Below are 72089 nucleotides of genomic sequence, written 5' to 3'. Positions count from 1 at the left end.
GGGTGGTATAAGAAATCAATCAATCAATCAATCAATCAATCAAATCAATCAATCAATCAATCAATCAATCAATCAATCAATCAATCAATCAATCAATCAATCAATCAATCATGTGGTCCCTCTCTCCCTTGTTGTGATAGAAGACACAAACATCTAATCAGTGTCATTAAACTAATCCAATTGTCTTTTCAAGATGAAGTTCTATATCTGATCCTTCTGTCATTTTCTGTGTTACATCTTTGGTTCTAGAATGGGATGTTTAAGCCTTAATTCTTTATTTGAGAGCAAGGACAAAGTGGCCCTGACTACAACTTCTCTTCTACAAGAAAGATTCTTATTTTAGTTATAAAAATAAGGCGTCCTGTTGGTGCTGCATGATTAATCCTCAAAAGAAATGATACCAGTATATTATGATTTCAGGCTCCTCCCATGTGCAGTCCTACAGTGAGGGATAAGATTGTCTCTGGTGACAAAGTAAAGCTAATGATCTATATTAAGATGGAGGGCATTTGATTTTCTGTAGATGGTTGTAAGAGGCTATGGTATTTAGTGTTCAAAATATGAGTCAAATGAGGGAAGGAGGACCCACAGATCCCTTCCTTTGTGACTCACTTCTATTTTGAAGACATTTATAATGAAAATGGTCAACAGAATTTAGTAATAGTGCACCTATTATGGTGATTTACTATAAAAGGTGGTGAGCAATCAAAGAAAAATAGAAGGCTGAAAAGCTTATTATGCAACTTTGAATGGGTCTGTTTAGAGGAACATATGCATGGCATATTTGCAGCAATTTTCCTTCATTTGGACTGGAACAGGTTTTCCCCTACAACGAAGAACACATTCTTTTATTCTCAGTTTCATTCAGGTAATAGTCAACTCAACTTGTCCTTGGAATTGTGTGATAACCTGCTGAGGAAATGGCCTGAAATAATGACAAAAGGGATTTGGTGAAATACTGTTCATATTAATACAGTCATAGAGAACCAGACAAAGGCTCTGAAATAGGAGCAGTATTCTTTGGATGCCTTCATTTCCCTCAATGTAGTCCCCGCGGAGGCACAATAACAAGGGAAAAATAATAAAGAAGCCACTTAAAGATCTGCTACAGTGCTTGGTATGAATGTTGCTTTAAATGAGGCTGACCATGAGAACATTATGCATCCACATAGTGCTGCATTTGTCACACACACAGATAAAAATAGTTCATCAAGAGAGCATTTCAAATCTGTTAGACATATTCCCTTTTCTCTGTCCAACACCTCAAGTAAAAAGTAGCAATCAATAAAGATCAAGGATTTAGTTGAAACTGTGGACAAACTTGTTTTCACTCCTAGAAAAGGGGACCTTTCAAATTAAAGTGAACCATTTTTATTGCACAGTAGGCAAACACTTACTTTGCCAATATGTATGCTTACCTAATTTCTAGATAAAGCGTACATTTCCCATGGCATACCTTTAAATGGTTATATGCTCAAGTGCTACTTTTTCCTTTTTTAAAAATATCTGCACCTAAACACAGTACAGTCCTCTGATGTGGCATCTATGAAGAATATGCATCCATCCTGGCATGAAATGTGTTCCTTAGAAACCACTGATTCTTAAACTGTGGCCCAGGGACAATCAGTCCTCCTCAATGTATTTTTAAGTGATCTATGACAAAAACTACAAAAATAGAGAGTAATTATGAAGATTGTTTCCAAAACTGACCTACATCACATGAAAGTCAATTCCATCTGCAGTCTGATGCAGCTGTACTGATTATATAGTATCAGGGGACATAGGGACTCAACCCAAAGTCTTGCTCTGAGTACCATTATAGCTGTCAGCCTCTAGAGCCATGGTGGCGAACCTTTGGCACTCCAGATGTTATGGACTACAATTCCCATCAGCCCCTGCCAGCATGGTCAATTGGCCATGCTGGCAGGGACTGATGGGAATTGTAGTCCATAACATCTGGAGTGCCAAAGGTTCGCCACCACTGCTCTAGAGAGTGCTGCTAGTCTAATTTTATTTGTTCTTCATTGCCCTCCTGCATGTGTGTGTGTGTGTGTGTGTGTGTGTGCCATGAAGTCACAATGACTCATGGTGACACCACAGGGTTTTCAAGGCAACTGACATTTGGAAGTGTCTGTCTGTAGTCTAGATGGGTTTAATAAGAACTGCTGGAGCTAGACAGTTGAAGAACTAGTAAGGTATGGCTGTTGGACAAAATTCTTTCTGCCCGCCTCTCTGCATTTAACAATGCTTAGGTTGCCAACTGCAGCTTGGCACATTCCTGGAGATCTAGGACAGTGCCTGGGGAGTTCAACATTTGAGGAAGGACATGAGTTCAAATAAGGTATCAGTTCCTGTGATTTCATATCCAAAACAAAGATCAGCTCCTCCAACTCCTTGTATAATTCCCCCATCCTTTCTTCCACTTTACATCACTTGTAGGCTTCTGCATGCAAGTACCCTATATGTCACACTAACTCTTTAATCCCAAATATTTTAATTGGTATAACTGGCTGCTATCCAGTTATATTCCATTTAGCACATTCAAATTCCTCTTCAGGTTTTTCTCAGTGTTTAGAAGAAACAATGCACTCTGAAGTCCCATAGAATGACACCTGTCAACCACAGCCCCATCCCTTTCATAACTGCCCCATCCCTTTCATAACTGCCAGCCTGCTTTAATGCATTTTGAATTTTTTACAGGTGGCAATCAAACAGTTTCCATTTTGCCATAGGAAAAGTGGAAATCCTAGCGCATCTACCCTCTGTGGCTATTCAAGAACTTTTCTTTCTCCTAAACTCTTCCCTCTGAAACTTCTATTTCCTCCAGGTGAACAGATGTTTGTAATCTGGTTAGCAGTTGTAATACTTGGAGAACTCCATATCTCATATGAATGTTGGTGGCCCCATGCCTGCACAAACCAAAAATAAAATCCACATAACAAGACTCCAGAGTATACCTCATAGTTAGAAACTGAGATTTAAGAAGGAAAAAGAAATAAATACAGTGTGCAAATAGTGATGTGAGATTAATCCTACTGTTGTATTGTTGAAGGCTTTCATGACCAGAACCAACTGGCTGTTGTGGGTTTTCCAGGCTGTGTGGCTAACATTTTGTCCACAACTATGGCTGGCACCCTCAGAGGCATGTTACGGTAAGATGTGTTCTTTCCAGACCACGATCATGCAGCCCAGAAAACCCACAATGGTCTGTGATTGAATTCTTTGGCCCAATAACAACCTGATTCCTGGGAATTTTATATCCCTAGTATCTTCACCATCAGCCTGGGATGTAGCCTGGAGATATATGTAGTATGAAGACTGGAGGGTTTGGCCCTTGACCTCTGACTATGCTTGTCTTTGACCAGGAAATTCTGATTCTCTGCCTGACCTTGACAGGCTTCTGTCTCCCATCCTCCAAGTCTGACATCTGGCCTGATCCTGAGTTTGGTTGTGTTGTGGTCTGCAGACCTGTTGGTGATCTTCGATCTCCAGCTCCCTAACTTCTGGCTCACTTTTGAAATTTTGGTTTAGCTATTTTATACTACTGAAGTATGATAGTAATTCTAGAGAATAAAATGTTGCACAGCTGAGGTTGTCCTGTAAATTATTTTACATTTTCATTGTTCTCAATTATTTTTTTATCTTCTCACCAAGTTTGTGATGGCACCCTCCCTTATAGGAGGGTTTTGAATTAACTATAACGTTGCCTTCCCTTTCTTCTTATTCCTGTGCCCATTGCTGGTCTACTTCTTTGACCATAATCTTCCAGCCCTCTCACCACTTATTGAACTTTCTCTTCATTTTAATAATTATACAACTACAAATAAACTAATTCACTATCGGAATCTTGGAATGGGTTTACATTTGCTGTTTGCAGTTGATATTGTGATTTGGGCTGTGATTATTGGACAGCTTTTTGTGGAATTATCTCCTAGCATACCACACCACTCTTCCATTAACTCCTGTACTATCTTCTTATTTTCAGGCAAGTGAGCATGCTACTTTCAGCAGAAGCAGTTGACCTCACATAAAGCTGGTTGAATTTTACATATCCACTTATTGTTAAGTTCATTTTTGCATTCCAAAAGTAATAAAATTTATTGAAATGTCAAGAAAATAATACAGTGCAACAGGCAAGGAAATATAATAGTATAGGATATTTTGTGAGTTTCTTTCAGTTTTTCTCCAGTGCAATACAAATTGCTGCCAAATGCCAAGTTTTGCCAAGTGTGAAATTACTCTAGCTGCTTGGTAATGTTTCGTTTTAAGAAAAAACAAAACAAAAGAAGTTTAGCTTGTCAGAATATTTTTGCTTTGTCATTGCAAACAATGCCAATTTACAGAAAAATTGAAGCATGTGGTGGAAAAACATAAATTGAGTGTTCTTGTTTCTTATTCTTTTTTTGAGGTTAAGAAAGTTTTATCTATTTATTTAAAACACTTTGAAGGGAATCATATTCATAGGAACATCATACTGGACAGTAAAAACTGGAAACCCCTTTTATCATCTGCCATGAACTGCTTCACCAACCATCGGCTATCCCCATCCCTCTGAGTTGCAGAGGGAGGGATGGATGGAAAGGAAATATTATTGGGCAGGAGTGGGGGAGGGGACTCACTAGATGCCTAATAGTAACTAGACTGTACCTCCTAACATCCAAACAAGGAGTTTCATTACGTCTTGCATATGTGCAAATCTGTGTTAAGTGCCATGAAGTCTCCTCCAACTTATGGCAACCCTTCAGAAAATTCTGAAATGTGCTATTGGAAGAAGAATTGGTATTCATGCCGCACTTTTCTCAAGCTCAAAATGGCAATTGCCTTCCCTTCCTCTCCCCTCAACAGACGCTTTGTGAGATAGGTGGGGCTCCCAAATGGCTCTTACCTTCTGCCGCCTTCCATAACTTTGTGAAGGCCAGGGGACACGCCTGGAGTGAAGTGACACCTGCGAGTGTTCATACATTGTGTAACTGAAGTAAAGTGCCTGCAACCATTAAGCTTTAAGAAACAATATTACTCTGCAACCGTTAAGCTTTAACAAACTTTCTCTGAAACCAATACGCTTACATCCTCTCAAAATTACCTGAGAAGCCTCTGTTAAGCCATCAATAAAAGTTTTGAGTTTTGATCCTTTTAAAACCCATTCCAGTCATTTATTTTCCTGTCTGTGTCTGTGTGTTCCCCAAACAAAAGGGAGGTGGTGGCTGTTAAAAATCAGTATTAAGTGGGCTATATATATAGAAAGAAAATTTATTTTTGGTGGCAGCGAAAAGAATATTTTTGGTGGCAGTGCAGAAAAGAATATATATAAGCGCCTTCATTTTACACTCCTCTATAAGCCTGGGAGGAATACTGAGATATCTCTAGGTATATCAGAATCTAGTTCTTCTCTAAATTCTTTTAACATTGGAAAGCTGTCTCGATTTCCATGTTTTATTGATTCCACCCAAAACTTGATTTTCTTTTTGAACACTTATACTTTTATCACTGGCATAAAAAACACTTACTGTTTTCCTGGAAGTGAAAGAATCTAATCATTAACTTTTTTTAAAAAAAATCTGCGAAATACACCAATTTTATAAGCCAACTCATACAACCTGTCTCCCAAAGTGAAGTTGTTTTCAATCAGGAAGTTGACTTCAGTTTTAATTTTGAAGAGCTGAGTCAAAGTTTTGCCATGAGAAAGCCATCCCAGAGAAAGCAGTAGCTACTGCTTCACTCCTTGACTTTTTGTTTTATTCTTGAGATTACACCAGATGTCTTTCCAGTCATGGCCTTTGCACTGGCTGTGCACACATCAACACAGTTATCCCATAGAATGCCATTCATTGTGAAAAAATCATGTATGTATTTGAAAATTTCAGCACCACAGTCACTAATGGCTTGCAGAGAAGCAGATCCTCTTGAAAAGACTCCAAGTACTGGTACTATTAAATACTATTAAAACTTACAACATGGCCAAATCTGTTGATTTATCCATTTGGAATGAAAATTTAATGTATTGTATCCATGACAGTAAAGTAGTTTTCATGTCTCTGCTAAGTCCCCAATTCATCACACAATTGGGTCATTTGACAAAGGAACGATGCCTAATAGTTCCATCACTTTTCCATCCAACATACATTCAATTATATCTTTTATGCAAGGTTTGATAAGATTTTCAGCAATGGTATGGGGTTTGCCAGCTTGAGCACCTCAGTAACTGACATAGCAGGATGCCATCAAAGCCTTTTCGTTAACTCTTTTTAAGTGATAGAATATAATTTTCTGAGCTTTTGTAAGTTCACTGTACTTCCTTCTGAAGAAATCAGTTGGTTTGCCCTTGCATTCTGGATGGACCCCCTCAAAATGATGGCACATTTTTTCAGGGAACATTGCACGGTTTGGCAAAACTTTGCCACAAATTATTCACTGTGATTTGTTTTCACTGGTCTCAATAAACCTAATTGCAAAATAGGAATAGTGGTACTCCTATTTTTACTGCATTTCCCCCCTGTGGTACTAGTCTCTGAAGAAGTAAGCAGTTGGTTCAACACTTCTGGAGGTTCTGGCTTACACTGATTTGTCCAAAAACCCTTCATCCTACCCAGGTGTCATGAGCCATCTGTTTGATCCATCTGGGTATATACCAGAATACAGAGCACTGTGAGGCAGAACCTGACAACACGGTGCAGTCAGAGTTGGCTGCTCCTGAGGAAGACCAGGCAGCAGATCCAACTCCTAGACCTTTCCTGCCTAATGACATTCAGGTGGAGGAGCCTGCAGATCCTCCTAGGGCCCTGGTGGCGAACCTATGGCACTCCAGATGTTCATGAATTACAATTCCCATCAGCCCCTGCCAGCAAGGCCAAGTAATGAGTCAGCTGTGCACAGGAGGCAGAAGCAGAGGGCAGCTGCTGCAGAAGCAAAAGAGGAGTGCTTATATTGCAGCAAGATATGGAAAGATAGAAGTATCTGTATCTGATGAGGATTAACTCCTTGCAGAATCCCAATTCCTTGGACAAAGTTTTCTATATAAGCTTTGCTGTGAGCTTGCTTCTGCCTGGGTGCAACAAGTATGTTTCCTGTTGCCTCCGTGTGCCTACTGCTGATTCTGTGTGCCTACTGCTGGCCTACTGCTGATTCCCAGTCTGTTTACCTGATCTCCTGTGCCATGCCTGTTGAACTGATCAGTGACCAAGCCTTTGCCTGCCGCCTGCCTTGACACGTTGGACTGTCTTCTGACTACTCCCTTGTCTGCCGCCTGTTCTGTCCTGCGAGACTGGACCTGATCATGCCCTGCCTGTCTGCAGCACACCAGCAATTCTAGCTCTATGCCTAATTAGGATTCTGCCTAGATAGAGCTTTGACTAGGTGGATTGAGTGAAATACAATTCAAACTTATGAAGAACTTTAAAAGTCTAGTAGGTTTGAAACTGCTGTATAAGCATGTTGCCTCACAATTTAGTTGGTTCTTGAGTGACAAAAAGCAAAAACAGTGGAATAAACCATGATGAAATAGAAGGGGACATGGGCGGGTTCATATTCTTAATACCTAGCAAGAAAAGTAAAGTTTGGGGCCTCTCAGAGAAGTTTGATCCATCAGAAACCAACCCTGTGAGGCAGAACTTTCCCTCACATAGCAGAAAGGGAGGGATCACTAGTTATTACTGCCAAGAAGAGGGACATATAAAATTCCATTGTCCAAAGTTAAAGAAAGCCAGAACACCAACTTCTGCCAAATCTGTCAAATTTATTAAAAAGGCAGATCCTGTCACAAACCAAACCAACAATCCCTGTTCAAGCTGAGGAGAGCCAACCTGAGAGACCAGCCAAAATCTTGCATATCTGGAAAGTTAAAGATGATCTAAACAAGGACTATGTGGATGCTGTAGCAATAAATGATGAAGAGTTGGTAGGCTTGGGGCAGAAGTCACTTTAATTAAATCCCATCTGGTACAGAAAGACCAGTATTTGCCAGGCTGATCCTATCATATTAGGGATTAGTGGGCATGTGTTTGAAGTGAAACTGGCAGAAATTCCTAAGTACAAAGACTTCCAGGGAAAATGGGAGTCTGGGAGTCCTGGGAAAAGAGAGGTATCTATTTTACTGGGCAATGATAAATCAGATTAAGCCAGTAAATGTAATCACCAGAAGTAGGCCCCAGTCTTCAGAAGGACAGACACTATTAGCACAGCCTCAGACATCATAAGTGAAAATAATACAGAGGAGCTTATACAAGGATATGAAATTAATATGAAATTAAATTTAGACAATCAGCATAGATCTTTAATAAATAAAACAATGCAGTGGGCTAGAATTGAAGAGCTGGAAAGCAATGCAAACAAATATCATCATTATCATCCTATCATGGAAACCCCCTTGTCGTGGAAAAGGGGCTTGGGTGCTTCTATGACATTGAGAGCTATGCTGAAGGCATGCTACCAGAATGGTATCCCAAGCCAGACAGGTCTCAACCAAGGAACCAAACTAAGGCACTTTCTGCACAGGCCAGTAAATGCAGGTTACCCACGGGTTTAAACTGGTGTGTGTGTGTGTGTGTGTGTGTGTGTGTAACTTTGCATGGTTCCCGTCCCTGCGTTACCTGCTCCAATCTGGTTTAAATGAGAATCGCAATTCTTTTTAGGAAGCCTGGGTTGGAGCCACTGCTGAGTGAATGGCCCCTCATGGGAGGCGTGTTACTTTGACACGACTCTATTGTTTCCTCCCCTCTCCTGTGTAGCTGTATGGCTGTGGGGGTCATATGTTGCAACGTAGTGGAGAGGGCCAGGGACAGTCACAACAGATGCACCTCCATGCAAAAGTGCATCACCCAGCTGCGTTGGTTCTGGGGCTGCCCGCACGGAGGCATGTGAATGACCTGGGGCTGCACCAGGCTGATCTATCCTGGCTGTGCCCCGCATTACTTTTTCCTTGAGGAAAGGGTCTAAGAGTGTCCACCAACCCATACAATATGGTGAAACAAACACAAAATAATTCCATACTGCATTGGCAATCAACAGCATCCAGATTAGAATATTACTAAGCAAAGACTGGCAGTCCAAAGGTGATTCATTGTATGGAATAAAGTGTTTAGAGAGATTGGAAGAAATTCAGAAAAATTGTGGGGAAAAAAATCACTTGTAACACCAGAAGAAAGAACTGTATATAGTCCAGAAACATGAGATGAAGAAAGTGAAGTGCTAGTAAAATAGGGTGGGGGTACACCAGAAACTAGGCAACTTCTCACAAATGTCAATTCTTGTAGCTGCAGTTTTCTCAGACTGCTGCACTCCAGCTCAGATTGGTATTACAACAGTCACTTCTTCAGTTCTCTCAGGGTATGCTCTCAGCTGTCTTTTCTTATGACTTCTCACTGTACTTATCTCTCAGAGGAAACCAACCAGTTCCCTTTCTCCTCTGTCCTTGGCAAGAGATCACAGTCTTTCAACATAATGCTGTGCTCTCTCTTCCATCCAAGACATTCTTATATCTATCCTTATTATTATGGAATAGACAGGTTAAGCTGAGGTTTCTGTCTTGTGTAATAGTTAGATGTGAATTGTGGGTTCTTCTCAGTTTCTTCAGAGAACATTATTTGTTCTGTTAAGGAAAACTAGATCAACAAAGCTGGGGGTAGAGGGGAGTCACACCAAGCAATGGACGGTAAACCGAAGAAATGCAGAAGAAAATATTCAATGCATTACAAAATACAAATCTCCAAAGCATTTGAAAATCTTCCTAAGGGAAAATTTGTGATCATCCCATATGAATGCTGTTTATGAAGTAGAGAAGTTCAAATATTGTTTGGCTTTGCTTTCATGTACTTAGCTTTACCTTGGTTTGTTCCATGCAGCTTCCATCATTAAGAACATAGAAAATTCTTAGAATCCTCTGGGTGATTCTTTGTCTGGCACATGCATTAAACCATGCTTTATGGTACTTTCTACTACTTGGACATGAAAACAAACAGAAAAATTACAAAGTGTGTGTCAACATGATGAAATGCTACATTTATCTAAACCAGGCTTCCAGTCCTTATTAACATAAGCAAGGGAATTTTCCTCTTTAAAATTTCAAGTGAAGACAAGTCACTTTTGTGAAATTGTCTTCATTTGTTACTTGATAAGAAAAAATAAAACATGAAGGAATTGTTGAGCTTATATGCAGCATGTAAAATAAGTACATGTATCTTAATATTTATCTAGTACTTAATCCAACCTTCTCTTGGATGCTGGAATGGTTCTGCCCTTCATTTTATTCTTACAATAAACCTGTGAGTTAAGTGTGTGTGTGTGTGAGAGAGAGAGCGAGAGCGTGCCACTGGTTCAAGGCCACCCAGTGAACCTTATGGCAGAATGGAGATTTGGTCTGGGATATTCTAATCTAGCTTCTTATCTAACACACTGGTATTGTGACTGTACAATATCATAGTGTCATAGTACATATCTAGCATCATAGTACATACAATGTGTTCTTGCACTGTATTTATTACCCTTCTTTGCCTTCTTGTAGTCACCTTCATATATTTATGGCAAATGTATTTTAAGATTGAATGCAGAACCAAACTCCTGAGAAGTGTCAGGAAGTTCATGTACATAGTCTTTTCCTATCTATTATTATTCACATTCAAAACCACATTAGAGCTGTGTCATCAAAAACCATGAGGTGAGAATTAGGTAACTAAGGCAGAATCTCAACACTACATGCTCAACCATGAAAAGATGCTTAATATTGCCAGCTGTGTGATGAGCCTGTATTGATCTTATTGGAAATGTCTATTAACCAGTAGGTGCTAGACTTCATGCTGATATGTCATTGAGGAGAGCCCAGTGGTAGGTATGAATCAATGCATTCTCTCCTCCATCCCAAATAGTAATATATTAGGCAGAAAAATCCCATTTCCACTCACCTCCTCTAACTCTTCTTTACACCACAGGAATACCATCTTTCTTTCCTTGTATACAATCTTGATTTCAATATTGGTCTTCACTTTTGCTCTAACCATTCTTTAGATTAAATATTGCTGCTGAAAACTTATCTGACATTTCTTTTTTCATCATGCAGAGCAGAAGAAAAATGACCAACCATTTGGCATTCTTGTAATGTCAGAGTAGTCACATGCATATCTGGATCACAGAAATGATAAAGCTTCAGGGAGCAAGTCTTCCAAGATTCATTCCTTTGACTATGTTTTCCCCTTATCTAGGTGAAGGATAATACAGCCCTGAGACTGTAGTAAGGGGCAGGGGAAAAAACAAAATAATAATAATCCCCTCACAGACACTCCCTGGTCATGAGGATGACTTTGAGAGCAATGCTGGAGGTCGTGTATTTTACCAGAAGGGTCTCTGAAGCCAGACAGGTCTTGACCGATAAACCAGATTAAGAGTGTTCACCAACCCATACAATATGGTGAAACAAATACAAAAGAATCCTATACTACATTGGTCATTGTGCAGGTTAACAAGAGCTGCATTTCATGCTGAAGTCCCTGGGCATGTGTTGACATGTGGGCTACAAGGGGACCAACCATCAAAAAGACAGAAGTATAGTGTGCAATTGAGGTAGTCTCACCAGTAATCTGCACCCTGGATGCCATTCAAAAAACACTAGAGCTGCACTTGAAACACCTTCAAATTGACAAAATCAAAATCTATTGGATTCAAAAGGTAGCCCTGCTGGGATCTGATGAATACTATGCTGATAGATTACAACATCCTAGGCCTCTGGGTGAGGCTCGAGTTGTAATGAAAGGCCAACAACAACAAACTAAAGAACTGGCAGCTGTGATATTAAATTAATAAGAACAACAACAACAACTAGGGCAGCACTTGAAACATCTTTGAATTGACAAAATTAACATCTGTCAAATTCAGAAGGCAGCCCTGCTGGGATCCGCATGAATACTACGCCGATACATTACAACTTCCTAGGCCACTGGGTGAGGCTCGAATTGTAATGAAAGGCCAACAATCAGCTAAAGACATGGTAGCTGTGAAATCTATAATAATAATAAGGAAAGGTAACTTCACAAATACTTTCAGAGGGCACTGGTTACATTCAGAACCAGATAGTAAAGTATCCTGTTTCTGTATCAAACGAATGTCCTCTTTGAAATCTAAAGGCATGTGGTAGTATTATCTGTTTGCTATATGTACTGTCTTTCTCTCACTGCATTGTTTTCTACTTATATAATACTATTTCCTGCATTATTTCACATATTATGTCTAATACGTTATGCTGTGGGGTTCCACAGGGTGCAATCTTATTCCCCATGCTATTAGGAGAAATCATTCATAGATTTAGAATTGGATGTCATCAATATAGTGATAAGAACCAGCTCCTTAACTTTACATCTAAATCCCCTGGCAATACATAGAGGTCTTGAGGCATTATCTCACTGCTGTGGTTAAAAGGCTGAAAGTGAGCAAATTGAAACTGAACTCAGACTGTGCAGAAGCAATTCTGGTTGGGATGGCTGTGGTATTGAACGACATCATGCTTCCAACTTTTGATATTCAGCTGACCCTTACTGAATCAGGTAAGAGTTTATGAATTATCGTGGACTCAGTATTATTGCTGGATTAGTATGTTAATAGCAAAAAGCAGTGGCAAAAAGCAAAGCAAATCAGAACAAAACAAAACACTTTTTAAAAATCTTCAACTCAGTTTAGCTCAGAAGATGGCAACTTGCCTTGACCTTGATGATTTTGCCTCTTGGATCCATTAAGACTAGATCACTAATTCAATCTATATAGGTTTCCTTTTTAAAAAGTGGAGATTCTAGCTGATGTAGAATGCTGCAGTTTGGTTATTATTGGAACATAGGCAGAGCATGCATTTTACACTAGTTATAAATGTACTCCATTGGCTGTCCATCAGTTACCAAACTCAGTTCAAAGCACTGACTATCATGTAAAAAGCCTTTCATGGTCTTGGGCCCTCATATTTGCAAGACAACTTCTTCACTGTGCCCAGTTTGACAGTCTCACTCATCTGACCTGTAGGTATCACCCTGCAGACACAGAGATCAACAGCAGTTCATAAATGTTCCTTTTCTGTAGTGGCACCCGTGATGTGGAATGGTTTGCTTCAGGTTGTCAGGAAGGTTCCTACACTCCTAAAATGTCTACATAAATCTGCCTTATTCTGAATCAGACCATTGGTTCTTCAAGGTCAATACTGTTTCCTTAGACTTGCAATGACTTTTCAGAGTATCAGGTTGAAGTCTTTTATGTAACCTATGACCCGATACTTTTTAAAGTGTACCAAATTATGTTTCAAATGCCATACTGCTATTAGAAATGGGTAAATGCTCCTTCACTGACTGTCAGTCCCCTGCTCAGACAATAAAATGCTTGTGAGTTTTTAAGGATTTTATTGAAGACATGTAAGGAACAGAAAAAGACAGTTCTGGTGAAAAAGGCACCAAGAAGTTGATAATATGGATAGCATAATCCGCACCCCCACATGGGAACAGAAAGAGTTATATATTTTATAGTGTACAACATCTTGAGTTTTTATTAATATCAATTATTAATAATAGTATTAATAGTAATTATTTTATTATCAACTTTATCAAGAGGAAGCATGCAGCACTCCATTATATGAATATTTATGTACGCTATTTAGTTAGTCAAGATGAAAATTTGCAAAAAGACCATTGCTGCTTGTCTTCTGCACTATGATTCTTTAATATCCTCAAAAGTGCCTATGTACATAATGAGTAAGAAGGATCAGGTCAGAGATGTCTTCTTGTGAGATAAAAAGTTCTATTAGCTTTCTTTGGGATGTTTTTGGTACTTAATTACATTTCTCTATATTAGCTGTTCTTATGTTCATATTTCCCTCTGACAAACTGGCAATTATTCAGAGTGAATCTCTCTCTCTCCCAGAGGCAGAGCTACCAGGGGGTGGGGTGGGGTGCACATTGCACCAGGCACTTCCCTGGGGGGGGGGGCAGAAAATTGCCTTACATCCCATCCATGAGGCCCTCCCTGGCAGCTCTCCCCACACTTGCCTTAATTCAGCCTGAAAGTGCAGGCTGGAAAAGCAGCCTGTTCACTTAAGACTGAAAATGGTCTGATGGGAACTACACTTCCCATGAGACCTTGCGAGCCCCAAGGTCTTGTGGGAAGTGTAGTTCCCACCAAGCTGTTTTCAGCCTCAAATGAACAGGCCGCTTTTTCCAGCCTGCACTTTCAGACTGAACTAAGGTTAGTGTGTGTGTATGGGGGGCAGGGGGGGGGGGCGGCAGAAAACGCAGAGTGTGCAACAGGCACAATATGGCCCAGCTATACCTCTACTCTCTCCCCTGCGCCACCACTATGTTAGGCTTCTTTTAACATATTCTTTTATCTCTTATTGCTTTAAAAATATTTTAAATTAATTTTCCACAAATACAAATAGAAACAAATACAAAAAAGGGAAAGGAAGAAAGAGAGAGAAATTAAATGAATTTACATTAACAACTAGTTAGACAATTCAAAGTATAATTAAAAAAGAAAAAAGCAAGCTTGATATATGAATTTCACAATCCTTTCATACTGACATGCTTATTGAAAAATAAACATTGATTTTTTCTTTTGTACATTAAAATGATATTGATAAAACATCATTAATGTTTAATCAATATTAATACAACATTTATTTTGTACATTAAAATGATATTAATAAAAAATAAAATGATATTAATAAAACTTAAAACTACTTTATCTGCTATAATATTTAAAGCAGGGCTCTTCATTCACTTTTAGTTATATTCTATACTTCTATTCAATTTGTTTTTGTCATACAAAAGTTTTCTCTCACTGTAACTTCTCAGTTCTTTTAAGTGGGAACTCTTTTTAACTTTCAAATAGAGACATCAATTACACCTGCTATAGTTAGTAAATAGATTCATATTAAAATTATATGTATTAAAGAGGGTATACATTAAGTTGTACTATTAAACATCAAAATCATATTGGTAAGATATAAACATATTTTTTAAAAATGCCAAATGCTTTTCTAAATAATATAATAAAGATTAAGGGCACTTTCACACATGCAGAATAATGCACTTTCAATCCACTTTGCAGCTGAATTTTACAGTGCAAAATAGCAAAATTCACACGCAATTGTGAAAGTGGATTGAAAGTGCATTATTCTGCATGTGCAAAAGTGCTCAAGGAGAAGAAAAAAGACTTAGCACATAAATTTGGCAGTTCCTTTCGACTATCATACTCATATAGTTAGTTCGTATTAAAATTATATATCATTATCTATATGGTATTTTAACTTCTCAGAATAAATAATATCCATATATTTTATATCTTCCAACCTACCAAAAATATAACAGATTTCTCACAGCATTCCCAGCATAAACTTGATTGTTCATAGTTCTTTTTCTTACAATCTGGTGAATGATAATTAAAATATCTTTTTTTTCCTCCACAGAATGTTCTTAAAATATTGGAAGAGTCTATCCATTTTCTTGCAATTTCCTGAGGGATTGACCTTTTATAATTTTTGGTAGATTTTCTCTGAAGTAATTCTTGGAGTCTTCTTCTGTAAGATGTGTTGCCAATTATTTTGCTTGATGTATAGTTTTTAAAATTATTTTCTCTGTATCTAGGAGCCTTTCTAAGGTGAGTAAAATTTCCCAATTATATTCTTTTTCTTCTATGAAAGGAACATGTCTTGAAGAGTTAAACTCACTTTTCATCAGAAGTGTGTTTGGTAGGTCTTGGAAGATTAGTATATAATTCTCCCTTTCTACTTATAGTTCTTTATAGGTCCGCTCAACATCGAAAAGATCTTCATTAACTGGAATATGTTTTCATAGATTGATTCTCAACAAATTCTTTTTTAGGATCTGGTTGTTGATAGTTTACTTGGCTAAAAAATCCAATTGGGTCTGTGTCTTGGGGGACATTCTTCTGGAGTTTTCCATTAAATATAAACAGATTTAAAGTATTAAATATAAACAGATTCCTGTCTTATAGTCTGCAGGTGATTCTTTAAATGTTCTCTGATATTAAAATTTAATTCACTGAATTTGTTTCAAGTGCTTAAAATTCTCCTTCATGTTCAAATATGCTTATTTTCAGGGAAACTGACTGAAGCTGAATAGATTATCTCTATTCCAGTAAGTGGCAGCAATGTTTCTGAGTAAATAAAGTTTTTTCAATCGGATGAATAGGGGTTATCAGCAAGACTCAAAAGAATGATTGTTTACTTTTAAAGATATTAGCTGCATCTGTTCCCAACTGTCAGTGAGAAGCAGCTATGTTATGATAGGTATGAAACTGTCTCAGACTGAATAATGATAAATTTTAGTATAGCTTCACCTAAAAATCCTTAGGAAGGCAGCATTGAATCAAAGCATTTCTCCTTAATTCACAAATGACAACATGATTCCAGCAAATGGTTGTTTATTAGAAGCTTGAGATAACTGACTCTTATTCTCATGGTCCAGTAAGAGCAGTCTTAAAAATACAGTAAGAGCTGAAAATCTTCTAGCAAATCTCAGCCCAAACTGAGCTCAGCATACCTAGTCTTTTGCTTTTACCAAAGGATATCTCAAATGTTTTTAGATCAATCCAAGACCCCCTCATCACTGCCAGTTGTTGCCACAATTAGGTACTTTTCAATCTGTAATGACTTTAAATCCACAAATTTTGTATTTTCCAAGCCAATTTTTTTGTAATCCACTCAACAGTATAGAACATCACAATTGTCCAGTTCTGGCAGAATGAAAATAGCTCCAAGACAGGAAGTGAAACAAATCCCAAACTGAAGATTTTAACAACAGGGACTCTTTAGTCTCTCAAATGTCTACAAATCACAGCTAGGACTCTCTGATAATCACACTCACAGTTGTAAAGAGTTTCACACCTCTTGTCAAGAGAATACATAAATCAACTAGCTTATTACCATTAATCTGTCTTGAATACTTTTAGATCTGGAAGTCCTGAAATTGAATTAGGGCCATTCAAGCTGTTACCCAAAACTGTGGGGGTCTCTCCATTTTAGAGTGGAGAGTTAGCGAGAGCAGACTCTTGGTTTGGCAATAGGTTGGGCAAGCTCAGGGTCTTGTTTGCCTATGTATATAGACACCAGCTTTTGCAAGAAATTCTGCAGGAGAGCAAATAAAGTTTAACAAGTTTATTTAGAGATAATGGGGTACACAAAACAGCAGAATGCATAGTCCTAGGATATAAGCAGTTTTGAGCTGATAGGTTTGGAACAGATTAAGGGAATTGCAGAATAAGAGTTTTAGTCACCTGATCTTGGAGCAGAATGGTTTGATGAACAGAGAGTGCTTAGCTCCGGCAGAAGAAAAATCCATTGTAGAACAATATCACAGACAGAGAAGTGCCCAAAGATACTGAACAATGGATACTGAACAATGAGAAAGGGGGCTTCTAATAGGGGGAAAGGGACCCTCAGGGTCATGCAGAGTGACCCTTAATCTCCCAGCACAAAGAGGAGTCCTTCCTTTATGGGGAAAGAGAAGAGACAGACATCAGCCTTAATTATTTGAGTAGTTAGTCTAATAGTTGAGGCATTAGCTTGATGGGCCAAACTTGGGAATGTCTGAAAGGGGGAAGGTAACTGACAGAATTACAGCTACAGAACAATGACAAAGCAAATAAGTTAGAGAGATTAGTCAGAGGAAGAAGTATTGGGTTAATATGATACTGGCAGGAACACTTGTGGAAAACACATTAACAAGTTTTTTGTCTGTGCAGGGATGTGTAGTCCAATGTTGGAAATGAGAATGCTGTCCAGGTCAGGATCATTTTGCTCTCTTAATTCCTTCAGGGAGGGTGTGAGATAGGTGCTTTGCATGGCAGATATGGGCAAGGGTATGTCCAGACAGATTTTTCTGTATCCTTGTGGGTACACTAGCCAATGCAGAGAATGGGCTCCCCACTTTAACACTGCACTGCTAGGTACATAAGGGTCAGCAGGATGAGTAGAGACAATGTTGTCTTAAAAGCAGATTTCCCTCAACCCACCATGGGTCTGTCTGGTAACAAAACAACCCAAACAGGAAAGAAAAAGTTTCTTTATTTCCTTTGTTAGTAAAAATGTATTTTTTAGAAAAAAATATTCTTTCTGTATTGAAAAAAAACCTACTATAGATCCATCATAAAAAAACCTTAAATTAAATAAAAAAGGAAAGAAGAACCCAGAAAGAAAATGATCATAAGAGATTAAAAAAGGAAAAAAGTGAGAACAGCATCTTTTTCCAAATAGAATTCACTTACAGATCCTGGTTGTTACCAGAACTAATGGGTCACAAATCAACCCTATCTCCCCTGTCAAAACGGAAGGCTTTCAAAGCTTCTGGAGAGGCTAGAGCAGATGGTTTGCCCCAATGCCAGATAATTGCCCCTTTCTGTAAGTGAAGTTTGGGAGCTATGGAAACCTCTTCAAAGCACCATTTCACGAGAAGTCCCTCCTTTAATCCGTTATTGTAATCAGCTCCGTTTTGGGACAAAAATATATTTTTCTTCTCTTGAAAGTATACTGAAGCAGATTGAATTACCAACAAATTTAGTTACGGTAGTTGGATCCTCCCATGCTACCAGTAGCATATCAGGCAACAAGTGCTCTCCATCATTTCTGGTCTTGGGTGAGTGTTTCAGCTTCTTCCCATGCTATATTCAGTGCCTTCAGGTCTTGCTCAAATGTTCTCCTCCAGGTGGCAAAAAATTGCAATTCCAAAATGTAACTTCCTTAGACCCTTAATTGATACTTGTGTGAGTGGAATTTCTGTAAATCAGTAAATAAGTCCCTGTCAGGAGAGGCAATACCTCAGGGTTTAGATACGAGCTCTTGCTCTATTCTTCTTAATTCCTTAGTGTTCCATTAATATTGTCAATAGTGTTAACAGTTAAGAGCTAATTATGGTACGGACACCTGTCTAGTAGAAAACAGTTTGAGCAATTACTATCATTTTAGATATGCCAATGAACAGCTGTCTGAAGATAATTAATTGCTGCTCACTGTTGACCTTGGCAGTACCTGAAATGGTAGTCCAAAGATTAAAGGCTATGTGTGCCATTATTAATCTTCTAGGTCATTCCATTTTGGATTTTGCCTCTCTTAGCTTGGAATGTAACTCCTGGAGCACTAAATGAAGCAGTTGATGAGAACATTTCCCAATATTCATCTTTAACCTCTGTGTAGCGTAGATTAGCTGAATTCCTGAAAGATCTAAAATATTTATAAGATTGCAGCAAAAAGCTTTGTATTCTGTAACTTTCAGTCATACTTGTTTTTCATTTTGATTAACATTCTCTTTAGAAGAAGTAAATAAATGAAGAGTTGCTCATATTTCTTTAGTCTGAAGATATAGTTTATAAACTTTGGGTGGCATGTTGATCTTTATAAAACTGTAATGGACACAATGTGAATTTAAAACATGTACCAATAGGAGATGGAATCTTTACAGTTTTAAGACACATGGCAAAAACCTCCTGTTTTTGTTGTTTCTGTTAAAGAAAAAAAAACTAGCTAGTGCCAGCTATGAAAGCATTGAATTATTTAACACCTTTAAAGATGTAATTAAATCCCATACTGTTGCTTTGTATTCAAATTAAATGTTGTTTTTGCTTTTTTAACAGGTTAACAAGTATGTAATTATTTTGTTTTATGGAGAGTTTTATTTTGTTCATGTTTTAAAGTATGTGGAATTTAGAGGGTTTTTTGTGTGGGATGGCGCAGAAGAAGTGGTTTTTTAAGGGCCTAACTGGGAAATGGGGAAACCAAGAAGGACTCGGGGTGGGCATATATGTGACAAGACAAAGTAAACTTCATTCAAGTGTAACCCTTATCTCAGGGACAAGCTGATGAATGGAAAGAATGGATTTAAAATCAATATAAACATTTTAGCAATAGAAGATCAGAGTGAAGGATGTTTGGACCTTTGCTTTTCACTCAATAAAGATACCCCACCCCAACAAAGCCCCCCACCCTCACACAAGGCTGGGGCCAGGTCATTTATGTAGCTAGCTGCTGACTGGGAGCTACAATAACACATTACTGGGTATTCATGCACTTAAAGATGATTCCAGCTTTACTACCTCAAAATAGTTTTGAGCTTTTTCTGAATTTTCACATCAACCTGAATATTTTTGGTAACTTAACTATATAAATGGTGAGATAATGGTGTTTTATAGGCAGCGAAATGACAAGGTCAGTTTTAATTAATCAGAGATCAACCACGCTCTGTGTTGCATACTCTGATTAGGTTATTTCAAATTAACATAAGTTTTTGGAGACTTGACTGAAGTCAGTAGTGTTAAACACCAGCTGTGCTGGCAGATAAGCGTGGGATATAAGAAGGAGATAGTATTCACATTGAAATTAGCACTTGGCACAATATAATTCTCTGATTGCAAACGATGTGAAGTTGCCTGTGCTAATTGGTTGATTTTATTTGAAGCAGATGTTGTTAGCTTTCCCACTAATGATCTGGAGAGAAATTCTTTTGAAAGACATGCCTGTTAGGTTCTCTGCAGTATAATAAGCTAATTACAACTTTAAGTACTTGCAGTAATTAGCACAATGTGTATAAAGTGTTCCTGATCTTTTCACCCTACTGCATTATTGTTAGGGCATTTAAAAAAACAACAACAAAAAACTTGCTGGATTTAGTCTCCTCAGAAAGCTTCCAGCTTTCTGTCTGTCCTTAAAAGATCATGAAATAGACTTTTATCATTCTTTCAAGGTTCAAACAAAACAGATCTTAACCATTTTGATATGCTTATCCCCAAATACATAGAATTATTTTTGTTTCCTTTCTGTCATACCCTTTTGAATATACCCTGTTACTTTTATTTTTTTAACAAAAAAATTATCTCTCTAATTAACAAATGCCAGCAGCAAGCTATATGTGTTTAATTGATTTAGGCTGCAATCCTAGTTATCCTTAATTGGGAGTAAGTCTTATTGAACTCTTTGGGATTTGCTTTCAAGCAAACATTCATAGGATCAGGTTGTTAATTTTACTGTTTACTTTTTAAAGAGAATGAATTCATCTTCATATGTGATCACTCTTTCCCTCCTAACCTGACAGTGTACTTAGCAAACAGTTCTGTAAATCACCAGAACAGGAAATGTAAAATGTAGATGTATAGATGCCACAGTTCTGATGATGTCCTTCATGCTCAGCTTTTCAAAACAGAGTAGCGTTCTCCTCAAATATTGGTACTGATGTTACTCAGTGGCGTATCTGCCCGGGGACATGGGGCAACCCACGTCTCCGTGCATACACCCTCTGGTCATTGGGGGGTGCAAAATTGGTCCACCACATGACCAGAGAGTCAGCCTCCCTCCAGGAAACATGGAGCAGGCCAGCAGTCAAGCCTCCTCTGAGTGCCCTCCTCCCCACTGCAGGGAGCCCAGGAGGGAGGGCTGAATGCCCCATCCTGCTCACCTGCAGAACATGGAGACCATCCTTTTGCTTTTAACAGGCCTACTCCTGCCTTGAACATGCAGTATTGGGCCTCTCTGGAGACCATCCTTTTGGTTTTAACAGGCCTAGTCCTGCCTAGTCCTGCCTTGAACGAGAGGCCCAACTTTGCATGCTCTGTAGGTGGGTGGGGCTTCATGGGCCCCCTGCAGAAGGGATGGGTGGAGTGCCCAGAAGAGGCTTTGTCTCTGGCTGCTGTTTGGAGCCCATATGCCTCTGGTGTTATTTTATGTATTAATAAATTATCAAGTTTAATACTGAGATGTGAAGTACACAAATTTGCATATTACAAAGAAGTTTTCTGGGAAGTAAAAGCCCATCAGACTTTGAAAAAGACCCCAAAGGATCCAGATTGAATGAATGGGTAATAAAATGGCATGTAATGACTCTATCAATGTAAATGCCAAACAAGTGGAAAAGTGCCATTGTTAAGTAGGGCTATTCAGAATCTTCTACACAGTTGGGCTTCCTCCCAGTAATTTGTTTTTAGGATTGCCTTGAAAGTTGACTGGATTTCCTACCAAATTACCTGTCTGGGCCTACGTGTAACTAATCACAAAGAGGTACTTTTTATACCTCACACATATGCAGATTGACTCTAAATTGGTTAACTGGGAAAGAAATCATGAGACTGTGGGAAAAACTTTCTTAAAACATCAGCTCAGGGCATTGTAGCAGTGGACATCTCAAATGCTATGCTGGATATTATTGGGAAAGGACCTGAAAATGACAAGTATTATAATGTTGTTAAATAATCAAGCACTTCCAGGTCAGGAAGGATATTGTAATGCTAGTAAAAATACCCGCCCCCAAAGTAACTTAATAAAGGGTTGGACAACTTTTTATATGAAGAAAGGCTGTATTTTTTTCATTTGGGAAAAAATTATTAAGGGCTACAGCTTTATAGATCTTTGTAAAATTATGAACAAAGATGCAAATTTTCCTCCTCCTCTCACAGTAGTAGTAATTAGTCACCTAATGCGGTTGATTGAGAGGAAGTTTAGGACAGACAAAAGTATTTCTTTATACCGTGTATAATTGACATCATTAGATGACTTTTAGATTATATGAATTCATAAAGGATAGGTCTATTAAGGGTAATTAGCCACAATAGCTGTATGGTTTCTCTTAATTAAGAGACCTTATATACTTCTATGCACCGAGTATTAGAGATAGACAACAGGGGAGGGCTGTTGCTTTTATGCTAAGCTTGTGGGCTTCTAAAAGGCCCGACTCAGGCCCATAGCCATGGTTGGGCAAAAGGGAGTGGTGTCCCATCTATCATTTGTCATACCCCTCCAATCAGCACTAGGGCTTGCTGTGAAATCTGACATGTCTTCCAAGTGTAAATTCTCTGAAAGAGTTGAGGCAAAAAGGTGTGAATCCTATCATAAATCTTTCCAAGTATGTATTCTCTATTCAATTGGCTAAAATAGAATGAATATTAGCAAGGCTGAAGAGTTCTGATTTTAAAAGCCTGCAAGCTGTGAAGTAAAATTATGTTGGGGTGGGGGGAGAGAGAATGGAGTAATGGAGGGGTAGAATGGAGGGGTAAAAGTCATGTTCTACCAGACTCTGAACAAAACACAGAAAAAGACTGAGAGGAAAGGATACTGTTCCGTGCCTCCTGAAGAACTTTCTTATTGGTGAGGGAAATTACGACCGGATAAGACTACAAGCAATAAGGCATTTAGCTTCCAAGATCGTTGACACACTATATTTCTAATTAATATCACCCACAGGAATCTTATTTACAGGGGAGGATTGAGAGTCTCATTTGGCCAGTGGTGTAGCTGCCACGGGGACATAAGGGAACATGTGTTCTGGGTGCACGCCAATTAGTCACGTGGGGGGCATAAAATGCCCCCTCCCATGTGGCTACTCCACTGAGCCTGGGAGCAGGAAGCAGTGCAGTCATGGCTGGAGTGCTCCAGCTGTGGTTGCACTGTTATGAGAATTAATTTCAAATATCCCCAATCAATACTCACAAAGCAGACAGTTGACAGTAAAACAGCTTTCTTTATTCACGTCTATAGATGTGGAGAATAACCACACCCTAGGGCGTTGGTCATTCTAAAGTCTGCTTCGCAGGCAGCTTATTTTTATACCCATCCTAGCTGGCTCGTGTGTCAATCAAGAAATATCACATGACTGACCCCACGCCTTACAATCTATCTGCATACGGCATTAGCACATTTTTCACATGCAGGGTTGCTCCTTTATAAGGCGTAATCACGTGCTTTTACCACATGTTCCAGCGTTCTGCACCCAAAAAAGCCTTATACGTGGTTCCCAGCACACTACCTGCCAGCTTGCCGTTGGTTAAGCAATATAGTTAAGTAACTATTGTTCCAGTACATTGATCTTTAGTATTTTTAAGCAATCCGTGTTCAGTATCTTTCACCTACACGAGTATGGTCTCACTTCTTCTTTCCATTATGGATTACAAGCTACCCCCTCCCTCCCTAATTATAAGCGTTGCTTAGCGTTACTTCTGCTTTTTTCAATGGCGGTTGACATCTTTTCTAGATGTGAAATATATCTCCCTATGAACCAAAGTTTCAGGCCCTTGGTCTTACATTTAAATGCATGCAAAAAGCCCCCTGATTAATTCTGTATACCTCACCACCCTGGATTTATCCATAACAGCACCACTTCCCACTCTGAAAGGGAGGGACTCTCCAGCCTCGGTGCTTTTTTTTAAAGCCAAGAGAGACCTTGGCTAAAAAAAGAAAAGCGTTGAGGCTGCAGGCTGGCGGCTGGAGCGCCTCCTCTCTGAGAGGGAGGGGAACTCCAGCCTCCACACTTTTTTTAAGCTGAGAGAGACCTGTCTAAAAAAAAGTGCCGAGGGAGGGAGGCAGAGAGGGGCTTTTCTGCGGCTGGGAGTCTGGCTGAGCTGAAGCCCATCCCCAACAGCTCCCCAGCCAGTCCCTGGGCTGGGGAGGGAGGCAGACTCTCATAAATAACCTTACCAACATATTGACTTTTCTGTTAAAATTCTGTCATATTCTTCTGCGTAGCAATTAAAAACAACTCCAGCCTTTTCAGTGGATCTGGACAGGAGAACCAGATGTTGTCCTAGCCTTTCTTTTCTTGTCTGTCATTGTTGACTTTCATAGATTTTCCCAAGATTTTGTAAGTTTTGTTATTCATATCTGTTACAGTCACAATCACAAATCAACACTGGTGGAACACAGACAAAGACATTACCCAGCAAGAAAATGTTATAATTTTGTACATTGAACTTTCATCACCAGATATCCTCATAGTTCCATCTATTTAGTTCTATTCAATTCTAAACAAATAGTGTGTTGATGTCACTCTTGTCTTCTCCTCTCTGTCTTCCCTCAAAGTTAATATTCACCAAAGCAACTTCTGTTATTTTTTCTGAATAGTATTTTACTATTTTTCTTGGGTCGATTCCTCACGGTTAATTAACTGCTTGATACTCATGCAAATATCAAGGTTTCAGCAAGAACTGCCCACTGCTGAACCACCGGATTCATCCCGGTTCTGCCCCCCCCGCACGTGTTATTTTAGAACCTGCAAGAAAGTAGACCTTTTCAAAAAACATCTGGGCAATCTGGAGCAGTGGGGAAGTTGGGGAGGTGAATCCAGATTCGTTTTTCCCACCGCTGGTAGTGGCATGGAGCCTCCCATCCAATGGGAACGCAGTGGGCTGTGTGCAATGTGTGCGCAGCCTTTTTAAAAATTTCGTGGACTGGAGATCCATGTGGATATGAAGCAACATGGGGCTGGTTTTGACTGATTGACTGAGTAGAAGGCAATACAAAGCAGTACTACACATCGTATCCACATGGAGGTGTGCAGAAACAGGGCTTCGCTTTAATCGCCCGTTTCTTCGTTTCTGCATAGGGTTGTTCTGCACATGCTCGCAAAGACATGGATCCAGAAGTTTGAAAATAATAATAATAAATTCCTGCCCCAACACAACGCAACAGCCAATCAGGATAGTGGATCGCGTGTTCAATCTGCTTCAGTGGGGAATCCTTTGTTGCTGCTGCGTTTCTGGGAACAAGGATCGTTTGTGGGGCAGAAGCTGCATTGTGGACGTTGAAACAGTGCTGAAAAGGTCCCAGTTTTTCCCAAACTGGTTTGTATCTACATTTATTTTTTCGGTGGGGAATCGACCTGTGTCTTCAGGGGTTTTGATTTTTAGGAGAAAATTACAGCTCCAATTAGTTCTGTTCGAAAGGTGGCTCCCAAATTATAATGCAGTCTGTCAACTGGCACATATTTATAACATACTCATCTGTTTAGTAAATTCCAAATTTTTGCTGACTGAAGTATAGGTTTCTGGCAAGATTTCCCAATTTCCATTCATTTTTAAAGTTTCATAATCTTTGCGACATCATGTTGACTGAGACAGCATTTGTTGCTGCTGCAGAAGTTCCACAGCTGAGACAATGGTAAGCCAGCTCCAATAAAAAAGAAGGCCAGGCTACTGACATTTATAGCACTTTCCCTTTTTCACCTTTTTGGAGCACATTGCTCCCTCCTTCAAATCTGATAATCTACAGATCTGCATTTTCACTCCAGAGTGCCTCCCAAGAGAAAAGAAACTGTGGATTTCTCCCCCCCCTTACAAAAGAGAATCCACCATGGTGGTGGGCGGAAACCGGAAGTCCTATTTAATCAATTATGTTAGTACATCCAGGTGCAAATGCTAATGGTAAAATCTTCCTATTTTTGTTCAACATCTTCAGTTGATTATCTATTATTGGATTTCTCGTGACTGGGTCTGGGTCTCATGACTTCTGGTAGGCCGTTCCTCTGGGCATTCCTCTGGGCGTTCCTCTAGGTGGGTGAGCGGCTAATCGGTGCTGAAAGGCGGGGTGGCAGTTCGAGGCTCTCGGAAGCGGCCATGGATAAACTCCAGCGGGTGCTGAGCGGGCAGGATGATGAGGAACAGGGGCTGACGTCCCAGGTGCTGGATTCTTCATCTCTCAGTTTTAGTGAGTGAAATGGTTTGCAATATTCTTCGCTTGTGGTATTTTGTGCTCTATTCTGGAACAGTAATGCTTTGGATCCTTCGCAGTGGCATGAAACTCTATGCTATATTCTACACCTTAGGAAACATTTCTGCATTATCCAGTACTTGCTTCTTGATGGGTCCTGTGAAGCAGCTGAAAAAGATGTTTGAACCAACAAGATTATTCGCGATGCTTATTATACTGTTTTCTTTTATCCTAACCCTGTGTGCTGTATTCTGGTGGCAAAAGAAAGGATTGGCTGTGCTGTTCTGCATATTGCAGTTTTCGGCAATGACCCTGGTACAGTTTATCATATATTCCTTATGCAAGGGATGCTGTAATTAAATGCTTCACATCATGCCTAAGTTAAAGTGAACAAACAAGAATTCTTCTGGAAGCCAACTCCACTCACCTAAGCTTACTCAAGTTTTTTTCCAGTTCTTGAAACAGACATCCTTTTTTCAAAATGTTAGAATAATTTTTAAAAAACCCTTACATGTCATGAATACTTACATCCATGATAGTCTTTAAAATTATTGCTGTCCTCACAAAGTAGTCTTAAGTCTGTTTGGATTATATTGTGCTAATATAGCTTATTTTTAAAATAGGTGGTCTTGGGGTTTCAGGAAAACACATGTAAATAATTTGTCTTCAGTATTCTATTTATCTTTATTGATGCATTATTTGTTACATGCTTTTTGCAAAGACTTTCATAATCATTGTAAAGTTAAATATTTTACTAAATCTATACATAATGGGATACCTGAAATGGTATGGAAGGATTGTGAGAATATGGGAGTTTTTACATATGTAAACTGTTAAACTCTTTTTAAAAGTCAACTTTTTTTTACTGTGATATTTAAAATACACTTGAAGAAAAATATCTATGGCTACCAATTTTGATCTATGGCTACCAATCTTGATCGATGGCTACCAATTTTGATCCTCCTTGATCTCAGATTGCAAATGTCTTAGCAGACCAGGTGCTCAGGAACAGCAGCAGCAGCAGAAGGCCATTGCTTTCACATCCTGCACGTGAGCTCCCAGAGGCACCTGGTGGGCCACTGCGAGTAGCAGAGTGCTGGACTAGATGGACTCTGGTCTGATCCAGCAGGCTCTTTCTTATGTTCTTATGTTCTCCTTTTATAAACTCTTCGACTGATTTTTGGAGTGGTCCATAAAAAGGTCCTAGTTAGCATGTTAATTCCTGCTTGTTCAATTATTGACTCAGCTGAGGTATTCTCTAAATTTATTCATTTTGAAAACCAAGGGCTTGACCACATTCTCAGTTTTCTTAAGTGTAATTTCCGGGGTGTGTGTGTGTTTTTTTTTTCATCCAGTTCTACATATATTTTGCTTCCTCTAGTGATTCTATTCAATATAACACCAGTTTATATACAGCTTAAATCTGCAGATTTTTCATCTTAATATAAATTGGTGTTATATCAAATAGACCACTAGAGGCAACAAACACATGAGGAACAGAACCTCTCCAAAAACCAAAAAGTTAGATATGAAGAAACCAAGAATGTGGAAAAACCACAAGTTAACTAGGCTGTATAATACTGTGTTTCCCTGAAAATAAGACCTACCCTGAAAATGAGCCCTATTATGATTTTTCAGGATTTTTGGAGGATGCTTAAAATATAAGCCCTATTCCAAAAATAAGCCCTACTGGTAGTTACAGATCAGGATGCTGTGATCCAGCAGGGTGCTCCCTGCCAATGAGAATGCAGCTTGTATCACACATGACCAGGAAGCAACAGGGCTGCTGACAGCCCACCTTAATTAATTGTGAAGGTACCATATTTCCCCTAAAATAAGCCCTACCCCTAAAATAAGCCCTAATGCATCTTTTTGTGCAAAAATTAATATAAGGCCCTGAATTCATATAGAACCCAAATAAATGGTAATATTACAGTTTTTAAAATTAATTTATGGGCTGATACTTCTGACAAAAGGCAAAAAAGCCCACTAGATTCTAATATATCAGTTAGGAAAATCAGAATGTCATCTGCAAATAACATTAATTTATAATTTTCTGTGTCCAACTGGCTGTTCTCCCAATGTCAGATGGCCCACCTAACATCAACCAGAATATGTGCCTTCCCTATTGCAGCTTCCATTTTGTGGATCAGGATCCCTAAGCAGGTGAGAGGAGAACTACTGTCAGAAAACTTCAGGAGGTGCAGCAAGCCCATTTTCCAGGATTTTAATGGGGTAAAACCTACAGGTATTTTTTTTTTTTTAGCAAAGGGGGTTTGGAGCTTTATTTGTTTGGCATTAATTGTATTATTTTCATTGTAACTTGTAAGCTGTGTTAAGCCACAAGGAAAGGCAGAATATAAATATTTAAATAAATAGATACAATTATGACTTTTATTGTCACTGTACTGTTTTTTAATGCAGTTTATTTTAGCACAAGCCACCACAGAAGGAAATATTTGGGCTCGGAAATGAGATACAACAATAAATAGAAAAGAGGACAGAATGATACCGAACAACCTAAAGCAGTTCTGCTGCTTCAGATATGCATTGGAGCAGGTGTCGCATGTAAGTAAAACTGTAATGTTAGCCTTCTAAATAGACATGCTAATCTACTAGGCATGACTTTGGTAGTTGGTTTCCTTTGTTTGTGTTGCTAATTACAAAATGGAATGTTTCATTATTAGGTTGTTTTGTATGTTTTTGTTTCATTGTTTCTTTAGTTGCTTTTTTCATAATTTTGTTATAATTTCTCATTGATTTCAGTGGAAGACCTTCTCAGATCTATAGCTTTATGATTTTGCATCCACACTGAACAAAACTCTGGGGGACTGTAGTGCTCTAGGAAACCCACACTTTGAAATTTCAGACAGCACTGAAAGACTTGCCTGTTTTGACATTAAAGTTTATGACAGAAGTGACAGGAAAGATTCCACCACAACACCACAAACAGAATGCAGCCACTTATCCTGAAGAACAGTAGTGTGAGGAAGAAGTAAATTGACAAGGCAAGGGCATTTGGTGGCACAAAGATGGCAAGAATCAGAAGCTCTCTTTCCCAGCACCTGCTAGCTGAGATCTTTCAGTGTCAATGAATGCCTATTGATTTCATATTTAATGAAAAGAAGGTTTTCCTGGTGCTTCTGTTAAGCCAGCAAAAATAGCTAATCTATACATTATGAATTTACTACTACAGCACTAATCTGTACAAATAATGACATCACAATGGCTATTAGCATTCTAGACAAGGACTGAGCAGGCACATTATGAGATGGACTTACCCAAGGAAATTATTTACATTCTCAAATAAAATCAGCTGAAATTAATCCAAGCATTCATGAATAATAGTATCGTGTACAAATTTCAAAGTAATAGTATTGAATTGGAATGAATGGAAATGGCCGTCTGTAAACTGTCTTGCAAAGTAGTCAAGGTAGACAACACATGACTCCATGGTTTCATTCTAAAACATTTGTAGAAGTGTACTAGTGCTGGACAGCACTGTGTAAATATAGTGTTGGTGAAGTTTGCCACTAGCATCACCATAAAATAGTCTTCAACAAACTCTAAACTGTTTGGTCAAACTGGAATTAAGTAATGTACTATGTATGCTCCAGCTGTCATTTTAATTGCTTTGTTTTTTTCCACACATGCACAAAAACCAAGAGGCTATTTGGGCTTTAATTAATAACATTTGTATCACCTACGTAGGTTCTTTTGCTATTCACTAATGAGAAATTGATTGGGTCTTTGGGAAGAGAGTTTGTCAGACCCCCCAAGTTTACTTTATATTATTTCAGAGAGGGATAGCACACATACAAGCATTAGATTGTGCCATTTTTATGAGCTATAAGCTGATGAGTATAGTCAGTCTTATACATGGATCATATGATCCTTACTGATTGACAGGGGAGGAGAGGTTCTATCCTGATGAGAAATCAGAAAACACACTTTGTAAAACCATTTGTCTATGAATGTCTAGTTCCAAATGTGCCAGAAGTAGCACAACTGTGGAAGATTATTATTTTCTAATTACTATTTATAGCTTGCTAATCACTGAAGTTCAGTTTCTAGATCTAGACCAACTTAATCTACACAATTCCTCCATAGCAGGACACAGGGTGACAATGCTGTGCACTATCAGAACCCAGATTAGAAGCATTACGTCATCTGAGTGCCCTCAATGGCTGAGCATACTCCAAGGTCAAGACACTGTTTCCTAGCAACTAATGAGAGCTGATTAATCCTTTTGTGGGTGTGACAAATACCACACTGATACGTGTGTTTCTGTACTAGGTTATACTATTTGTGTAGTGGCAGGAAAAGCAAGTAACAATTACTAGTTGAAAGACATTGCATACATATGCATAGCAATGGCATCATTAGATGTATAAATAATCATGGGGAAGTGTGACTTTCTGTTTAGAATGTTAACCTGAAGCTTTGAATTTTAAACTCTGCTTCTTTCCTTTGTAGAGAATACTCATTAGATGATCTCAGAGTTTAAAAGAACCATTGAATCTGCTAGTGATGAGCAAATTGATCATTGCCAGAAAAACTATATATTAGTGGATTAGTTGTCACTTTGCATGTTGGAGGATTTGAAAGTGACTGTGTATTTAAAGCCTGTGGAGAAGGCATACATAGTACCATAATGGATGGATATCTGGTAGCATCAGCATATTTTCTGTTATGTACAATGATGCATATTAACAAAGGAATAGTGGCAATCACCATGGCTAACACCATGATTGTTTGAAATAAATCTAAGAGCGTCATCTAAAACTCATCCATGCTAGCAGAAAACTTGAGGTATTTCATCAGACTCTGGATAATGAAACAGCTGAGTGACAACATTTAGCAAGAATGCTTTATTTGTTTGGAAAAAAAGAGAAAGTTTTGCAAAAGAAATTGTGCTTTAGTTTTAGAGAGTTTTTTAGAGGGCAACACATAACATTTATAATGCAAGTCCTTGCTGTCATCTCTACAGGTTTTCAATGCTTCAGTATCTCCTTCTGTCAATGTCTAATGAACTGTGTAGTTCCGTATGATTTACCATTCCCAATGTTCCACTAGGAATGATCAATAATACATTCTATATCATTTCTTTTGTTTCCAAATGTGCACAGCAGGATAGAGGGATCCTTATTAGACTGAAGATTAGGAGAAGAATAAAATCTCTTTCCCCTTTCCCAAAGCTGTGTAGCTGCATGGTTTTATCACATTACAGTTTGGAGTAGTTATGTAAAGCAAGAATTGGTTTTTTTTAACCCCCTAAAATTGTAGCTTATTTTATAGTTGCTCAATGGTGAAAAAAGCCAAAAAAAAAAAAGGAGGAAAGAAACTGCAGGCTAAATATTATTAAATTTGAGATCATTTTGCAATGTTATTTAAACTATAAAGAGCCCCCCAAATAAACTCCCTGAGGCTTTGGAAATGGAAAGAAACAGAGAAGTTTGGCTGAGGCCCAGACTTAGTACAATGTTACCCTGCTTCGTCTCTCCCTATTCTTCTGTGGCACAGCATGAAACTTTCTGTTGTTAGGCATTAATTTTAGTTTTTTTTCTTGTAATTCAGGAAGATTAATGTAACACACAACTGTCCCCCTACCCCTGAACAAATGAGCACATATTGTTCAGGGATAGAACTGGAGGGAGAGGCATTAATATAATTCTATAAAAAATCTGAAGTAAAAGCTTGGAATGAACAGTTGCGGGTACTGTGCCTTTTGCTGTAGGGATCTGTTGCTGTTATAGCTTGTTTTAGAAGTTGGTTTTGCAAAATTATGCATGTGGACTGTTTCTCCTGCCAACTTTTGCATAGAGATTTAGTTAAAAAATAATAATAATTGCATAGCACTCCTCATTCTGCTTATTTTTTGTTCTTTATCACCTTGCTGAGATACAATATCAGGACTGGACAGTTGTTTCGCAGAACAAATGTGGGTATTGAGCAAATTCCAGATGGCTGGAAATCCTCTTTCTGATGAAGAAATTATTTCATCACAGAATTTTGAAAATATAATGTTTAAGGGTTTTTTTAAACATGAAAATTACTGTTACTGAGTGATGAATGAATGCAAAGGCTCTGATCCTTAAAGGATTTGGTTTACTGTCACAAAGGTGCATTTCCTTATAAGATTATGTTAAGAGAAAAAGATTATGTTAAGAGAAAAATTCACTAGTAGCAGCCCAGTTCTCTCTCTCTCTCTCTCTCTCTCTCTCTGTGTGTGTGTGTGTGTGTGTGTGTGTGTGTGAGTGGGCTTAAGGAGTCTGTGTGGGGATGCACCAGTGTGTTTGCCCATCTTGCCATCATAAGCGGTACATATGCTGGGAGGGAAAACAAACTGGGAGATTAGTTCTGCGCAGCTCGGCAGTGCCCAATCTGGAAATGTCTCCCCCCCTGAAGAGCTGCACCGGCCTAAATCTGACTGCCAGTGCAGTTGGAAGTGGGTTAGGGCATTCCTGGGTGTGGAGCTTACTTTAGTCAAGCTGGGAATGTTTCCCTAGAGCCCTTGGACTTATGTCACTCAAAAGGGTGATGAAACTCCATTGAACTCTATTAAGGGCTTTCCAGGTGACCAGGATTTTTCCTCATTTTGCTGCTTCCTCATGCCACCTGGAAACCCTCTGGAGGCAGCATGGTGGCACACCAATGGCACTGTCCCCTGCTGCCAGAACTCTGTGTATTTGACTGTTGTCAAAAAAGCAGCCTAGGCTTTTGCACCCGGCTCCCATGGGTTCTTGAGAGTAAGTGGACATGCAGCAGGCCAAATATTTCTTTTAAGTTTTATTTGAAACATAAAATAAAAAAGTCAGCATGAAAAGCCCTTCAGCATGAATAATAACACCTGCATAAATAGCAGAAGATTAGCTGAAACATAAGACAGGATAAAGCAATCACAAATATGCAAATATTAGCACAGACTAATTCAATTCCATTTAGCGTTGGCCTTAGTTTCTTCCAGCAAGCATAAGTCAAGAAAAAGTTACAGCATTTCAGGTAGGTTCAGAATAGAATAGCAATTCTAGCCCCATAGTACTGTTTGTTTCCCCTGCACTGGGAGCAGGAGTGGGGAGAACAGAACTAGGTGAGCAGCATGATGGATAGCAGAATCACTTTTTTTGAGCGGGTGTCCTGGTGGGCTGGTGGAGCTTGGGAGGGAAGGGCTGCTAGGGTCTTGGGGAAGACTGACTGTGCTGGTGCTTGTGATTGCAGTTCCATGGCTTGCAGCTGCCTGGCTCATGAGGTCTTTCCTGGCAGCTTCTGATAATTGGAGGAGGGAGCAGTAACACCTCCCTCCGTGCTGCCTGTCCTCTGCATTGGATGTGGTTTGCTGTCTTTGGTCATGTCAGTTTCATAGAGCTTCACAGTGTCCATCACTCCAGCAATATACCCTCAGCATTAAAATTAAAAAAGAGAAGCCCTTCTGATCTTTCTGAAATGGTGGCCCAAAGAGTGGGAATAATTGCTGTGGTGTGGGTGGGGAAAGGAAGGAAGGAGTGAGAAAACACAAAGAAAGTTTAACACAAATAGATCTTCAAGAGAAAAAAGTTGCAGGTTTTCGAAACTGTGGGGGTTCTCTTATTGACAGCACGGTGAGTTCTGAAGAGGGCAAAACATGCATTACCAAAAATCAAACCTGCAGGAAATGTAAGCTCAATGTGAAGGAGACAACAAGTGCATAAATGGCCTTTGTGTCCTGTGGTGGCCATTCCCCTGCAACCTGAGGCCTTTAAAAACATCAACAATAACAACAACACACATTTCAATGTATTTATTTACTTATTTCAAAAAGCTTTATGCTGCCTCAAGTTCTTGTCCAGTTTTGCCCTGTCCCTTGTTATGTACTACCCTTTTCCTTCTTTACTTGCTTGTCTGTACATCTTGCCCTTTCAAGTTTTGTTGTTGAAAGCCAGAGCTGTGTAGCTGCAAATTAAAGAAAAGACCAATCTAATGTTTTGATAAATATTTGCTCCTTCAGTAAAAGGACATAGAACAAAGGTTTATTATGCTGCAGATGACAAAATTGGTTAGCTCTGGGAGTGGTGGTGGTGCGGAGAGCATGGAGGGGCATATTTATAACTGAACAAGTGTAGTTAGTTCAAATAAATATTTAACACTGTGATATTCCACAAACAATTGCATTTTTTGTGACACAATTCTTCATTCAAGTAGGAGCATTTGAATCACAATTATTAGGTAACCTTATATGTAATTCACTTAGGGTTGGAATGTTTGATGATGAACCTCCAACCAATGGGTGTGCAGGACTCACAAAGTGACTGCCCACTGCTTAGAAGTGTGTGCCTCAAATTCCAACCACCCTCACCTCCCTTCCCAAGACCTGTGGACCTCAGGAAGAGAGATGGGGGAAGGATCGGGTCCCCCCCCCCCGCCTTCCCAAGACCTGCGAACCTTGGGAAGCACGGTGAGGAGAAGAAGGCTCAATCTTGCATGCTGGACTCAGTTCCCTCACCTCCCTTCCTGAGACCTGCAGGCCTTGGGAAGCAAGGCAGGGGGAGGGGGAGAAATGGCCACAAGACAGGAAGCTAGGGTTTCTTTCCCCCCACCCTGCCTTCCAAGGTCCCCAAGCTTTGGGAAGCAGGATTCTGTCTTGCATGCAGAATTGGCCTCCTCACCCTGCTTCTCAAAGCCTGGGGGCCCTGTAAAGCAAGGTAGGGGGAAGATAGCATGATCCTGCATGCTCTGTCCCACATGCAGGCTTACCCTCCCTACCCCACTTTGCAAAGCCTGGAGGCCTTGGAAACTGAGGTGAGGGAGAGACAGCATGGGGTGCCTATGGTGGTAGGGTGAACTATCCTCATCTTCACAGGCACTCTGGTAGCTTTCCCAACTTTGCAAAGCTGGTGTCTAGCTTTGCAAACTGGGGATAGGGGTGCTTATGTATTTGGGCAAAACTTTTCCCTTCTTCATAGGTACCCTGTTGATTTCCTCCCACCCCATTTCCAGAGCTGGGATTTTGGCTGTGCCTGGGATTTTGGCTGTTGCCTATGAACATGGGGAGAACTCTCCCCATCTTAACAGGCATCCTGCTGGCTCCCCCCCCTTTGCATGGCCAGGATCCCAGCTTTGCAAATGGTGGTGACAGGTCACCTGTGAAGATGGTAAGAGTTTCCCCCATCTCCTTAGCTACCCTTCCCCCATTTAAAAAAGCTGGATCCCAGCTTTGCAGAGTGGGGGGAAACAATAGGGCCAAGCAACGGGGGGAGAAAGGCAGGAGGAGTTGCCCCCCCTTAGAGGGCACCATTCCCACCAAGAGCTTTCTAGAACCTATTGTATTTGTTTGTACAATGGGCTTTACTGCTAGTATTAGTATAATTCACAAGTTCATTTTGTGCTTTAAAGTATCACAATGTTTGACGAAGCAACTCAGTTTCCTATTATTGCAAGGGGGAGGATGACAGTATATTACAAAATTTTCATAATGAAAAGACTATGCATGGTTTTTGACTGTTACTTCTACATATATATTAATACAATCAAAAGGCCTATCTATTCCTATTTTTGCACTTACATGCCATAACTTCCCACACTTATAATGAACAAGCATGTTGAGAGTGAAAACTCTATTGGATTCAGTCATATTAAACACCCAAAAGGAAAAAAAGGGATAATTTCTTTTAAAAAACAGTTAGTGGTTTGTTTGCATAATTCCTTGGGGAGCAAAAGAGAAGAAAAGGGTAGGAAAACTATATATAATAAGCAGTAAAAAGCATAGCATAATAGGCTTTCAAAAATCCTCCATGTTTGCAGATGCAATTTTATAGCTGGCTTAAATTATAGATGCAAATGCTTGCATTTAAAATGCCAGGAGGCTTTTTGTCATTTCTTGTGTGGGGTATTGAGGGGGGGGGGGAAGGTGGGTGGGAGTAGTTAAGTGTAGGCATTTGCTAAAATGAAGATCCTGTAAAATAATTGACACTCTATGTTATGGTAATGCGCACTGTGTTCCAAATGTACGTACATGAATGGAGGGGGCAAGTAAATGTTATAATTTAGATGATGGAATAGATTGCATTGTTGTCAAGCTGCCTTCTCAATAAATACATGTGTAGCTGTTGACCTTCTATTTTCTATCTTCAGTAAACATATATATTAAAACACTGCTTCTATGGCTGAATTTGGAACACAGTCAGCTACAACTGGGTTGTCACACATTCAATGTATTTTGTAAACTTGGTGGGCAAAGGAAGATTAGGAATAATCAAGGAGGTGGAGGAGGATGCATAAGGGTCATTTGACCTGGACCTCAAGTTCTAATGGAAGCTTAGATTAAGACCTTTTTTGGCATTTGATTATTTTTGCAACTTGCACCTGACAGATATGAAAATCAACCCTGCACTTTCTGAACTATCCCTGACATTTCTGAGCCTTAATTATATTTTAGCTGGGCCTTTCTATTGACCAAAGTGTAGTTATTTTAGAAACCTTAAAGCCTCTCTATCTTTTTAGGAAGCATAGTGCCTCCCTACCTCTGTCAGAAACAACTGTATCTTCTTGCACCAGCCAGAGATAGCCAGGAGACTGGATTATCACCCTCAAAGGTCACTTTGTAACAGAGAGCAAGCCCCCCAAGACAAATCATATGAGAACATACAGTCACTAGTTTCCTAATAAGACCAAAAGGAGAGTCTGCTCCATTCTGTCCATCATGGACACCTGCAACATATACAGAATGTAATTAAGTATGTTTGAGATGATGTATTATGGCACCATAGGACATGTTTTGAACGTGGAATAATAGGGAGTCTAGTAGCCTGGCAAAAGGTCAACCTCTTTTCATCCTGAGGAGATTCTGACCTCTGACCCTGGGTTTTATAGTGCACTGTTAGGTATACATTCTCTCTCTCTCTCTCTCTCTCTCTCTCTCTCTCTCTCTCTCTCTCTCTCTCTCTCTCTGTGCTGCATTGTTATCTTGACTTTGGGGAGATTAAGTGGGTTTTCATAACTACTTGTTATCCATTTGTTGCTGAATAAAGTATGCTTTAATTGAAGACTTGTTTCTATGAAACTCGGAGTCAGGGGTTAGTGCAAATCTGATCCTCTCTGGAAGGAGTTTGACTCCCCCCCCCCCCCCCCCCCGCACTGCCTAATTAGATCTCTGAATAAGAATTCCTCATGAGAGCTTGGTAGTTCAACCATGATGCTGTGTTTACTTGTCCAACTTGCTGCAGGTTAATCTGTGAGATAGGACTACACAAAGAAATATTTGAGACTCCATTTCATATCTATTTATTGTCATTTTAAATTTTTATGATCACATCTCTGTAAACCTCTTAGAAGATCTGAGGAAGACTTATCTGATCTCAATATGGGAATTATGATTCTTCATTATACTATCATTGTACTAAACAATAATTTGCAACAAGATTTTTGTGTGTGGAATGGACAATCTAGTTGCAAATGCTTGCTAAAGTGCCACCAGTGCTTTTTGTTGTTAAAAATACAGGTGCCAGTTCAAGCACTCATACGTAACATAAATATAAAGTTGTACAGATTTCCACCAATTCCCTTCTCCTTCTATAGATCCCCACTAGGCTGTTTCTGAGAATTCCCCACCAGAAACAAGATTTCAGAGGTCTCAGTAGGCTACAGCAGAAAAGGGAATTGCTACCGCTTCCTCCCCTTAAAGTACCATTTTTTCTTAATGGTCTGGTTATCCTTACAATAACCCTGTAAAGTAGATCACTACTATTATCTTCAGGGTGTAAACAGCATTCTGAGGTTGGCAAGCCATGGCTTACCTAACCTAAGGCCATCTGTAAGTTTGAAACATTGATGTGTGAGTGGATCTGGGGACATCACCTTTCCAAATATGCACTTAATCCTTTTATTGTGGAATTGCTGGCTCTATAAAAGGTTCTGGTGCTCAGTACTAATAAGGATCATCTCTCACACACACAAAAACCCCGAATTAAGCAAAAGTGGAAAATACAATAATGTGTAGATTTATTTATTTATTATTAATGTTATATACCACCCTTCCCCAAAAGGGCTCTGGGCAGTGTACAACAGAACATGACAATAAAATCAATGGATCACATAAACAAAATACAAATTATGAATAAATAATATAGGCTCCAATACCCATAAATGCTAAAACTCTTAAAATACAGCAATCAATACAGAATTGGCGGGGTCTTGCAATGAAAACCCTATGAAAACCCACCCCCAAAAGAGGGGGAACAGTGGGTCCCTTTGATGTTAGGGGACCCCAGATGTAATGGAGAACAGAAGGGGGTGCAATCAGTGGCCGCCCCCCCAAGGCCTGGTGGAACAACTCAGTCATGCAGGCTCTGCGGAATTCGCCAAGATCCCGCAGTGCCCAGACAGATGGAGGAAGAGTGTTCCACCAGGCAGGGGTAAGGGCCCTAAAGGCTCTGGCCCGAATGGAGGCCAGTCGCATCATCGAGGGGGTGGGGACCTCCAGTAAATTGGTCTCCACCGAATGTAGAGGCTGCATAGGGTCATATGGGGTAAGGCGGTCTCGAAGGTATGAACATCCCAGGCCACGTAAGGCCTTAAAGGTTAGCACCAATACCTTGTAAATGATCTGGAACTCGACTGGGAGTCAATGTAGATGGTGCAGCACAGGCTGAATATGGTCTCTAAAGGCACCCTCTGTGAGCAAGCTAGCAGCTGCATGTTGGACCAGCTTCAATCTCCAGATCAGACACAAGGGTAGGCCTGCATAGAGTGAGTTGCAATAGTCTAGCCTGGGCGTGACTGTTGCATGGACTACAGTGGCCAGGTCCACTTGGGAGAGAAAGGGGGCCAGTTGCCGGGTCTGACGGAGATGGAAAAATGCAACCTGGGTTATATGGGCCACCTGGGTCTCCACTGAAAGAGACAAATCCAAGTGGATCCCCAGGCTACTTGGGGTGGGAAAGGGCAGGCCTGGGATGGAGGTTTCCAGGCTCTCGGTGGCCTGGCTTGTGTTGGTGGTGGTTGGGAGGGTGTATGGATGGGGGGAGGAGCAGAGGTGTGTGGGGTGATTTTGCACTCAACATGACACAATAGCTGGTGCCCAGGGTCATTTGACCCCCCCGTCCCTGTGGGCAGTATGCCCCTGGGTCTGTGGCTGGACAGCTTCCTCTACTGTGCAAGAGCTTGGCTTTTTTATCTGTCTCTTCTCCTTTATCTTTTTCTTCATCTCTCCTTCTCCCCCTTTTTTTCTGTCTGTCTCCCTCACGCCCTCTCCCTCATTTTCTGTTTCTGTTTTTCCCCTTCTCCCTTTTTCTTTCTTCTTCCCCCCTCTCTCTTCCCCTCTTTTTCTGTGGTCCTTTCTGCATGGGCTAATAAACCTGGGACAGCCATGGTAAATACCTGCTGTGGGTGGGAACTTTGCATGGTTCCTGCCCCTAATGCAAGTCTTTCCTATTTTAATTGCCCCCAAATGGTGTATTCAAGAATCACACTTGTTGGAATAAGCGACTTCTGCATGCCTGGACACTGGGGGTGCTGTGTATCTCACTCTAATTGTGTTGTTGCCTCTCTTGTTTGCCCTCCTTGTCTGGGCCAGGAGACCACCCACTAACTTCCTTTTTCCCCATGCTGGTTTCACTTTCTGTCCTAGCCTTTGACCTGAGCGCATGGCAGCCTGCCAAAGTGGGGCTTTCCCACTGTAGCACTCTCTCACTTGCACACACGTGATGGCGCGGCAGAGTGCCCACTTTTTCGTAGGGAAAGTATTTCTTAGATTAGGGTTTCTTTCTATCTACCTTTTTCCTGGAACAAAGTTGTGAACTGGAGACGCTTGAACAAATGTAAGTTTTACCTTTCACATTTATCTCTTGGGAAGTTTCTATAAACTGCACTCGCACACACTACTGGGCAGATCCATAATTCTAAAGAAATCTAACAACACTATCCGCAGTTCTTTTTTAAAAATCCCTGGTTGCAGCTGCTTCCAAGCAAACGGCCAGGTAGGGAGGCGCTTTTTTCTGCTGTGCGTTCCTTTTAAAAAACAGTTCCTGGTGCCCATCTGCATAGCCACGCAGGCGCAAAGGGTTGTGATGTCAGACAGCATGACTGTGGATGCATGCACAACTACGTATCAATGGAAGGTAAATAAAAAATAATAATACATGCTTCCACTTGAGCAGTAAAGGTGTAAATACAAGCCCTGGCCCAATTTGCTTCAAAGCTGTGTCGCAAGAGGGATGACCAGATTAGCGCAATGGCCGGGGTCTATGTCTGGTTCATTTATCCCGGCTGCAACCTGCATTACATTTGCTGAAACAAAAGGGCCTGTCTCTTTCTCCTCTTCCCCTCCCTATTTTTCTGTCTGTCTCCCTCTTTTTCTGTCTCTCTCTCCCTTTCTCCCTCTCTTTTTCTGTCTGTCTGCTTCTCTCCCTCCCTCTTCTTCTGTCTCTCTCCCCTTCCTCTTCCTCTTTGTCTCTTTCTCTTTCTCTCTGTCTATCCTGGGCAGGAGCAGCACTGGCAAGTGGGGAATGGGGGTGTGGGGAGGAGAGGCTCCAGTTCACTTCCAGGTGGGGGTAGGGAAAGGGCAGGGCAGCAACATAAACCCCCTCACCAGCCAGATGCTCACACGGGATGGTGGTGGTGGGGGCACAACAAATCAGTTCCCATTTTCTGTAGATGCACCACTAGGAAAGACCCTTTGCTGCCTGAGATTCTAGACAACTGCCCCAAGTCTGTTGACAGTAGTGAACTAGAAGAATCTATTGATGTAAGATTAGCATCCTCTCTCTTTTGGAAGGAACAAAATATAGTTTTTCTCTCCTCATTTTATAAATAGATTGAGAATATGGCATGACACCAATTTAATCTATAGCAATTAGAAATTAAAGTTCATCCTTAGACTTTGAACTCTGCGTGTTTTCAAAAGGAAACAAAATGTCACGGGGTGTGTGTGTGTGAATGTTAGAAAGTGACATTTGCAAGTAAATCTCAGGGCCACCTAAATGCTTCTGATTAAGGCTACATTCAGGCCTCATGACAAATTTTATTCAAACAGAATTTTTTGCCACCGGGCACAAGCTTGTCTGATGTTCACCCATTTCCACTCATCCTCCCATCCTCCTTTTTCCTACTTCCTTCCTTTCTTCCCACCCACCAAGCAACCTACCAATATTTTCTCCCATGTATTCAGTTTCTCTTTCTCTCCCCCTGATAGCCTATCCCTGAGAAAAATCTGGCAAAATTGCATAGTGGTCACTAATGGGATAGAGTTGGGTCAGATCTAGAAGAAAAAGAAGAGTTGGTGTTTATACCTTGCTTTTCTTTACCTTCAATGAGTCTTAAATTGACTTCCTCTCCCCAAAACAGATACCTTGTGAGGTAGACGTCTCAAGGTCACCCAGCAGCCTTCATGTGGAAGAGGAGCGAAACACCATTCAAGTGGAGGAGTGGGAAATTAAACCTGATTCTCCAGATTACAGTCTGCTGTTCTTAACCAATACGCCATACTGGCTCTACACCATACCTAGTTGTTTGGTGGCCACTACTAGGGACAGGCCAAGACAAGCCATATTGTCGAAGGCTTTCATGGCCGGAATCACTGGGGTGCTGTGTGGTTTCTGGGCTGTATGGCCGTGGAATACAGCCCGGAAACCACACAGCACCCCACAAGCCATATTGTGGGTGACTATATACAAACAAACCACTTTTACATCCTGAAGGCCAACATGATTGTCCCGAGACAGCAATGCTTTGTAAATCTTTGTAGCAAAAATTCATCAGTTCACCTACATACAAAAGTTCTCCTTGAAACTTCTAAACCGAATAATATAAATATTGACACCTTGTACATAATCTATCATAGCTTCACAATCATATTTGGATTTGGCTGGCCAATCTCCAGTGTGTTTGGTTTTGGAATTCCTTCAATGGCCAAATTCCAAGGAGTCAAGAAGTGAAAAATTACAAAAAGAATTTGAATAATGTCTAAATAAAGTTAAAAACAAAGGGGGTTGTTACTCACTTATAGCTCTAATATACAAAACTCTCAAAGTAGTATGTGTATAATAATATTTGACTCTGGCTCTTTCTACAAAATGAAATAAACAGTATAGTATTATCAACATGGAACCTTAATCTCAAATGTAAAAATCTACTTAAATCTTTTTGAAACCTGTAACTTAAGTATAATTACTGGGACTAATGCCAACAGCTTTCTCACATGCCTTGTGTAAAGTTGTCAAAGAAAGAGAAATGGCTTGACATTCAGTCTCTCTAAATACAGGTGTGCTGAGCTATTGTGGGTGACTGTCACTGGGGGGTGGGGAACAGTTGTGCATTGGCTGCTGTCAGTAGGCTGAGTGGAGTAGTTAGTGAGCTTCCAGGGGTATCCACCAAGTGTTTCCCCAGAAAGTCTTCCTCCATCAGGGGACATGACAATGTAAGGGAACAGGACCTTTCAGGCTATTTTAGCTTCCAAGTTCCCTCCCCCCACACTTCCATGGATTTGCTTTACAGAAACCAAGGCTTGGAAGGCTTAGCAATATTGTTGCATCTAAAATGGCAACTAAGAGTTCAGTGGGTATTTTCTTCTTAAAGCAGCAGGCATTGTTTCAATTACTTTGGGGAGTTTTAAATTTTTTTTAAGATTTCAAGTTTCTCTGCAGAGTTGGGACTTCCTTTAGGTTTGTAGACAAATCCCCTCTCCGTGTAGCTCCACTTTGCAGATTTATTGATCCATACTCTATGGCCTAGTTCAGAATTAGATACATGATTGTTAAGAGTGATTAGGGCATCAGAAAAAATTAGGAAGTGCTGACATTCACTGATACTCAAACTCAAATGAGTCTGCTAAAGGTAGTTGCTGATGAAGAATAAATATCTTTCATATTTCATATGAAAAAGCTGTGGGTCAGTGAATCCAATAACGAATGCAGAGAGGAAAGAAAGAAACCAGAGAGCATCAATAAATAAAACAGACTACAATTGACACAAAATACAATGATGTCCACAACTCACCCTTGAACTACAGCTGATGAATCATAACATGTAACTTTTCAGGGAAATGTGTTTCTCATTAGAACATAAGAACATAAGAATATAAGAACTAGCATGCTGGATCAGACCAGAGTCCATCTAGTCCAGCATTCTGCTTCTCGCAGTGGCCCACCAGGTGTCTTTGGGAGCTCACATGCAGGATGTGAAAGCAATGGCCTTCTGCTGCTGCTGCTCCTGAGCACCTGGTCTGCTAAGGCAATTGCAATCTGAGATCAAGGAGGATCAAGATTGGCAGCCATCGATCGACTTCTCCTCCATAAATCTGTCCAAGCCCTTTTTAAAGCTATCCAGGTTAGTGGCCATCACCACCTCCTGTGGCAGCATATTCCAAACACCAATCACACGTTGTGTGAAGAAGTGTTTCCTTTTATTAGTCCTAATTCTTCCCCCCAGCATTTTCAATGTATGCCCCCTGGTTATAGTATTGTGAGAAAGAGAGAAAAATTTCTCTCTGTCAACATTTTCTACCCCATGCATAATTTTATAGACTTCAATCATACCCCCCCTCAGACGTCTCCTCTCCAAACTAAAGAGTCCCAAAGCGCTGCAGCCTTCTCCTCATAAGGGAAGGTGCTCCAATCCTTCTCAATCATCCTCAAGTTGCCCTTCTCTCTGCACCTTTTTCTATCTTCTCTTCGACATCCTTTTTTGAGAGATGTGGCGACCATGAACTGGAAACACAGTACTCCAAGTGTGGTGACTCCATGGCTTTATGTAAGGGAGCATGACAATCCTTGCAGTTTTATTATCAATTCCTTTTCCTAATGATCCCCAGCATAGAGTTTGCCTTTTTCACAGCTGCCATGCATTGAGTTGACATTGCCATGGAACTATCAACTAAGACGCCCAAATCCCTTTCCTGGTCTGTGACTGATAGCACTGACCCCTGTAGCGTGTATGTGAAGTTTGGATATTTTTGCCCCTATGTGCATCACTTTACATTTTGCTACATTGAACTGCATTTGCCATTTCTGAGCCCACTCACCTAATTTATCAAGGTCCGCTTGGAGTTTCCTCTTTCCACAATCCTTTGTGGTTCTCACCACCTCTACATAATTTGGTATCATCTGCAAACTTCTTGAGCCAGTACCACACTAACCCACCCCTACTTCCAGGTCATTTTATGAATAAAGTTAAAGAGCACTCGGTCCCAAAACGGATCCCCTTGGGGATACCACTCCCTACATTATCTCTCCATTGTGATAACTTCCCATTTAATACCCACCCTTTGTTTCCTGTTCCTCAACCAGTTTTTTTTAATCCATAGGAGGACTTCCCCTCTTATTCCTTTTTGATTGCTGAGTTTTCTCAACAGTCTCTGATGAGGAACTTTGTCAAAAGCCTTTGGAAACCCAAGTAGACAATGTCCACTGGTTCCCCTTATCCCACATGTCTGTTTTACATCCTCAAAGAACTCTCTAGTAAGTTTGTAAGACAGGATCTCTGCCTCTACAGCAAAGCCATGCTGACTCTTCCTCAGCAGGTCTTGCTTTTTCTACATGTTTAATAATTCTTATCAAGTTAATGATAGATTCTACTAATTTACCAGGAACAGATGTCAGAAACTGACTGGCCTGTAATTTCCTGGGTCCTCCCTAGTGACCCTCTTTCTTAAAGATTGGTGTGTGACATTGGCCATCTTCCAGTCTTCAGGGATGGAGCCTGATTTCAGGGATAAGTTGCATATTAATGTGAGAACATCAGCAATTTCATGCTTGAGCTCTTTAAGAACTCTTGGATGAATGCAATCTGGGCCAGGGGATTTGGTAGCATTTAGTTTATCAATGGCTGCCAGAACTTCTTCCTTGTCTACCACTATCTTTGCTAGTTCCTCGGATTCACCTCCTCAGAAGCTTGGTTCAGGTGCAGGAATGTTCCTCACCTCCTCTTGGGTGAAGACAGATGCAAAGAATTCATTTAGCTTCTCTGCAATCTCCCTGGCATCTTTTAGCACACCCTTTGTTCCTTTGTCATCTAACGGGCCTACCACTTCCCTAGCTGGCTTCCTGCTTTTGATGTACTTGAAGAACTGTTTGTTGCTGGTCTTGATATTCGCAGCCATGCGTTCCTCATAATCCTTTTTTGCCTCCCTTACAGCTAACTTGCTTCTCTTTTGCCACCATTTGTGTTCTCTCTGGTATTCTTCATCAGTTAAGTTGGACTTCCATTTTCTAAAAGACATCTTTTTTTCCTAATAATTTCCTCAACCTCCCTTGTTAACCATGGTGGCTTTCTTTTGGACTGGGCGCTGCCTTTCCTAACCAGTGGAACACATTCCAGCTGAGCTTTTAAGACTGTGTTTTTAAATAACCTCCAAGTACCTTGGACTTTTTTGACTCTCTTGTTTTTTCCTTTCAGCTTCCTGCGCCCTATCCCCCTCATCTTTGAGAAATTTCCCTTTCTAAAGGCAAATGTAACTACATTAGTAGTTGTCACTTGTTCGCATGCAGAGATACTGAATCTGACAGCATTGTGGTCACTGTTCCCTATCGGCTCAACAACACTGACTTCCCGCACCAGGTCCTGGGTCCCACGTAGAATTAGATCTAGGATCACATCTCCCCTGGTTGGTTCTACAACCATCTGCTCTAAGCCACAGTCATTTAGCATATCCAGGAATGTTCTCTCCTTACTATGACCTGAACATGCATTTTTCCAGTTTATATGGGGATAGTTAAAATCGCCCAGTACCACGACATTTTTGCTTTTGTTGGCCTCTCTAATGTCTTTTTCCATCTCAGAATCCTCTTGTGCACTTTGGTCAGGGGGACGATAATATATTCCTAATGTTAAACTATGCTTCACCCCTGGTATTGATATCCACAGTGCTTCTGTAGAGGAATCAGCTCCCCCTGCATTGTCTATTTTATGTGACACTATGCTGTCTTTGATGTAGAGGGCCACCCCACCCGCAATACGCCCTGTCCTATCCTTCCTGTAGAGCCTGTAACCTGGGATAACTGCATCCCACTGGTTCTCCTCATTCCACCATGTCTCTGTGATGCCCACTATATCAATGTCCTCCTTCAAAACTCTGTACTCCAGCTCCCCCATTTTAGGTCGAATGCTTCTACTATTAGCATAGAGACACTTGTATACTCTGTCTCTGTCCCTAACCTGGGATTTATGTGTTTTGCCCTCTAGCCTTTTGTAGACACTATCACTTATCACATTGCTGTGCTCCTCGCTTGTATGTGGTTGATTTAGAAAAACCTCCCACTCTGTCTGCATCCCCATGGACTTTGTATTCCGAACCGAAGTCACCTCACCTCCTGTCGGCTTTCCCCCAGTGATCAGTTTAAAAGCTGTTCTGCCACCTTTTTAATGTTGAGCGCCAGCAGCCTGGTTCCTCTTTGGTTAAGATGAAGCCCGTCCCTTTTGTACAGGCCTGCCTTATCCCAAAAGGTTCACCAGTTCCTGACAAAGCTGAAACCCTCTGCCTTATACCACCTTCTCATCCACGCATTGAGACCCTGTATCTCCGCTTGCCTAGCTCGCCCTGCGCGTGGAACAGGTAGCATTTCGGAGAATGCCACCTTGGGGGTCCTGGATTTTAACCTTTTCCCTAGCAGCTTAAATTTAGCTTCCAGAACCTCCTGGCTACATTTCCCAATGTCATTGGTACCAATGTGGACCACAACTGCTGACTCCACCCCAGCACTGTCTAAAAGCCTATCTAGACGAAGCATGACATCTGCAACCTTCGCACCAGGCAGGCAAGTCACCATGCGGTCATCACGCCTCTCACAAACCCAACTCTCTATATTCCTAATGATCGAATTACCCACTACAAGGACCCCCCTACCTCCCCGAGGGGTATCCTCAGTGCGAGAGGATATCTGACCACCAGCTAAGGAAGGGGTCCCATCTAAGGGAGCATCTTCCACCACCTCAGACTTGCACCCTCCATCATCCAGACTCTCATTCTCCATGACATCTGAAGAGATATCACCTTGGGAGTCGGACCCGGCTGCTAGGTCCCTGAAAGCCTCATTTGTTGCCCTCTCTGCCTCTCTCAGCTTCGCCAGGTCTGCCACCTTGGCTTCAAGAGAACGCACACGTTCCTTGAGTGCCAGGAGCTCATTGCAGCGAAGGCACACCCATGACTTCTGTCCTAGTGGCAGATAGTCATACATGTGACACTCAGTGCAAAACACTGGAAAGCCCCCATCCCCCTGCTGGCTTCCTGCCTTCATATCTAATTTTGTTTATCATTGGGGTGGCCTGGAGTTTTCTTGGTTGTACATAAACTTGACTATATCATTAACAATGGAATGCAGAGAAGTGCGCTCTTAAAGGCATATACAAATGAAGGAACAGTAAAGAGGAACAGGCATGGATTGGAACATCATCATTTAAATTATAATGAGATAAAAAAATCAATACTAGCTGGTTCTTGAACCTAACATAATATGCATAAAAATAGGTTGTTGTGGAGGTATTTTCCCAAACTGGAACTCTTTATTTATGACAAAAAAGCATTTACATAACTTACTAAAGATTGATGTTAGAAAATTAGACCTAAAGAGAGTTGAAACTTTACCCCATCCAACACAAATAAAGCAAGTGATTTTGACCTTTTCCTCATGAAGGATCCTGCTACTTTTGTGGCGGAAAAAGAATTATCTGGCTACAACTTAAGTGAACTTTTAGAAACACACAAGTACATCCCCTCATATCCTATAAGGGAGAATATTCTAAGATCCCACTGTGTAAAATTGAAAAAAACACCAGTGCTAAATCAAAACAAAATTGTGGACACCTATCAGGATAATCAAATATTGGAAGATAATTTGAAAAAATCATATGTAGATTTACCAAACCAGGAACAAGAGGCAATTTTACAAGGCCTGGATGTTTTAAAAAAGGAATTAAATATATTAAAAGAAGGGGTAAAAGAGACTATGTGCCCAGATCAACCAACACTGTTGGGACAAAATGCCAAAAGGAAAAGATCCCCTTCGGACTCCCAACTATCAACTCAAGAATCAACAGAGAAGCCAGCATCGGTGACACTCATTAGAGGAGGAAAATATGGATCACAGTCTACTGGAAGAACTTATTAAGTTGGACGTCCCTTCTTTAAAAGTGAAAAGAGCTTACAAGGAGCAGAATCAATGTGAACCAAATTTACAAGATATAGATGTGAAGTGGTGCCCTAGTAAAGTTTTGGATAACACTTTTGCAGCATTGGATGATGGAAATTCTTGGGCTCAAGAATTGCTGGAGCTGGAACAAAATTCCTCCACTTTTGGCTACCAAAAGGATATATCTAAAGCAAAAGGAAAATAAAAGGGTACCAATATTTAGCTAAAATCTAAGAAGTCACCCAGTGTTAAGATATCAAATGGATGCATCTTCACTGATCACGGAAGTCAACTGGACTTAATTATAGATGTGCCCTTTTAAAACCATGAATCTGATGTATCTAGCAGGAAAAGACCAAATGACTCACACACCATGGACGATACTAGTCAACCCTTGGTTGGTTTCACTTTCATCAATCTGTTGCCACCCGTGATTAATGGTTTCTGGTCAGATTGTAAACAACTTCTTAATTTATGCCTAATAAAGGTTATTGTATTGTATTGTTGTGAAATTCTTTTTAATTGCTATGAGGTTATGAGATTACCAGCTTTTTTATTTAAAAAATTCTGATTTTATTTATTTTGTATGGTATTATGAAGCCATGATGTCAATAAAGGTCTGATTGGTTGAATAAAGTATATTTATAAATAAGTCAGTAACCAATTAACAATATTTAATGGAATATTTCAATATATATTGAATACGTAAAGAAACACCTTCTCTTGGATATCCCTACATTTCTGAATTAAGTTCTTTTCAAGGGACACTGCTAAGAAAAGTATCATCATAACTCCTCCCCCTTAATGTGTATTAGAAGTTCAAAAACAGAGTTTTTTCACTGATAATCACTGCATTGTGGAAATATTTCCCAAGTAAATTTGGACATTTCCTTTCTTTGCATTTGAATTAGTTAATTTATGATGATTTTGTTTCTATGACTCTTTGACATCCATCTGTTTATAGAAATCAGATGTATGGTTGCTATTGTATGTTATTCATTTTATGAACTCTTTTAATTATGTTTTTAAAGGTTTATGTTTTAACTGGTTCTGTTTTGAAAATGTTTGTAATCAAAAAGAGGCTATTGAACTAAAAATAATTTTTTTAAAAATATGAAACCATTGATTACTTTGTTTCATATACCATTGAATTTATGAATTGATCTTTTTTTACTGATTTATTATACTTAAATATCGAACTTTGTGTTTTTAGTTAGCATAAACATTTGTAGTATGATGTTAAATTCTATTTGACATATTTTTGGTTAATTTTCTTTGTTTTGTAGTTTATGTTTTATGAATTTAGGGTCTGAATCATTCTTCTGAAAATAAAGCAGATTTCCTTGTCATTCTACATTTTTCAGAAAGACATTATGGAGATTGGCAGGATGGTAGAAGGTCATTTTGAAGGAGGAGGGCCATTAAAAATAAAAAGTAGTTTTGAAACATTTTTTATTTTTGCGGTACAAAGTAATTCTTCTGTCTCCGCTGAAAACAAGAATGAATGATAATTTATTTGTACAAAATAAATTGCATGCACAGTTCTCTAAACACAAACAAAAGTAATTAATTGCAAATTACATGGCTTTGGCAATTCATGTAGAGTCTTGGGTTGAGTTGATTTGTTCAGTTTTTAACAGCACTATATCCCACAGTGCCCTCTTCTGAAATAAAAGTGGGATTTTGTGCAAAATATTTAAGAATAGTTGGAAAGTAAGTGGGTCCTCTTTAATTTATATGACAATATCTACTAATGTGCAGTAAACTTGTATACACTGATTATTAGGTTTCTGTATCACCACTGAAATTATATGTACTTGATTTTAAATGATATTTATGATGAGTCTGGGGTATATAATCCAGCCAATAAATTGTAAGTGTGTGCTAAAAGAAGTTACCTGGTCATCTCCCATGCTGAATGTTGTGGGGGCAACCAAAGCAGGCCTCCAAGGATGATCAAAGTGAGTGGAAAGGTTTGTATGGGAGAAGGCAGTCTGTAAGTATGTTGGTCTCAGGCTGTACAGGGTATTAAAGGTAAATATCAGTACCTTAAGTTGACCATGGAAGCAAATTGAAAGCCGGTGTAGGTGATACAAGACTGGAATGATATGGTCCCTCCAACACATTCCAGTCAACACTCTGGCCTCAGCGTTAAGAACCAACTATAGCTTCTGGGCAGTCTTCCACTCATTTCCTGGGTCAGACTGCATTTAGAGTGCATTACAGTAATCTAATCTAGATGTTGCTAGGGCATGCACCACATTGACAAGATCTTTTCTGTCCAGGAAAGGCCACAGCTGGCACACCAGCTGAAGCTACTAAAAAGTGTTATGCAAAATTGTATGTTAGCAGAGTAGCATAAAAAGAGACCAATACACAGTTGCTTTTTATATAAATGAATTTTACTATTAGAGAGGGTTACATGGAAAGAAAATAAATTATTTCTATAGCACTACACTTAGTTACACCTTACTACCTCGTGGTCACATTGTGATGGCGACATTGACAAAGAAACAGACTTAACTTTATAACTTCTGGCTATGTCACCACAGGCATGTCACCAGTGTCGGACTAACTGACCAATAGCTTAATCAATTGACTGGCCATAAAACTATGACCTCAGTAACTAGTTTGCCTGCACACAGTTAACCCTTTCTGTCTGAGTTGTGACAGACACTTGCAAAATACCAACAAACCCCTTCTCAAATGTTAGTCACACGAAACATGCAAACATAAACTTTCATGAAGATTCTTAAACCTCATCTTGGTTAGTGGCTTGGTAAATATGTCAGCCACCATTTGTTCTGAAGGGCAGTACTTAACTTCAATTAGTCCCTTCTGCAACATGTCTCTCACTGAGGCAATCTTGATTGCAATGTGCTTGTTTCCTTTCTTGATGCTTTTGCTCTTCACCAGAGCGATGCAGGCTTGATTGTCCTCCAACAGGGTTATTGGCTTAATTTCACCTATGCCAAAGTCCTTTAACAGACAAATGATCAATTACATCTCCTTGCATGCACTGCAGGCAGAGATGCAGTCAGATTCTGTGGTTGAACTGGCAACTGCAGTCTGCTTTTGACTAGCCAAGGCATGCACCACATAGGCAAGATCTTTTCTGTCCAGGAAAGGCCACAGCTGGCACACCAGCTGAAGCTGCTGAAAAGCCCCTCTGGCTATCAGTTCCATCTGTTTATCCAACAGGAAGCACTTGTCTAGGAGCATCTCAAGGTATGAACATGCTCCTTTAGAGAGAGTGCAATCCCATCCAGAATGGGACAGTCCATTTCCTAGGTCAGACCTTTCCCACACCAGAAGCTCCTTTGTTTTGTTGGGATTAAGTTTCAGCTTGTTAACCCTTATCCTTTCCACAGTCTCCCTGGGTTCTGTGATGGCAGCTTCCCTTGGATCTGTGATGGCAGCATATGCAAATTATACATGCTGGTATAGTCTACAGTTCCTAATCCTTTACCTCAAGTTTTTATCTGAACAATATTGTTACAGTGCAGTCCTGTTTCCTGTGCAAAACGCCCTTCTGGGCAATCCCCCTTGCATAGCTTGTGGAAAGCCAAGGGGGTGGGAGACTTCCTGACTTCACCAGACAGACCATTCCATAAGGTGGGGGAGAGGGGCACAGCAGAGAAGTGTGCATATACAAGCAGTTGTGGATTTTGCCTGTTTGCAGGGTGGTACCTGCAGAATGCCCTGTTCAGATGAATGAAGCTGTTGTGGCAGACCATAGAGAAAGGTGGTCCTGTAGATATGAAGGACCAAGGCCAGGAAGGTCTCTGTAAGTGATAGTCACTACTTTAAACAGGGCCTGGTAACTGATTGAATGAAATGAAATGAAATGACTGCAGCATGGGAGTAATATGCATACTCCGTCTGACTTCCAATAATAATTTAGCATCCAGTCCAATGCAGACTTATGGAAAATGCAAAAACTTGACCATCTTTTTGTGATATTTTGGTTGATCCTAATGAAAAAGGCTTTTGGTTTTTGGTTTTTGTTTGATCCTAATGGTTTTGGTTTGATCCTAATGAAAAAGGCTTTTGAAACATAACTTTTGGTTTGGAGGATAACACAGAAAATTGTTAAGACCATCATTGCGCACTGCCACCACATACTTAACATGTGTAACATGATGGAGAGCAAGGCAATTTTTCAGTTTTGTTTGAAAAATGAAAAAATTACTGATTTACATGTGACAGTTACCTGTACTAAAAGTAGTAGAGTATCAGCAATCATAAGCAACAAAAACATTAAACCCTATACAAATATTAAGCAGACATGCAAGTTTTAATAGATAATAAACAAATATCAACACTCTCACAATGGGTGTTCAGAAAACCATGTATTTATGTGCAGCTACAAACAATAGATGCTTGCACTTGTCTCAATGGCTAGAAATGCAAAACGTAAAATGATCACAAGATTTATATCAAAGCACAGCACGTTAACAGAGTAATAAGCTGTTCATTCTGAATTGTAGATGTTTAATTAACAGCATTAGATAGATAGGTACAAATGAACTGGAATATTTGTTACTATGCATGATTACAGCTCCAGAAACTACAAGGGCAGCAGTAATCTATATAAGAAAGTTGACAGGGGCTAAGACCTTATTCTCCAGTCCCTTGAATTGGGTGCTATGTGTTGGAATAAGCGACTTCTGCATGCCTGGACACTGGGGGGTGCTGTGTATCTCACTCTGTGATGTTGCCTCTCTTGTTTGCCCTCCTTGTCTGGGCCAGGAGACCGCCCACTAACTTCCTTTCTTCCCCATGCTAGCTTCACTTCTGCTCTAGCCTTTGAACCGAGCGCATGGTCAATGGCAGCCTGCTCAGTGGGGCCTTTGCCACTGCAGCATCCTCTCACATCCACACACGTGATGGCGCGTTAGTTGTGCCCACTTGTCATAGGGAAAGTAATCTCTTTAGTCTAGGGTTCTTTCTATTTACTTTTCTTGGAACAAAGTTGTGAACTGAAGATGATTGAATAAATGTAAGTTTTACCTTTTACATTTATGTCTCTGGAGAAGTTTCTATAAACTGCAGTCACACACACTACTGGGCATATCCATGACTCTAAACGAAATCTAACACTATGAATCCCTGGGCTTGATACTGTTTGGTATGGATGGACTCAGGGCTTAGCATACCATGTCATTTTGTGTTTTGCATTTCTAGCCAGTGAGATAAGAGCAAGCATCTATTGTTTGTAGCTTCACAAAAGTACATGGTTTCTTGAACACCCAGATTGCAAGGGTGTTGATGTTGGTTTATTATCTATTGAAATTTGCACGTCTGTTAAATGTTTCCTGTAGGGTTCAGTGTTTTTGTTGCAAATGATTGGAAAGCCCTCACGGCTCCTTCATATGTCCGGCGAGTGCCCAGAGCTAAAGAACGTAAGACACCTTCTATTACTGTTCGCTGCCAAGGTCCCAAAGGCTGACTGGCATGATCTCCAGGTGTCGCTCCACCTCCGGGGCCAAACGCCTGAAGCGATCCACCTGCTGGCGAGAAAGAGCATCGGCAATTTCGTTAGTCAGGCCTGGAATAAAAGCTGCCCTAAAAGAAATGTTGTGCAACAAGCAAGTGAGCATAAAGTTTCGCACTAGACGCATTACACGCTCCGATCTGCTGGACTGGCAATTGACTACTCTAACCACGGCCTGGTTGTCACACCAGAACAACATCCTCTTGTTTTGAAATTGCCTGTGCCATAAGTGGGCCGCTACTAGGATGGGAAAGAGCTCTAAAAATGTTAGGTCCCTGGTGATGCCAGTCCTGTGCCAAGCCGGAGGCCATGAGCCCAAGGCCCACTTCCCTTGGAAGTAAACTCCGAAGCCAACCCCCCCCTGCGGCATCTGAGTGAACTTGAAAATCAGAACCCGGTTCCATGAGTGCTTGCCAGAGCGAGGTGCCGTTAAAGGCAACCAAAATGTGCTGCCAAACCCTCAGGTCGGCTTTCATGCCCCTGGTGACTCTGATCCAGTGATGTGGGGCAGAAATGCCTGAAAGGGACCTGGCCAGATGGGCGCAAAATGCCCGGCCTGGGGAAACCACCTGGCAGGCAAAGCTTAAATGGCCCAGGAGTGATTGGAGAAAACGGAGCCTACATTTCTTGCTATGCAATGCCTCGGCTATGATACCTTCCAAGGCCGCAAATTTGTCCTGAGGGTGTCCAGTTGCACACCCAAATAGCTGAGGCAGACAGCCGGTCCTTCCATCTTCTTGGGGGCTAATGGAACTCCCAACTCCTCCATTAAGATCTGGAAGGTGCGCAATGCCCTTTGGCATTCCCCTGTTCCCTGCCCACCAATAAACAAGAAATCATCCAGGTAGTGGGTCACTAAGTCTAACGGTGCCCTGTGGGTAAAGGCCCACTCCAGAAAGGTGCTGAATGCCTCAAATGCTGAACATGCAATCAAACAGCCCATCAGCATCGCCTTGTCGACATACCAGTGATTCTGGAAACAAATCCCCAGCAAGTCAAAATCCCCAGGAAAAATGGGCAGGAGTCTGAAAGCCGACTGTATATCACATTTCGCCAGTTTGGCCCTGGGGCCAGCCACCCTGATCAGCTCTACCGCCTCATCCAGGGTGGCATACCGAACTGAGCACCTGGCTGGGTCAATAAAGTTGTTTAGTGATCCTCCTTTGGGGTAAGAAAGGTGCTGGATCATGCGGTACTCCCCCGGGGGCCTTCTTGGGCACGATTCCTATTGGTGAGACCCTTAATGTCGCCAAAGGAGGGCTGACAAATGGGCCTGCAATCCTGCCAGCCTCCACCTCCTTCTTGATCTTCTCAGCCACTATCTCTGGGAATTCCCTTGCAGATCTTAAGTTAGGGGCAAAGGAGGCCCTCCTGGAACCCATGTATGGAATCCTGAAACCCCTAAGGAAGCCTTCCCTCAAGAACTCAGCCCCCGGCTTATTTGGGTACTGTTCTAGCCATTGGCAAAGGACAGGTAAACAAACCAGTGAAGGGGCCATGGACTGAAGTGGATCCAGCACCTCAATTCTTCTGGGACGCGGCTGTTCTTCCCTGGCTATTGTTGTCTCTTCGGATGGGGCCGGAGCCAGGGTTCTGGCCCTGACAGAAGGGCTGCTGAGAGGCTCCCCTTGTGCATTGAGCCTTAGCATGTGAACCAGAGCAACTCGAACAGACGTGCTCGTATTTGCACCTTTGCCGCTGACAGGAACCTTTGTTAAAATCCCAACATGTCCCTTTTAATGGGACCTTTCCGGCCAGGGCACCCTTCGGTGCTTTATCACATAAGCTGTTGTCACCGGCTCCTTTTATGGAGGGGTGCACCACCACCATCCATGTCTGGTCGTGGATCAAGTCCCAACGGAAACGGCTTCTGTGTGAAGCGTTCTTTCTGACCGGCTCGTCATAGGCCATGGCTGCCGTGTCACCAGCTAGAACCCGAGCCCGAAGGACATGGGTCATGTGAGCAATCAAATTCCAGGCATTGGGGGTACGCAGTGGCTATAAGGGCCAGGTACTCCTCGAACGCCTTCAACCAGTTGTCAAAGGACCTGACTGCTGCCTGACTATCCCTCTTTGTCTTATCTGTGTGGCCGCCTGCCGAGCCTTGCTCCCCTTCCTGATGTAGACATTTAAATACGTCAGTATAATAACTGTCTAAGGCCCTTTCCCTGAGTTCCTAGGTAGATGCGACCCGGGAGGATTCCTGGCGTCATCTGAGGTGGCTTCAAAGGGTGCCACCACCTGGCCACTCAGTTTCCTACATTTACTAACCAAAGGGGGAGAGAAGGCACCTTTTCACCCTGAAACCAGAATTCTCCCGATGCCTGCATCGCATTGTCATCGGAAGACTCACTCGAAGTCGAACAGCTGGGTGATCTCCGAGAGAACCGAGAGCGCCGTGAAGATCGCTTCCGTCTGCGCCCCTCACTTTCTGTAGTGCCCACGGACACATTGACTGACGTTGATGCACTGGCGGGAAGAGATAGCTGGGAAGTGGAAGCCGCGCAGCCGATACCACTCTGAGCCACCAAGGAAGCCACAGCCGTTGGAGGAGACGGGGTGCTGCCGCCTGCTCCTGTAAGGTCGACAAGGTCCAACTGTACCAGAAGGGACCCTCCCAGTGCTTGGGATAAATGCAGCAAGGTGTCAGCCAAACTTTTCATCAAGCTGCTGCTGGGTCCCGGCTCCGAGGCTGCTGTGCCCGCAGAGGTGCTGGGCTGCACCTCGGAACTCCATTCCTGGGCCGGGACGCTGGAATCCCTTGGCCGGGCTGATGGGGTGGGGCTACGTCTTTCACCAACAGGAGCCCGCCATGGCGCCGCCTCGTGCTCTGCTGACTGAGCCCTAGCGCTACTGCCAAGCCTACCCACTATCGGGTTGGCCTTGCGGACGGACGAGCCTGTCTGGGCACACACCCTGTTCTACAGGGCACTGCCCCTGCCTGAAGCCCTCCAATCTCCCGGAGCTGGACCCTTGCTTCTTGAACGCTTGGGGGGCATTGTAAATCCAGATAAATCCCCTTGTTCCCACGGGAAAGCCGCTTGCCAAATTCTAACGCCCCTCTCTGGGGGGGGGTGTGTTTGGCTTTGTGGCTGTTCCCGCTCTCGTACTGCGGCTGGTTCCCCTCCCACAGGACCACAGCCTTAACTGCACGATGAAACGACGACTTCTATCCAAGCACCTCGCGGAGACAATTCCTCCCAGTGCCGAAGCTAGGTCGCGACTCGCTCCTAGAACACTATCATGTCGCTCTTGAGCCTCGGCTAGCCAAGAAGGCCGAGGCTCAGGGCGTGGCGCTTATAAGCACTCTGCTGTTCCCTCCTTTGCAGCTCGGGCCAATTGTTACAGCTCCCTGCAACTGCGCCCTCAGAACTGGCTGCCCCATTCCTTTTGCCTCGTGCTGCTCACCTCTGCCGCAATGGCTGCCACCGGTGACTTGATGGCTGCTATTTGTGCTAATTATTTTTTATATCCTGAGCAATCCCAAACAACGCAGAGCATACTCACTAGCTCATTTCAATGCTCTGCCTAACGCCATGATATTTGGCAGATATAATAATATCCCCTATGAGAATAGGCTATGCCAGTGTAAAATGGCTGTTGTTGAGACTGTCCGACATGTACTTTTAGAGTGCCCTATCTATGATTCCCCTTGCTCCATGTATATCCATTCCTTAATAGAGAGGTCAAATATTGATATGTCATCTATTATGAATTTTCTGCTCAATACCTCATTTATGAAAAAGTTGCGAGCTTTCTGAAACATTACCTGGCCAAGCGTAATTATTTTTTTACAAAATAGTCATGGTTAATTTATCTCTCGTGTTTGTATGTGGATTTGTATGTGAATACTCAACGTTACACCTGGCAGCAACACTTTGCTGACTTATTTAATGATGCTTCTTTTCCTCCAAAACTACAGGATTATGTACAACTGGAGAACTGCCCAGAGTGACCTTCAGTTTCCCTATCTGAAATAATGAGTGGCAAAAACAACTCAAGTGGCAAAAGTTCCCCGGTCCAGATTCTTTTCTGCCTGAACTTTTCAAGACATTTGCTGACTGGTGGTTACCAGTACTGGCATCCCTGTTTGCATTTTTCCATCTTCGCCAGGCCTGGCGGTTGGCTCCCTTCCTCTCCCAGGCGGATCTGGCCACTGTGATCCATGCAACGGTCACCTCCAGGCTGGACTATTGTAACTCGCTGTACGCCGGCCTTCCCTTGCGTTTGATTCGGAAGTTAAAACTGGTCCAACATGCGGCAGCACGCCTGCTCACAGGAGGCGCCTTCAGAGAACACATCCAGCCTGTGTTGCGACAGCTGCATTGGCTCCCGGTTGAATTCCGAATCATCTTCAAGGTGTGGGTTTTGACCTTTAAGGCTTTGCGCGGCCTGGGACCCTCGTACCTTCGGGACCGCATCACCCCATATGTCCCAACTCGGCCTCTGCGCTCTGCAGAGGCCAACTTACTGGTGGCCCCCGGCCCCTCTATGATGCGGCTGGCCTCCACGCGGGCCAGGACCTTTACGGCACTGGCCCCGGCCTGGTGGAACACCCTTCCTCCAGGTGTCCGGGCCCTGCGGGACCTGGGTGAGTTCCGCAGGGCCTGTAAGACTGTGTTGTTCCACCGGGCCTTTGGAGTGTCCAGCTGCTGACATGGTGCCCCCTTACTGCCCTGCCCCTAGGGCAGTTACATCAGGGTCCCCTCATATTGAGGGGTCCTGCCATCCCCCCCCATGGGGGTAGGTTTTAAATTGGGGTCGGACGCCTTTTATTATGTATTATGGTTTTTTGCTGTTTTATGAGTTTTAAGCTATTCTATGGATTACTATTAATGTTTGTTACCGCTGTTTTAAAGATTTTAGTGACTTGTTTTACCATGTTTTATGCTGTACACCGCCCAGAGCCCCTAGAGGATGGGGCGGCATAAAAGTTTAATAAATAAATAAATAAATAAATAAATAAATAAATAAATAAATAAATATATTGATAAAATGGGATTAGTTCCCCCAGCATGGACAGAAGCAATCATTGTCCTTATTTTTAAAAAGGGTGACCATACGATCCCATCTAACTACCGCCCAATCAGCTTATTGTCAATTTTGGGAAAACTCTATGCTGAATATCTCCTAGAGAAATTGTCCACATGGATCTCTGAAAATAACATCAAAGGACCAGAACAAAAAAGTTTTAAACAGGGCAATTTGGCCCTAGATCACTGCCTGATATTGAGTTCCTTAACATCAAAGTACAGGAGCGCAAAAGGAAAAAAATTCAACCTTGTACATTGCCTTCCTTGATTTAAAGGGGTTTTTTGACTCTGTTTCCACCCATTAGTTTGCTAAAATTAAAATAATTTACAGGCAAGCTTTAGTTCTCTGCCAAGGATCACAAACATTGCGTTCTTGAGAACTTCCAAGAGAGTTGTCGGGTAATACAGAAGAGTTTTAAATATTTACCAAACCGTCAGAGGTTCAGAGTTAAATTTGGCATATTTGAATCTGTTGTAATTCACTGCCTCCCCTATTGCCATAGCTTACATTGCAGCTTCCCCTCCCCCCACCCAGGTAGGGCCCTAGAATGAAGGCCTATTGAGGCTTGGGCAATTGTGCAGCCTCATCTGTTCTTTCAAAGTATCCACACCATTATTTGGACTCAGCATAGTCTGCTGGAACAGTGGAGATTGGGACCAGCTAGCAGCTGAACTTCTCATAGTCTTAGGCTTGAATTGATCTGTAAGCATGCTGTGACAAAGCACCCAGACAGAGGTGGCCTATGCCTTCTGTTGCTGTTGAGCCATATCCTAGAGGACCTTGTCCTGGTTCTTCCTGAGCTGCTGATCAAACTGGTCAGAGCTATCATCCAAAAAGCAAGGATCAAATAACTAAATGATGATGGACTTGCATTCTCCATGAATTGTAGAAGACCTTCCCAAGTCTGGCAGACAGGGGTGTAATGAGGCAAACTGTAGCCCTGGGCAAAACCTGAGTTGGATGCCCCCTGCCAATGGGTGGCCACTCCACCACGACCAAATTTTTTTTGCACCAAGACATTGGTGCCTGCAGAGGGTGCATTTTTAGACATATCAGCACCAACATTTCAGCGTATCATCAGGAGACTGTCCTTATGCTACCCCCCAAGTTTGGTGAGGTTTGGTTCAAGGAGTCCAAAGTTATGGACTCCAAAAGGGGGTGCCCTATCCCCCATTGTTTCCAATGGGAGCTAATAGGAGATGGGGGCTACAGATTTGAGGGTCCATAACTTTGGCCCCCCTGAACCAAACTGCACCAAACCTGGGGGGTATCATCAGGGCAGTCTCCTGATAAGATCCTGAAAGCTTTGAGACTGGGCCTTCAGAAATGTGCCCCCTCCCCAGCCTGCAACCCCCATTGACAGCAATACAGAAAACTCAATGCAGAACAAAGATTCTTGGGCAAATTTCTGGGATGTTCCTGCAGGGGACGCATTTTTGGATGCATCGGCACAATTTCAGGGTATCATCCAGAAACTGTCCTGATGGGACCCCCCCAAGTTTGGTGCAGTTTGGTTTAGGGGGTCCAAAGTTATGGACTCTCAACAATACTGATTTGAACTTTTCCACTAATAGAAGGAGGAAGTGATTTTTAATGGTGAACCCCTCTTGCTGCAGACCTTCTTCTTCCTTCATACCATTCCAAGGGATCCAGTTTGTCAAAGAGCAGCATTTCAGGGCTTTTTGAGTGGTTGTGGAAGGATCAAGATGTGGAAGTTGCACCCTGTGGATAGAAATCACTTATGTTCACTGAAATTATCTCTGGATTCAAGCTGTACATCCCACTATTATCCCCCTTCACTAGAGTTTTTAAAAATATATGCAACCCTGGCTACATTCCCTTTGGTCTACGATTACTGAAGTCAGCATGAACATACTGGCTGCAATGTGTCATAGGCTATCATTTTCATTCTTAAAACTGTTTATTGTATTTATTGGGTTACTGCTTAAACTATTGCTCTTTTAATAATTCCCTTGTTTCTCATGTCTGTAACAGATTGTTTCCAGTTTACACATTTACATAAAGAGCATATTGTTTAGGGGAAACTGTCAAAATTACTTTAGATATTTTCCATTATATCACTTATTCTGCTGTTTTTCTATCTACATCTATATTTTATTATTAAGAGGCATGCTCTTACTGTTGTGGTTTGAAGTATGTCAAAACAGTGCATTGAATTATTCTCAATTTTCATTATCTAAGTCTGTGTCTTTGTTTTTCTTACACGTGGGCCAAGTCTGAAAAAGAAGTATATGATTTGGTACACTTGGAAATCAATATGTGACCCTCATGCCATGCAAACCACTATTTTGATACATATGTAAGCTGAAGGTGGTGACTTAAGAGAAAATATGTGATTTTCCCCTATACAGAAGACATAAAATATAGATAGATGAAATTTGTATGTATATCTTTCTGTACTCCTTGTAAGAAAAAGGAATAACTTCTAAAGTATACTATGGAGGAAAAGGTAGCCAAGGGTGGATTCTGCACAGCATAATAATAATAGGTTACATCTGTTATTTTTGAATCTGAGTCTATTTTATTCCAATTTTGTCTTTTGTATGGGTGCCTGTTTTCCGTGAAGGAAATAATCTGTTTTCTTTCTGCTTTTTCACATGCACCCGGTATTTTTTTTACAATGCAAATGTGCAGATGCAATCATCTAATTTTTCCTGCATTCTGATTAGCTATTCCATCACCACAGTCCCCCTTCTGCCTGCTCCTGCCCTCTGCTAAAAGAATGCTTTTGATTGGTGGGGAATCTACAGCAATCCCGGGAGCCAAAAGCAGGACTTCCCCCTCACATTTCTTCAGCATGGAAAAAAAGTTTTGGGCTTTGAAACCATGACACTTATAAACATGAAGCATGCAACCGCCCCTTAACATTGTGATATACAAAATAATAAAATCTGTTGAAAAAGGGAAAAAAGAAATGTGTTCCATCCACATCCAAAGGTCTGGATCTGCCTAGCTACATGCTCTGAGCACCTAAAAAATTAAAAAGTTTGGTGAGAATTTGTTGCTGTACACATTATTTTTCTACCGTTATATTTCTACCAAGGTGGAGAAGAAGCTGAGATAGTATACCATCTTGAATATTACAAAGTCCTTCTACCACATTGCATTGCAGTGTATAGCACTTAAAATAATATAATAATAAAACTGGATACTGATAGACAATGTCCACCAGTAATAAAGCTAAGTCCGGATATGGCTATTATATCATAACCTGTAGCAGGCTAGTCATGTACACCTCATAGCAACAGCACAGTAGTTAACCAATCATGTTAACCTGTCAAAAGTGTATGTTGCAGATTTTAACCAAGTATCTTTCCTCAGTTTCTATAAATGTAATGTGTAAACTTCAGTACAGGATTCTTGAGCCTTCTGTTTGAGGACTTGTGCATGTTAAATAAATTCTGTTTTCTTTTTAAGGGTCTCTGGTTTGGTTGTCATTGTTTCAAGGTTCAACCTTTAGGGTGATCAGTCCTCTCAGACCCATACATCTTTTTTCCTGTATTTTTCATCTAATTAGTCCAGAATGTAGTTGCAGAGTATTACAAACTGTATTTGACTTAAAGTTGCAATGGCTTTTATACCCCAAATGAATGAGTTAAGGTTTATTATTTTTTAAAACAGCTGAAATGCAATTAATAAAAAATAGTGTTGTTCCCCTAAAAGGCTACTTGATTGATTTGCCAGGATATGGGCACAAACATTCTGCCTCAGAGCTTTAAGTAGTAATCATACAAAATTTGCCCTTACCTGCACACTAAAATGTACTAAGAAATGTCCCCTATGACCAATAGCCTAAAAATTCAGGTAATGTTGCTGCAACACCAAGAGGGTTTCCTCTTCAAGCCATTTTAGTCAGTAATCTTGTAGTGTTTAATGTGGTTATTTCCCAATATATGTGATTGCCTTGGGGTGTTTTCTGGTTTAATGAAATTGAAGCACCCAATCCAAATTAGTTTACATACCTCTTAAGGGCTTGTTACCTGAACTGAACCCTGAGAACCCTGATATGGAGTCTCCAGCTAGATAAGCAAGGGATCTCTTGCCCATATAAATAGAGCTTTTATTCCTTTGCAATAGTCTCAAGAGAAAAAGTGACAGAGACTGTTTCAAATACTTTCGCCATAAATCTTATGCTGCAATTTATTCTGCAAAAATTATGTTTAGGATCTTCCGGACACTACAGCAACTGTTTAGCAAAGGATTGAGTAAAATGTAAAAGACTGAGTGAAGGACACCCCCCTAAACATATAATTTGGGATACCAAGACAATACGGTTTTCTGGAAATAAGTTATTACTCGTTAATTTTTTTATTAGAATGTTCATTGATTTTTGAAGATCCTTCTGCACATTTAAACTATCTGCAAGTATCTTGACAGCTAACCAATGGTCAATATAAACAGACCTTCTATACCTTTATTACAGATAAACAACTCATATTACAGCCTTGGAAAAACTCCAGTAAATCAGGAGATGATATAGAACTCTATTGAATATGTGGCATATAGATAAAAATAGCACATGAACTTATTTTTAGATACTTGGAAAACTTCTATAAAAACTTCTGTGTAGATCTGCCACCAATTTAGTTAAATTGTTGTCTCCACTTAATGTATACTTTTTTCTTTTTAAATTTTTTAAGTTGCTGAATTTTGAGCACCTTTCCAATTTTTTAAACAAAGAAGTAAAAATTAAAACACTCAAGCAATTAAATAAACATTTACAATTATAAAACCATTCAGTTAAAAGCACACAAATAACACCAGAAAGATGGCCAGGAGCTGCTACTGTAGGTATGATAGATGAAACAAAGAAGTCTTCCTCTGCTGGCAAATGTCAGTGATAGAAAGAGAAAAAACTAATCTTTTGGGGATTAGACAGGGTGAAAAACAAATCTCCCTAGGATTGGAATTCCAAAGTGTTGGAGCCATCTCCTCCCTGATAAAATCAATCATCTAGGCTGGGCTCTGCAGGCTAATGGCTACTCCACAACAGAAATCAGAAGAGCTTTAAGATCAAGAGAAACCCAGAGGACTGAGAAGAAACAGCCCACCACAGGAAAAATATTTCTACCATACATCAAGGGAATCACTGATCAAATAGGGAAACTGATGAAGAAACACAACCTACAAACCTTCTTCAAACCTACCAGGAAAATACAGCAGACGCTATGTTCAGCAAAGGACAAGAGAGACCCACTCACTTCTGCAGAAGTCTAACACATACCCTGCAGCTGTGGAAAGGTCTACATAGGAACCACAAAACGCAGCATTCAAACTCGTATTAAGGAGCATGAAAGACACTGTCGGCTTAACCATCCTGAAAAATCTGCAGTAGCAGAACATGTCTTAAACAAAACTGGACATAGCATTTTATTTGAAAGCACTGACATTCTGGACAATTCAGAAAGTTACTTTGTCAGATTGCACAGGGAGGCCATTGAAATTCACTAACTCCAAGCCAATTTCAACAGGAAATAAGAGACTTTGAAAATTAGCAAAGCTAGGCTACTGATACTTAAAAATACCAAAAGCAAACCCCAAGGACATGCTAAATTCATGAACAACGGACTCCACCCAAACACAGGATTTGCATTCACAAATACTGCTGCTGCTGCAGGGCATGAAAATGTGAATCACTCCCTGGACTGATAAGCCCCACCCACAATACAATACTATCAGCCACATCTTTGCATAACAAGTTCTACCCAAACACTTACTGATTGACAACAGCCACATTAAACATTTGCAAGAAACAATAGCATTCACTAGACTCACTTGGGGGCTTATAAGAGGGCCCATGGGGGCTGAAAGAGAGGTGTCATAATGTTTGTGGGCTCTGTGGTCAGTGGTGCAGTTGGGCAATGGCTGGGAAGGCTACTGCAGTGGTGTTCCTGCTGCTTCTCCCTCCTAGCCTGGCCAATAAGGTTTGATCAGGGCAGGCAGGTCTTGGTTCACAGACCTTGCAGAGGGAGTTGGTATAGGACTCTGTTCCACTGGGTGGAGTGGGGCTCCAGACTTGTATATTTACAGTATCCCTAGGGTCTTGTGGGGCAGTTTATGGGGCACAGTCCCCAGGGCAGCTCTCATCCCTTTAGGACTCTGGCCCAGACACATCTCCCTCACCTTCTCCCATAGGGCAGGGACAGATTGTGACTTCACCTTCTTGGAGCTCTTCCCAATTTAGTTAGCAGTTGTTCTGTGGCAGATGCACTTCAGAGACAAAAGGATATAGCTTTGGTGCAACAACCAAACAGTAGTTTCCATCATCCACAAGCAGATGTTACAGCACTTCATGTACAAGTCTGTACTGGTTTGTCCTCTAACAGGACACGTCAAAGCATGTTGTAGGGACTGATAGCAGCATTGCAGGTGCCTTGTCTCACCTCCTAGTATCCCCAGTATCCCCACAGCACCCAATGCAAACCACTATTTGGACCTGTTCTTGGAAGAGATCTGGGCCCTTGGGAGCACTCCATAATGCAGGGAGTATTCACTTCGGTTACTCCATCCACACTACATGCCTACTCACAGCTGTGAAAGCATTTTTGTCTTTCTCTGTAGGGTTTAGGGGCTCAAGCACTTGGTCAGTAACTGAGACCATGGTGCCACAATGCCTGGTTTCAATGAAGGTCCTGGGCTTTGTCCCCCAAGATTAAGACCAGGCACCTGGTGGTCATCTCATTTTCAGCAAAGCTATGGCCATCAGGACCCATGTACCACTTTTGCCACACACAGGGCCATTGAAAGTTCACAAAGGCACCTGTCTCTTGAGACTCATTACAACTGCTATTTTGTCTTGGCTCATTCAATATTTCTGCAAGCTCTGCTGGCCTGCATTTGAGGCAAAGATATTTGAGACCTCCTTCATCCTCATCTTTTTCAAGGACCTCAGGGTGGGGGAATTCATCATTGGCTCTAGGAATGGCCACTCTGGCTGTGCAGTGAGAGTACAGGACATTACTATTTGTGGCTCTGAGGCCTGCCTGGTAATCAAGTGGTCTAAAATGGACCAGAAGGATCAGTGTGTATAACTGCATCTCCAAACAGTGCTGGCTCCAGCCCCTTGCCCAATTTGGGCTATTTCAGCAGTTCTGGCAGTCCATCTATGCTGTCAGGGTCTCCTCTTCATATATGAGTATGAACTGCTACTCACTAGGTACCAGTTCTCTAGTGTCCTTATGTCTGGTCTGGTAGCACAGGGTCTTCCACCCAGGGAATATGGAGATCAGCCATTCAGGATTTAGGCAGCAGCAGCTGCTGCTGGACTGAGGCTTTTCCCATTTTACATCCAGGCTATCAGCAAGTAGAAATCAGCCGATTTCTCCCCCTTTAGTTGCAACGTCTAGTTGTTGCATAGATTTCTGGGCACAACACTGGAATGTATATACCATTATTCAGCTGGGGCAAGTACTTGGGACTGGAATCTTGTGCTTCACCTGGATTAACATAAGATGGAAAATCATGAGAGGGACTCACTTTTACTCACTGTTCTCCACTAGATCCACCACAATTGACCCTAGATGCACTGGTCATACAATTGGGTGAGAATGACAGTGCCTGAAATGGACAGGACTAGGCACAAGTAGCTTTTGTGGACTTGTACACTCTGTTTCCACAGCTCCGTGGCACCATCCTTTTTGGGTTTGACTTGGTGGAAAGGTTTCCCTGGCATTGGGCCAGATAGCACATTTTAAAAAGAATAAATATTCAATTTTCATGCTCCCTGTTGCTCTGACAGTACAGCTGTGCAAGCTCACTAAACACATACATGTTTGTTTTAAATATGGAATCCATCACGGTAGCTAGTTACACTTGGTCACATTATACAAGCAGCATTTTAAACACTCTTCAGGTTCCCTGGTTTATACAAGGCAGGTTTATGTGGTCTCATTTATACCAACTTTTCTCTGACTTTGTCAGTTCACCTCTGAATCCATAGTTCACTTCTGGATTTATTTTGAAAATTGCTGTATATACAGCAAGGCTGACTCTATCTGTGTCTATTAAAATTTGCATGTCAAAACATCTATGTTTACATAACCCCATGAAGCATAAAAGATGTATCATATCTTTTTTGAAACAGCATTTCTAAAATATATTGCTCTGCTTATTCATAGCTGAATTTTTCTGCTCAACTGAATGACTTTCAGTTCTGTTCCACTGACTTTAATGATACTAGAATTTCATCCATATTTCAGGGAGATTTATATCAGTGATAAGTTATTATGCCCCTGAACTGTGATTGAGGTCTCAAATCATAAGAGAAATTCAAAATTCACCATTTACTTGTTTGAAATACAATTGTATTGGTAATTGCCATGTGGCATGAAAAATTTGAGATGTTATGCTGATAAGGGACAGCAATTTCATTTTGCTTCCTGACTATATAATTCCTTCTTCATAATCATTCTACACTCCAGGAAACTATGCTTTGAGGTGGTGGAATTTGGCTTCTTTTTTGTTGACCTGTTTATAAAACATAGAAATGTGCAGAAGCTTTATATAGTGGCTTGCCAATTATTGAGATGTGAAGCTTCCATGATAAAGAGCAACTTGCTTTTAAAGGTCCATACAGTCTTAAATTTTAGATGACATGTGGGATATTACATGGGAAATTGGCTATTGATTATATGTATCAAGAGACAGTGTATGAATGTGTACATAATATATAAGCTATGATTGTGCTTGTACTTTTGATGAAAGATTAAATGTATACACAACATATATAAGAGAGAAACTGTGTAGAAGCATCCAGTAGTTTGCCAATAGGAACTGCTGTGATATAACCAGTATGGAAACTTGCTTCACACATGTTGCTTACACTTGAATCACATTGCTTTGCATTACAACATAATTGTATACATGTGTAATAGGTACAGAGCATGCACACTGCTATGAATCCATCCATGTCTAGATTCAGGTCACTAAAGTTCTGCTTGGAATGTAATCTGATAAAAGATCTCTCTTTTTTTTCAGTTAGATAAATCGTATTTTCAGGAAGGACAGGTACTAATGGGAAAGTGACATAAAAGGCAAAAATGTTTAATTCCTTGACTGTAACACAGATGCAACTCATTGTGACCCTTTCTGTCTGTAACTTTTACTTCTTGCAATAGAAATGTCAGGAGAACCATGATCAGATTTCATATGTGTTGTTCAGTTCAGTCTTTACAGCTGAAACACACCTTGATTGCCATAATGATACCACTAAAAAGCACTAAGAAAGCATGGCTGCGCCTCACACGTGGCTGCCATTGTGGTAGGAGGGGGCCCGACGAAGGGGCGTTTGCCCAGCCATGAGCTGATGGCCGGCGTCAGGGGCCACATTGCAGAGGCGAGCTGATTTGACGCATGCGCAGATGGCCGGGTGAAGGCCGGCTTGACTGGAGAGGGTGGGTAGAGTGGGGCTATCATTGGCTGACATGCTCTCGCATGGCGCGAGAGCATGTCATTCGAATGGGGCTGGGTCAGGGCCTATATAAGGCCCTGCCTCATGGCTAGGCCCCATTCGGAGCCGGGACAACAAGGTTTTTCCCGCCCACCCAATCCTTGTTATGTTATGAATGGTTAAAATGTTGTTTTTGTCATACCCATTGGTGGGTTGTGCATGGGGGATAATCTGCTGGAAAGGGGAGCTGGGGGAGCTTCCCAGTTTAGCACACCTCCTAAAGAGGTGGGGGTGGAGCAAGCTCATGGTATGGACGCCCCGCGGGAGACTAAGAAGCTTGCACCTCTAGCGTAAGTTGGAGGGGGGCCTCCAGTCATGGGCACTTTGCCAGTCTGGACTTTGTCTCACACCAATCTTTCGCTTGGTTTATTCCTCCAGCAGTTGGAGGAATAAACTAAGCCCTGGGGGACAGCACTTGTGCTGCCCAGGGGCTTGGATCACCCCCTCATGCTGAGCCATCTGATTTCCTATGCTTTCTGTTAATAAAGTTCTTTGGCTATGGCCAGTTTTCTTATCCACTCAAAAATTGTGTTGGGATTTTATTGTGGAAAGTTTAACCGAACATGAAGGGCCACACATCTACCCACAAAAAGAGTTCTCAATTCCCCTTAAATTAGATTTAAAACATCATATCATGAAGAGGACCAACATCATATGTAGAGTTCTGATTTCCCCACACTGCAAACTTCTGGGTCTAACTTGATAAGCAACATTTGTATACTTATATTTGCACAAAATAATGAATAAATCTAAACATTCATAATAGGAAATAATGTTGGACTGACCCATATGCAGCAGACCAGCTCATTCCAATAATGGGATTGCAAATGTAATTGCACACATAATATTAGTATGGTTTGGAATTAAAATTTTCAAATATAAAAGTAATAAGATAGTTAATATACATTAAATGTGTTCAGAGACCTTTAGAAAGTGTGTCTTGAAAGGAATACCCCCCCCCTCCTTAAATTCAGGTCAGGAAAACAGAAGCAATATAGCTAATAAAACAATTTGTTCACATATAGATATATGGCAAACAAAATGGAACTGGACCTCTGCTAGATGATAGCAGAGAAATGGTCCTTCTGAATGTGTGAAGTGCTACTGCTACCATATTAACTCAAAATCAGTGAGGTGATATGAACTAGCATTTTCCAGGTCACTAGATTCACTGAATAAGCCTTGTAGCTGTATTTGTATGAGCTACAGCATGACAGTTTTCTTTGCTGTAAGTGGGAGACCTTTACAAGAAGAAGGAGAAGAGTTGGTTTTTATACCCTGCTTTTCTCTACCTTTCAAGAGTCTCAGGCCCCTTCCACACATGCAGAATAATGCCCTTTCAATCCACTTTCAATGCACTTTGCAGCTGTGCAGAATAGCAAAATCCACTTGCAAACAATTGTGAAAGTGGATTGAAAGTGCATTATTTTGCATGTGTGGAAGGGGCCTCAGACTGGCTTATAATCACCTCACCTTCCCCTTCCCAACACGGAGAACTTGGGAGGTTGGTTGAGCCAAGAGATTTCTGAGAGAACTGTGACTATCCCAAGGTTATCCAGCAGGCTTCATATGCAGGAGTGAGGAAGCAAATCTGGTCATGCAGGAGACAGGAGTTCTGCAGCCACCAGGCCCACAGGTGGAAGCCCTCTCCCTGCTGATTTTCCCTTCTCCAACTCCTTACTACAGTCAGTCTTCTTCTCTTTCCCATCAGAGAGGTGACCTCATTGCAGGTCCAACTTGACAGTTGACTTAGGGGGACACTGTGGCAACCACAAGCCAGTGCAGCTAGGCAGTGAGCCCAGAGTCCAGGGAGAAGGGAAACTCTACCCATCCCTCTCTCCCAAGCAACTGTGCTCCTATGGTGACAAATGCCCATACCAACATTTCCTTGTGGCAAGCCAAGATAAAATGAGGCAGAGAACAATGGCAGCATGGCAACAGAGGCTGGGATTGACAGAAGTGAGGAGATACTAAGGCAGCTAATGGCACAACATTAATTACAGGTTTCCTACTGGGCTTGATGCTCTGCTTTCTGTTTCTCAACCCCAGTCTCTTTCTTCTTGATATTTGCAGCAGGTATCATCAACCATCTCTGCATCCTAACCCCAATGAGGCACACAGTGAGAGCCGTGCTGGTCACCCTGCAGACACTGGGCATCTTGGAATAACTGGGTCCAGTGGCTGAGGATGAGCCATGCAGAAGTTGGACTCAGTGTTGCAGAATGGCAGCAGAGTTGGTGTGGCAGAGACTGCAAAGAGTAAGGGAGGTAGAGGTGTACACCACCCACTGGACCCAGGTGTTGCAGCTACTGATGCTCCAGGTGACTCAGGGGATGCTGGTCCCTTACTTGGTCCCTGCTTCCAACTCAGTCATCCTTGTGGGCAGTGACCAAGTGGGAGTGGCTGGAGAGGCATTGAGAGTGGCAGAAAGCCTTTTCCAGGGGTCAGGGGTGACTGAAAGGCTGGGAGCCTCCATGATGGCAGCTGTTGTGAGGGATGTCAGGGAGTGGCAGGTCATATAGAGAGGCTGCTAGGATACCTGACAGTGACACTTTAGGTCCTATTCATCAGCATACGCCACTGGCCCCTCCACCATATCTGCCATTTGCTGGGGTGGCACAAGGTCTGGCCTTAGTTCTTTTAAGGGGAAGGGCAGCTGTACCACTGACAGATGGGGGAAGGGTTGCCGACTGCATGCTGGGAGCCCCCTGGAGCTTTGGGGGATAATCCTAAGGAGCTGAGGTACCTCAGTACAGGTATATTGCCATGGATTCCACCCTCCAATTCGACCATGGACTTCCAGTGATCTTTGAAGACTGGAAATGGCCTGTCACCCTGGAGAATCTCCAGTTTCCACCAAGGGTCTCATAAACCTTCTGTGGTTCCTTGAAGGGGGAAAGGAAAATCACTGACTGGCTACTGATCTCCCCAGCTGCTCTCCTCCTCTGGGCTGGGTCACTTGGTCTCTGTTCCTCCAGCTCCCTCATTGGCTGTGGGTGCTGTATCAGTCAAGGTCCTTGGACCACCTCAACCTCAACACCACAGCAGACTGCCACTGTGCTGCTGCTAGACATTAGTGTTATGGCAGCCCAACATCAAACTTTTAATGTTTGATGTTTTACTTCTGGCTGCTACAGAACTCTCCTCAGAGGAAGATGAGTGGTGGCACCATTATTGTACAGTGGCTGGCCACAGCAGCCTTCCTGGGTGTTGCCCTGCCCTTCATACCCCCCTCTATTGAAATATGGATCTCATATTATTTTCCTGTAAAACTGTATTGGCAGAAGCCAACTTTCATATTTGTGTGTGTGTGTAGCAGAGTGTCCACCTAAAAACAGGCCACAGGCAAAAGGTCTGTTTGCAAGATTAAATCAGTGAATGGGTTACTCCATTCAATAGAAGCTGGAAGCCTCATAGACCATGGACATGCATCTTGAATACCACACCCCGCCAAAGCTGCTGGAACACAATAACTGTAGGCTACTCCCTGTCACAAGGTTTTTACATTTCCTTTGCCTCTAGATATTATCTCCTTGACAATAGATCCTTTCCTAATGACAAACGCCT

The 72089-nt window shown here is 41.4% G+C and overlaps 1 pseudogene; it reads left to right on the top strand.

Moving 5' to 3' along the window:
• Positions 1 to 26284: 26284 nt before the first annotated feature.
• LOC125431757 lies at positions 26285 to 27190 on the top strand (annotated as a pseudogene).
• Positions 27191 to 72089: the final 44899 nt, after the last annotated feature.

The sequence above is a fragment of the Sphaerodactylus townsendi genome, linkage group LG04, assembly GCF_021028975.2.
Source record: "Sphaerodactylus townsendi isolate TG3544 linkage group LG04, MPM_Stown_v2.3, whole genome shotgun sequence".
Taxonomy (NCBI): domain Eukaryota; kingdom Metazoa; phylum Chordata; class Lepidosauria; order Squamata; family Sphaerodactylidae; genus Sphaerodactylus; species Sphaerodactylus townsendi.
This window is presented reverse-complemented; position numbering and strand designations above follow the sequence as displayed.